At 42.0% G+C, this 72,089-nt stretch overlaps 1 protein-coding gene across 1 annotated transcript; it reads left to right on the top strand.

Annotated features, from left to right (window-relative positions):
- Positions 1-18,517: 18,517 nt before the first annotated feature.
- Positions 18,518-55,222, top strand: LOC308052607 (adhesion G-protein coupled receptor V1-like; the record flags this gene model as incomplete). Its single annotated transcript, XM_080364668.1, is given in 27 exon segments — positions 18,518-18,522; positions 18,838-19,024; positions 20,110-20,218; positions 21,414-21,537; positions 22,675-22,813; positions 22,933-23,118; positions 23,436-23,668; positions 24,161-24,309; positions 24,412-24,610; positions 25,107-25,236; positions 25,240-25,326; positions 26,481-26,720; positions 27,384-27,533; positions 28,374-28,850; positions 29,624-29,767; positions 31,016-31,187; positions 31,572-31,707; positions 33,315-34,162; positions 35,122-35,239; positions 36,132-36,303; positions 38,669-38,911; positions 41,061-41,468; positions 43,196-43,380; positions 44,553-44,802; positions 44,974-45,113; positions 52,532-52,692; positions 54,835-55,222. Coding segments are annotated over 27 exon segments (5,565 nt in total). The 3' UTR covers positions 55,008-55,222.
- Between the last annotated feature and the right edge of the window lie 16,867 nt (positions 55,223-72,089).

Raw genomic sequence — 72,089 nt, forward strand, 5'->3', positions numbered from 1 at the left:
TATTCTAAACCTAACTCCTAAACCTTAACCCCAACCCTAGCTTGCAAGCCTCATTCTAAACCTCATACCTACTTTAACAATAACCCCTACACCTTAACACTAACCCAAATCCTATCCCTACAACTAAAATTAATTCTTTTCCCTAAGGCTAAGTCTAACCCTACCTCTAATTAGAACTCAAAAACTAACCACTAACCCTAATCGCAAACCCTAATCCTAACCATAACGCTAACCCCTAAACCTACCTGTAATCTAAACCTAACCTGAAACCTTACCTAATGCTAACTCTAACTCTACACCCAAACCCCTAACCCGTATCTAAGCCTCACCATACACTTTATCTCAACCTAACACTAATCCTAATCCCTAACTGGTAACTCTAATCCTGACCCTGTGCTTTACCCAAAGCCCTATCCCTACATCTGACGAAACACTAGCCCCCTCTGACGCTAATACAAACCTACTCCTAACCTGTAGCACTAATTCTCAACCTAACATATTCTCTAACCCTAGCCCCTAACCCTAACACTGAAACCTAACTCTAAACACTAATCCTAACTCTAAACCTAACTAATACACGCTAGCCAAGAAACAATCACCAACAAATGATAACCCTCAGCAAAACTCTGACCCTGGTCCTAACCCCAGCTCTGCCCCAAATTCCAACCCTTACTCTAACACTCTTAACCCTAACCACTATTCCAAGCACTACCAGACCCCTGTTCCTAACCTCAAACCCAAAATCTAACCATTTCCTTTATCCCCAAACCCTATCACTAACTACAATGCCAATTCCTCATCCCTAACCCTACCCTAATCCTAACCACTAACACTAACTCTAAACCTAAACCATAAACCTACCTCTAACCAAAACCCAAACTTAACTCTGTCCCTACCCCTAACCCTAACTACTTACCATAATACTCTTCACTAACCCCTAACACTCATCTAACCCTAACCCTAGCACCTAACAGCAAACTGTAACTCTAATCCTAATCCTAACCCATAAACCTAACTTTAACCCTATCACTACCTCAAACCCTAAACACTAAAGCTAAACCCAAGCCCTCATTCTAACCCTTACCCACAGTCTGTAACCATAATGCTAAACCTCATTCTAACCCTGAGCAGCACTCTTCTGTCTCCTCCATCTCCTCCTTTTCTTCCTCTTGAGGGGGCAGATGGGCTCTGTGTCCAGACAGGTCCTGGGGCCTGACACTTGTACCACGGGCCTGATCTTTCGGTGCTGACAGCTGGGTGCCTCCCTGCCACCGCTGGGACCCTTGCCTGCCACCTCCTTCCCCCCAGGGGACACTGAGCCCTCCTGAGAGATTCTTCTTCTTCTTCTTCCCTGGGGGCTGGAGACTTGATCCTTGTCCTTCACAGCCAGAGCACAGGGGCTGCTGTCTGCTCTACGGGGCTGCTTACACTGCCTTTTTTTGGAGGAACCAGCGGTGACCTGGCTGGGCTCCTTCTCGCTGCTGCAGGGAGGAAGGTGGTGCGAAGGGTGGGCAGTGGAACAGGTGGTCACGGGGAGGCTGGGAGCCAAAGGGCTGAGCTGAGGATGAAGCTGAAGGTCGGCTTTTCAGGATTTGGCCAATGGAGAGCAGACAAGGACAGCCTGCAGGACAGGAAAAGAGGCTGACATGATCTGAAGGCCAGGTCAGGAGCAGGAGCGCCCCTCTTCCTCCACACTCCACAGTGCACAAGCACAGCACCCAACTGCTCCCATCTTAGCCAATCTAAGAGAACAGGACAGGTGGCTGCGGAAATCACTCCTGCGGGCCACCTGCCATGTCAGACAGTTGCCTCCTGGACTACTGGCCTTGCTGCCGTGCAGGAGCCTGGGACCGACTGGCACCACTTACCTCGACTTGCCAAAAGGCCAAGGAGTTGGGGTGGGTGGTGTCCATGGGGTAGGTGTGGTTGGCAAATTGTGAATGAGGTGGTGTGCAATGGTCACTTCTGCTCGCCTTCCACAGGATGCTGCGCTGCAGTTATTGACATGAAAAAAAAAAAAAACAACAAACTTGGTGATCTAAAGAAAAGAGGTTTCCATGAGCCAAGAGAAGAAAATAAGAACGTGAGCCCAGGGAAAAAGGCAGGGTCAAGACACAGGAGGGGAGAAGAAAGTGGGGGTGGCCAACAAATCAGAAGTGTTTTCTGTTAGGAGCAGAAATGAAAAAAGGAAGGAAGGGAATTTAAACAACAGAAACCCCAGCGCACTGTCCTGAGCCCTGGTTGCACAGCGGCGCCCAGAGGGCCGGTCCCAGCCCCTGTGTGGGGAGGAGGAGGCTCTGCAGCCTCCAGCTGGGGAGTCACCTGCTCACATAGCCCCAGGGGACAAGACACTCAGAGAAGATTGGTGAGGCCACCCCGCTCCAGGGACTGGCACAGCCGCCCCTCTGTCCTGAGCAAGAAGACAGGAGGCGTTTCTCCAGCCTTAATCAGGGATGGGAACAACAGCAGGGACCTGGCCCTGTACCCCAAACCAGAGCAACTGCTGCAGCCCTGGGGCTGAGGGGCTCTCCCTGTCTGCCTCCAGCTTAGCAAGACATCCAGCATCCGATCTACACTCTCCCCAACACAATCTCCAGCTCTGAAGACACAAGGCACCTATTGAAGACTCCAGGCAGAAGCTCAGACTCACTTTTTGGCAGAAAGTACCAGCTTCATGGCTGGTGGTGGAGACATGGTGATGTTCAGCCCCAGAGCAGCACTGGCCAACAGGGAGGATTTCAATGTTGCCGGTTTGGAGTCTCTGGGGGCAGGTAGCTCGGTGCTGGAGCCAGTAGGGAGGTCTATGCTACAGTCCATTTCCTGAGAGGTGCAGAAGCTGCTGGTTCCACCCTGGGCCTTCTGGGACGCTTTGGGCAGATCCCCGCTGTGCCGTGCATTGGGCTGGCAGCACCGCTGCTGCAGGAGTCCCTCTCCAGGGTCTCAGCATTCTCTCCACTGCCCCTGGGCTCCTGGCTGGGGATGGGCTCCAGCAGCAGCTTGGCTGAGGTAGGTGGCTGCTTGCTCTCCCAGGAGCTCTGCCAGGACAGCTCTGCTTTGGCCCCACTTGTGCTGCTGCTGTTGCAGGAGCTCTGAACTGTTCTGGGCACAGGAGGCAGCTGCAGGAGGGCGAGCAGCTTTTTGGGCCTCCAGGCTGAATCACTGTGCCAAGGACACAGGGTGATACTGCAATCCCATCCCCTCCAAGCTCACACAGCAACCCTTAACTGAGCAGGATCCTTCCTGCAAGTCAGCCTCCCTCACCCCTGTCCATTGGGTGCAGTGCCTGCCTCCCTGCCAAGCTGCAGCCCACCTGCCCTCGCAGAGCAGGCAGAGGGGCAGCAGCTCCTGCAGCTCTGGCCCAGAACAGCCTTCAGGACTCACCTGGCCTGTCGCTGGTGAAGACCTGGGGCTGCTGGTCTCAGCTTTTTTCACCTGATCAGAGACACTGGCCCCAAGAGATAAAACAGAGCATGAGCACAGGGCCACAGGCTGCACCAAACCCCTGAGCCTGCCCCCAGCCAGGCACTGGCCAGCATGCCATGAGGGACGGCTGTACTGTCCCCAGTCCCATGGAGCCTCAATGGAGGAGTCGTGGCTCATGCTCAGGCAACAGGCTCTGCTCTGCCAGACAGAGGCAGCACAACAACAGAAGCTGCTTCCCTCTTGCCTGCACCCTGCCTGACACTGGCAGTTAAGCAGCCTCCAGAGCAGTAACGGTGCAGCTGCAGGAACATCCCCTGTGAGAGCAGAGCTCCCCCACCCACACCCTGCCCCACTACCTGATCTCCAGCACCAGGTCCAGGAAAGGGTCAGAGCTCTCCCAGATGCTCTTGCACGCTGAGAACTTCACTGCAAAAGCAAGAGCAGGAAGCACACCCTGGCACAACACCTGCACCCAACACCAGCCCAGCACAGCACAGGCAGCTGCCGTGTTCCCCCTCTCCAGCTTTGGGCTCTGGGATGTCGGCACCAGGATTCACAGCGTGCAATTCCACTGTGTGCTGGGACAGCAAATGCTGCTACATAACTGCCAACATGGTTTCCTCAGCTGGCGGCAAAGAGCTGGGGGCCCCCAGCCAACAGCTTTTTTCATCACTACAACACACGCCACAACCCACAGGAACCACAAGACTGACCAGCTGCACCTCTGGATAAGTTACACACACTCAGCAGTTTTCCCAAAAGATTTGTACTGCAAGGCTCTCAGGGAAACCGCTGCCCTGAGAGTCACAGGCCCAGGACCTGGCAGCCAGCGCTCACCACGGAACCATAGGGATCCGCCAAAGATCTGGTGAACCAGCATGGTGGCCTGGGTCTGGTGATCCAACCTGGAGACAGCAGCACCAGAGCTCACACTGCCCCTCCGCAATGGCCACCCCTGTCACCCACCGCTGCGTCCTCAGGATCCAAACCCATCCCAGTGGCAGCTCCTCTCTCCCTTCCCGTCAGGAGCATCTTGCCAACATTTATCCAGCACTTGCAGTGGTCACTAACCAGGCCTGGAGCTGTCAGGAGAAAGGACTCCCTGGAGCTCACCCAGCTCTAAGCTCAGCCCAACCTGCCGCTGGCTCGGCAGCCAGCACTGCGAGCAGTGCAGAGATGGAGCGGTTGGCAAAGAGCTTTGCAAGGCAGAGCCCTCTGGGGCACAGCGCTGAGGTGGACCCACTTCCCCTCTGCGTGACCGAGTGTCAGCCAAGAAAGTAGCAAGCTAAATTTCACAGGAACAGAAAATTAACATGGAAACGCTCATTTGTTCCAAGGTCGTACCTGTGGGATCGCCCCGAGGCTCACGGACAGACTCAAGTCAAGAAGTCAAGTAGCCGCTGCCTACAGGGACGGCTGGAAACAAGCAGAAAGGAAAAGCATTTCCATTTCACGTTCTGATCTACCTTGTCCTCAGCGACCTGCAGTGCCTGGATGGGGGTCAGGCAACAACATGGGACCCAGACGCATGCTGAAAGTTCCAAAGCTGCAGAGGGGCTGCAGACCCCTTGGCTGGGACCTGGCAGCTTCCAAACCACTGTGTCCAGGCCACATGCAACACCCCTCAAGGACCAGATGGACAAACATGGGGCCTCTCAGGGCCTTCTGACCAGGACACCTCTCACACACACAAAAGAAAACCCACACTAAGGTGGGAGCATGGAGCACCAGGGCAAAAAATGATCATCCATGTTTCTTCTAGCAAAGAGCCTGCTGGCTACTGCAAGGCGCAACTATTGCAGGAAAATGTTAACAAATAATAAACCAAATATTAACAAATGCAAAAGGCCAGTGACCAACGAAGACTGAACACTTACCCCTGGGATTGCCCCCAGGCTCAGGAACAGGATTACACCAAGAGGCTTGATCACCATGGACTGCAGGAACCAAACAGGGAGTCAACCACGGGTGAGGAGCTTCCATGGCATGTTGTGATCTCCTTCTTCCTCAGTCACCTGCAGTGATGGGAGGGGGTGAGGTAATGACACAGGACACATACAAAGGTGTATGTTCCCACAGCTAGAAATGGAACATGGGTGACCTTTTTGCTGAGACCTAGCAGGTTTGCAGGCAAATGAATATTCATTACTTGTCTGTGTAACACCACCAAGGCACAAAAAGCTTTTGGAAAGCCTCTGAGATGATCCTGGGTACAATCACACATGAATAACATATTAAAATGCGCGTGTTTATTCCCTCAAGCAGACAGACAGTGACAACTGACCTCTGGGACAGCCCAAGGCTCATAACCAGGATCCAGCTGAGAAGCTCGATCAGCTCTGCCAATGCCATGGCCCGGAGTCATCACAGATCAGAGAGGTTTCCAGGCTCACAGAGCAATACTCCTGCATTTCGGGTGAAAGAGGACATAAAGAAGAGAGAAAAAACAAAACAAAACACAGCACAACATATTTAGGACAACAATGCCCATATATTGCAGAGAAATAGCCCTATTTAGGGAGAAAACTGGAAAAATGACTAAATATTCCAAATATTTTGGGGCTAAATTGGCCAATACAGGCAAAAGATTCTGAGTGTTTGGGCAAAAAGTGGCCAAAAGAGGCAAAAACGTTCACATTTGGGAGCAAAACTGTTGGTAAAGGTGAAAATATCCCATATTTGGGAACACAGCGCCTCCATTAGAGGAAAAAATGGGCAAAAGTACCTGAGTATATCAGGTAAAAAGAGCCAGAAAAAACAAAGCACCACTAGATTTTGATTAAAACTGGCCAAAAAGGGGTATAACATCCTCAGATTTGGGGTGAAATTGGACCAAAAAGTCAAGGTATGCCCAGATTTGGGTAAAAAATGGCCAAAAGTGGCCCAAACACCCCCAGATTTGGGCAGAAACTGGACTGCAAAGCCAAAGAACTCCCAGATCTAGGCAGAAACAACCCCAAAGGGCACAAATATGCCCAGATTGAGCTCAAAACTGGCCCAAAGGGCCAAAGCAATCCCAGCTTTGATTTGAAACGGGCCCAAAGGCTCAAAGCGTGCCCTGGGATGGGGCCGTGTGGCACGAGGCTGGGGGGCAGGGAGGGCCCCACAGGGACTCAGTGCTGGTTTCTGCCCCTGTGCCACCACTCCCAGCCCCCACTTGCCCACAACTTGCCCCTGAAGCAGCCGCAGCCCCTCTCCCCTCCCTGCGGGGCGTCTGCCCCCTGCCCACACCCTGGTGCTGCCTGGCTCGCCCTGGCCGGCCCAGCCCGGCTGCTCTCCCGGCCCCAGCCCCAGCCCTGGCCCCACTGCTGCCCTGCTGAGCTGCTCGGGGCTGGGTGCTGCCCCTGCCCGCCCACCTGCTCCCTGCGCTCGGCTGGAGCAGCCTGGGCCTCCCAGGCTGGCAGGGACACCAGCAGGTGGAGGAGGGTGAGGACCATGGCCCCCACGCTCGCACCATGATGCTGCTGCTGCTGCTGCCGAGACACAGCACAGCACGTCACCGTGGGGCTGTGACCTCATAGTCACATTGGAATCACCACATCTGCACACGACTGCATGGCCTTGTTCTACACGAGCATGGGAGGAACAGGAGTGGAGAAGGGTGCACCTATTTGGGAGGCAGCGCTGCCTATGGGAGTGCACAGGCTCTCACTTCTTGCTTCCCAGAAATCAATCAATCAATCAATCAATCAATACCAAAAGCTCCATATTAAGAGTAAATTAAAAAAAAAAAAAAAAGCCATCTTCAAGGGTCTTTCCTTGTAACTGTTTCTGTCAGGCAGCTCTCTAGGAAGAAACTAGCTTTACCTGCTAGTTTTACCACAGCTTCAATGCCTTTAAAGCCACCACTTCTTACCTCTGCTGCTCCCACACAGCCTCACAGCCCAGCAAAATCATAGTGCAGGCAGAAACCTTCACCATACAAAGAGGGAGAGTCAGGAATACGTTACTCTCAAAAAACAGACACTGTCAACCACGCTTGCTCTTGCTTACCAAATTCAGACAGTGTAAGAAAACAACAAGGAAGCGAGATTCTTATTTAATGGACCCCATTATATCGACCATTCAACATCAAGTCCAAACAGAGTCTGAACCTCCAAATAAGAGATATCATCTTAAAATTTCTAGGAAAATGAAGGGCTTTGAAGTGGCAACACCATAAAATGTTCATAAAAGCACCACCATGCAATTCTGCACCCCTGATCACAGACCACCTGCCCTGGTACCTAAGGCAGTGATGTTCTCAGCTGATTCGCAGCCACTGACATCTGGAAAACAGCACAAAGTCTCATGTTTTTTAGTGCCAAACATGTAGTTTGGAATTGAAACAGGCAAGAAAACCATCTACAGTCAGTGTGGTTTCATTCGAGGCCATCAGGAATAGTTGAGTTCACATTCACCAGGAACCACAGCAGGTCCCACCCGTCCCTGCAGACCCCAACACCGCTCCTGCGCAGGGTCCCGAGGAGGAGGAAGCACAGAACAAGAAACCTCCCTTCCAAAGAAGGCCCACAGCCGCTCTTCCAACAAGCTGCATAAGCAGCAGCTGAGAACAACCTCTGCTGTAGGTGCACCCGGCTCTGCCGTCTGCTCAAGGAGACCAGCTCCTAAATGATCCCCAGCCCTACAGACACAGATCTGCCCCAGGGCAGGGATGAGGAAACACCAGAGTGCACGGACACCTGGTCATTTAGTTGAAGCTGCTGGGGAGAAGGACAGAGGACTAGAGAGAGACAAATGAGACGAGAGAGAAGACAGAGGAGCTGAGATAGAAAGAAACACACAGGGAAAAGGATGGAGAGATGGAGGGATCAAGGCAAAAAGGGACAAGGAGCTGTGATGAGACAGGGAGGAAGAAACAGCAGGGCTGATGAGCAGGACAGAGGGATGGGGAGGGGGGAGGAGGAGAAGCAGGAAGGGGGTAGAGAAAGGCACAGAGGGGGATGTACAGATGGAGAGACAAACAGAAAGGCAGGGAACAGAACAAAGGGACTGAGAAACAAAGCAACGTTCAGATCAAAATGAAGAGACTGGAGAGGGAAAACATGCAGCAATGAGCTGGAGGAAGAGGAAAAGAGGGCTGAGGAGCAGGAAAGAGGATGAGAAGACAAAGAAAAGGCAGAGCCAGCTGGACAGGGGAGATACAGCGAGAAGGGATGGGGCCGGGAACAGGCAAGGAAGACAGAAAGACAAACAGGACAGAAGGACATCAAGAAGGAAAAGGGCAGTAGTCTGGACAGAGATGGAGAAAGAAGCAGCAAGGAAAGGGCAGACAGACAGAAAGACAGAGAGGGAGCAGGAGAGAGAAAGAACAATAAGGGTTGGGGCAGGATAGAGATTGGGAAAAAATCCTGGGGTGGGCAGCAAGAGGGAGAGGGAGTAAAAAAGAAGAGGGGCAGGAATAGGCACAGGGAGCAGGACAGAGGGATACAGTGAGAAATGATGGGGCACGGAGCGGGACAGAGCAACAGACAAGAATGACGACAAAGAGAAACCAGGGATGGTGAGAACACAGAGGGGTGGAGACGGAGAGGGAGATACGAGAAACCCTGCACAGAGATTCAGAAGGGTGGGGGAATAGGTGAGGAAGCAGCAGAGGAACAGAGGGAGAAGAGATGAAGAAGAAGGACACAGCAGGGAAGAGGAGGGAGCGGGGAGGGACTGGGACACAAAACAGGGTGAAATGTCCCCAAGGACCCAGGACTCACCGCACTTCCTGCTCTCTGCACTGCCAGGCAAGCTGTGGAGTTCAGGCACTTCTGTCTGTGAGAAATGCAGTTGTGATTCGTGCTGAGATGTTTGATGTTTACAGATACAACCAAATGAGGCTCGGGCTCTGAACCTGCAAAAAGGAAAAGGTGGGTAAGTTCTATGTAAAAAGTTCTGAAACTTGTTTATGAGGTTATATTGATAGAGGGAGCTCACATTTTCAGGGTTAAACAACCACATAATAAGGGCCTACTAACGAACTAACACTTGAAGCCACATCATGAGTATCTAGTTTAGAGCTGTATGTAACCAGTTGTGTTAAGAAAAACCAGAACCTCATCGAATGCCGAGATCAGAAGTTCTACAGCACCAGCTGTAACCTTGAGGAGACAAGACAGCCAAGAGTTACAGCAAAAGGGGGGCCAGTCTGGTTTCGGTCGACTTGGCAGCTTGGGAGACCCATAGAGACCATAGACCCCATAGTGACCTATAGAGACCATAGAGACCACAGAGACCAGAGAGCTCATAGTGACCCATAGAGACCCATAGAGACCACAGAGACCATACAGTCCCATAGAGACCACAGAGACCATAGAGACCCATAAAGACCACAGAGACCATAGAGTCCCATAGAGACCAATAGAGACCCATAGAGACCACAGAGACCCATAGAGACCCATAGAGACTACAGAAACCATAGAGTCCCATAGAGACCCATAAAGACCACAGAGACCATAGTCCCATAGAGACCATAGAGACCCCTCCTCAAAGCCACCAAGTGACACTGTGCAGGCGCAACAGGGGCGGGTCAAGGAGGAGACTATGGAAATGGTTCTCTGAGACTCATTTGAATGAGAAGCAGGAAAGGTTATGGATATGTACAGGCGTTCCTGGGGTCATTATGAATATGTAACACCTTACTGTATTTAAGCACACCTCTTGTTGTTTAAAGGTGTGCGTCTTGGGCGGAGCGAATCCCCCGCACACCCAGCGCTGTTTTGCTTATGCTCTAATGAACACGTGTTTAAGGAATACAATTAAGGAATTGGATTAAACGTTTTTTATCCATAGAAAAAGCCTAAGTTATTTATTTCATTCCTTTACAACAAGTGATTGAATCTGCTATAGAAAAGTTCAACCCCCTCCTGTACAGTAAAGGATAAAAGAAAGTATGGATTTTTGTTGCAACTAATCCATAATGCAAGTACCAATTAAAAATACATTAGCAGTGGGTTCCTTCAAATATTCGCTGTGAAGGCAGTTCCTGGCACGATTATATCAGCGTTCTTACTATTTTACAGGAGAAACACAGGGCACGGCTGATTTTGCCCACGTGCAGCACAATGATCACACGAGTGCGGTGAACCGGGTGAAAGGCCCTAGAGAAGGAAAATCAGGCTCTGTGTGCAGAGCCAAAACAGAAACCCTTTTCAAACTGGTTAATTTTAAAAAGCTACAATGGGTATAAAGCAGAAAAAAGAGCAGTGAATGTGCATAATGACACAATTAGATGGTTTTTCAGTTCCATGATGTGCTCTTTTTAGTAAAAAGTGTCTGCTGGAGTGGATATCCTGGACACGAATAGGCAGGTTCCTGGTGCTGTGCCCATGGTGATTCATCCACTGTGGCCGTGGGTGTCAGGCCTTGATACAACAGACACAAAACCTTGGGAGGGAGGTGATCACAGTAAAACACTTAAAGATAATGAGCTAGCACACTTGATTTAGTCTTTATTTAAAAATACACATGGCTGCTGTCTTTTTCCAGTTTAGCTAGGATGGGCTCCAATATCTCTATTCATTCTAACTACAACACGTGACAAAAATTAAGAGGGGAAAGCTTTGTTTTTACAACAGTAAGAACAGTCTAAATCATAATCTGGGAAACAGATGAAGGGGTGTAGCAGATGAGGCACAGACTCTCTTTAAGATGCAGAGAGACATTTAATACAAACATCGCATACCTCTGTCCCTGATGTACCAATCCCGTATCAATCCCTCTGTCCCTGATGTACCAACCCCATATCAATCCCTCTGTCCTTCATGTACCAACCCCGTATCAATCCCTCTGTCCCCGATGTACCAACTCCGTATCAATCCCTCTGTCCTTCATGTACCAATCCCGTATCAATCCCTCTGTCCCTGATGGTTCATGTCCCACACAGTCTTTGCTGATTGTTGTTCCACCAGTGCTTGTTCTCACACTGTGACTCTTGTAGTTTCTCACGGGCCTGATGTCACAACCCTGCCACATGTCCCCTTCTTTGTTTAACAATTGCAGCCATAGCAGCGTGTAACTGCACAGCCATTGCACCATTAAAGCTTTTTTCAACCATTAGTTGTGCACAAGAGAAGACACATGGTACACAATAAATAAGTACAGACTCCACATACAAACATTCTAAGCAGCGGGTTAAAGGGCCGTGTTTTGCAATTTTTGTGGCACCCATAACTGTTACAGAATCGCTACTTAATATTCCCTGCATAGTGTTTAACACAGAATAATGAGCTCCCAGTCAACTAAGAATTCTCATTCTCTGTTCTCCAAGTCAGGATCTATATTAATATATTACTGAGCTGTTGGTTTAAGACGGTGTAAAAACTCCGTGGGAGACTCCTCACGATCCTGTTTAATCTCAGAAGGTTTTGGTGTATTTACAGCTTTAGGCCCAGCGTGTCTAATCCCGTATAAAATGCACAGTCCATACCAATGCAGCCTGTCCCCCGCTATAAAGATATCAGGATCCCACCCTGGACTGACCGAGGGACAATTTTGATCTCATGTTCTCTGTGTATTCTACACCAATAGCTGTTCTTCAACAAACCTTTTACTGGTTTCCATTTCTTTCCCTGATTATCCTTTTTCAAAACAAATGGATCTGAAGGGGATAAAGACAATGCATATGTAACATTACGTATTGTGTAATATGCCTTATGTAATAGGCAACATATGATTTAAAATGTCTATCTTACTATATATTACATGTAGCACATTACTATACTACAGATCTCAAAGTATACCCACCTAGACCTGTGAAGCATATTAATATTATTTACAGTGGCCGCCATTAATTACAATATTCAATCAGATTCTCCCTGGTTGGCGCCCTGTTGAACAGCAAACGATCCTTTTCCAATGTCAGAAAACACAGCCTGGGGGGGATTTCTCCTGTATCCTCCTACCGATTGTCCACTACCTACTTCACAATCACAATAACAGACAATTGGTGAACCCTAAGTACTGGACTATAAAATCCCCCAAGACACAAGTTACAACAACAACAAACCACTAAAGACACAAACAATTATACAATTGCTAAGACACAAACAGCAAAATCACTCAAGGTACCTTTATCAAATTACTGTTCCCTTATTTTTCTCTTTAATTTATTGTTTTCTCGGTTTTCTCTTTAATTTTTTATTTCTTTCTTTTTTTAAGTTTCCCAGTTTACCAAAATGCGCAGACGCGAATGCGCAGACCCAGCGCGCTGGTGTCGCCCACGTCTCGCGCAGGCAGCGTGCCAACCCAACCAGACAATGAAAGTGCCTTATCTCATTGATGGGGTTTTACCCACATCCTGAGCTGGTCCGAGGAGCTGTGGTCCCTTCCAGGAATTCCCCGGTGCCGGCACAAGGTCCCAGAGATCCTGGGATCCACGGGAGGTCAGGCAGATTATCCATCCTCGTCGCCAGAAATGATACCGAAAAGTCGTCAAACAGACTCTTTAACACTGTTTTGAAAGTGTTAAAAAGCAGGCACTTTTATCACAGCGCGCTGGGGGATCGCTCCTCTAATCGAGCGTGCGTTCCGCTTTCCTCTGGTTTTACAGATCGTGGAATTCCTCAAACAGCAAAACATGCCAACCAATGTTACAGACGTCTCGTGCTCTTTCACCAGCGCGTGCAGCAGCAACAAGAAATCTGGAATGAGCGTCTACAGAAACACGTACTTATTTACCCAATTCAGAACAATGCGTTACATCCGCTGGCCGTACTTCATTGGCAGTGACCCCTCCTGGATTAACACCCTCTGTGGATGGCACGGGCGCCAACTGTTGCCAATCAGGGCAACGGGTTAGAGATGTCACAGCTCAGTACAAATGCCCACGGTCCTCACCTGCTCTTTGGTACTTGCGGAGGGTCACGTCGCTGTGCCCCAGGGCACTGGCCTGCATGGCCCTGCCCGGCAGCGGGAGCTGCTGGAGCTGCCGGCTGGTTCTGCAGCTTTAGGGTCACCCGCAGCAGCCCGCTCTCCTCAGCTCTGCACACCCAGCCAGTTGCGCCGCCCAGGCAAAGTCAGCTTCACCCTCTACCCTACACCTCACCTGCAAACAGCCAACTCTTCAGCTGACAACCGTCCAAAACCCACCGACAAATCCTCCAAATCTCAGTCTTTCGCTTTCAACTGCTGCCTCTAGTGCATCTCACAGACAAGCCTCCAAAATCCCCTCATCCTGCAATAATGCTCCAGCACTCATCGCCTGCGGGAACAACCGTCACAATACCATGCAAACACCAGCCAGTTCTGGCACGGAAATATCGCTTTCTCCTCAAGATTTCACCTACACCAATTGCTGACAAACACACCTGTCCTCACCAAAGCCAAACGCTGCAACAACCAGCGACAACTCAAATGTGCATGTGCGGCGAAAAACTGCAGGTGTGAGCTAACGCAGAGCTGGGCTTGACAGCTGCACAGTGTGCACCCTGTGGCTTAACGTGGCCAGTCACTGCCATTCTGCCTTCTCCCTGGGACAAGCGCATGAGCACAGGCTGCTTCAAGGCACGATGCGAACGGTTTGGATCTCCGGGTCTCTGAGGGCAAGAGCGATAAATGTGATCTGTGTGTGGCGCAGGAACTTCCCGTCCACTTGCTCCTCCATTCAGTCAGGTGCTGCAAGAGAGGGACAGAGAAAGAAACAGTTGGACCGGATTAACAACCTCGTCATCCCTGTCCCCAAACCTGCAGGCGTCCTAGGAGGCCTGATCTAAGTTTGGCTCTTCTCCCGCTCTTTGCTGGAATACTTCACTGCACAAATTTCTGTCATGAACACTCTCTTAACCAGTCTGATGTGTTCATAGCTGCCAGCCCAGCGTCCATTCCTCAAGGTACCTCAGCATTTCCCTTTGAAACCAGACCTGAGTGCCATCCCGTCCTGAGCTCCCTCAGCATTGCCCCCTGCAGCCTCCCCGACGCCATCTCCTCCCCGAGGTCCCTCAGCCTTTCCCGCCAAAGCCTCCCCGATGTCACCCCCTCCCTGAGGTCTCTCAGCCTTTCCCGCCAAAGCCTCCCCGATGTCACCCCCTCCCTGAGATCCCTCAGCCTTTCCCGCCAAAGACTCCCCGATGTCACCCTCTCCCTGAGGTCTCTCAGCTTTTCCCGCCAAAGCCTCCCCGATGTCACCCCCTCCCTGAGATCCCTCAGCCTTTCCCGCCAAAGACTCCCCGATGTCACCCCCTCCCTGAGGTCCCTCAGCCTTTCCCGCCCAAGCTCCTGCCGCGCCGTCCCGCCCTCAGGCTCCTCCGCCGCTCCCCCCGTTCCCGGCCCCTCCCTGCGGCAGCGCCGCCTCCGCCCCTCGCGCCCCCTGGCATCGCCCCGGCGCCGCCCCCTCCCGCTCGCCTTCCTCCCTCTGCCCTGTGGCACCACGGGCTCCCCCCTCCGCCCCACGGCCCCGCCCGAGCCCCGCGCAGCGCTCAGCCCGGGGCTCCCTTCCCTCACAGCCGCCCGCGTGTTTCCCCCTCGCCCCTTGCTCGGCCCGGCCCGGGGTCGCGCTGTTGCGGCTGCCTGCCCCTCGCCTTCCTCCTGCCCAAACCAGCCCGTCCCTCCCCCTCCAGCCTCCCCCTTCAGCCGGGACCGGGGCGGCCCTGTCCGGTCTCCCCGGTGTCTGTCCGCCCGCCCCTAACTCACCGCCGGCCCCACTGCTCCTCGCGCGCTCCTCCCGCCGCCGCACCGGCGGCACGCACTCCTCCGCCCCCGCACTTACGCAGCGTGGCCCCTCCCATCTGGCGCAGGAGTCAATCCCGTCCGCGCCCGCCACCGGGCCCCGCCCCCCCTCCCGGCCCGGAGCCGCCGGCGGCCGCAGAGCGGCGCTGTCCGCCCGCAGCGCGGCCCCGGCCCCGGTGGGGCAGCGGCAGCGGGGCCGGGAGCGCTCGGGCTGCACCTGCCCGGGACGGCCCAGGACCGAGGGCTCCGCCGCTGCAGCCCGTTTCGTGCCGCTTGCACCCCCGGCTTACACGGCTGCAGCCTTCCTGCTGCTTTAGCTCACGCAGCTTTCTTCCTTCTACCTGCACAGCAGTTCACACTCACAAACGTTCCGTGCTCGTTGTCATAAGAATATCTGCAGAAGAATCTACAAACATTACAAAGATAGACCACGGACCACAGCTTCCTGAGCTTTTGGGTTAAATTTCCTGTAGATCTCCATGTTTCAGTAAAACAGACACCACCAGTAGAGCTGCTACCTCTGCCGTCTTTGGTCAGAAAGAAGTGACAATACCAGAGAACACATGGGCAGCCGGTGCTTTGACCAGTGAAGGTGGGATCTACAAAAGTCTGATTAAACCAAACAGCCTGAGGGCTTTATCAAGCTGCAGATCTGCCAGGCATGCTGAAATGCCTGAAATTTACTCCTGCAATATTCCACAATGGAACAGCCCTTCATCTCAAATCTCATCTCAAAGTTCCAAACCAGTACATTAAAAGCTGTCACTAGGTATTAGAAGACCACTGCAAGATCGTATTGCTTTTTGAGTTCAATAAGAATTTTTCAATAAATCAAAACCCAAGCAGTTTCTGCAGTCTGTTGCTCATCCTCCTGTTCATTCCTTAGCACTGCAGCAATCGGTTTTTATACAACGTATCAAGAGAGGCGTATGAAAAACCCCAAACAAAACTTCTTGTGTCTAGTAGAGTATCTAGGATGCTGTATCTAGGATGCTGTATCTGGGATGCTGTATCGGGCATGCCGAATCTGGGATGCAGTATCTGGGATGCACCCGACCAGGTGCCTTTGTGTGAACATGAAACAGCCGTCTATACAGAGCTCCCGTGCATCTGTCCGCGTGAGAAATGCAGGACTGGGCAACGTCATGCAACACGCGGAACCTTGCCAACAAACGGCGCAGCTGTGCACTCACTCCAGCTTAAGCACGAACGGAGCCTGCATCAAGACACACGCATGTGGACAGACAATCGTTTGTAGACACACGTGCTTTCACGCACACGGTCATCCAAATAGAGGGACGTATCTGCACGTACCCTCCAAAAGAATATTCTCGTGCAGCCACGTATGCGTGATGCAGTACGCCAACTATCAACGCACACCTGTTTACCCTCAAGCATGTCAGCATGCTTCGCGTACGTCTTTCTGTGCGTACATGGGAGTGGGCGCGCTTGCGGATGTGTGCATGTGTGTGGCCAGGTGTTTGCTTAAGCATCAGTGTGTGAAAAGGTAGGTGCTTTTCTCTAGCTGCGTTCGCGCGCACGAGGTGGTGGGTGCACCTACCTGGGAGCTTGTGGAAAGGTTTCTGCTTGGTTTTTGGGTGGGGAATCGTATGTGTACACGTGGACAAACAGAAGGCGTAGCAACCAGGTTCCAGCGCCGAAAACGCAAGTTTTCCGATGCGCTCTCTTTCTCTCCCTATACCGAGTCGTGTAGAGAAACCGCTAAGACTGTGATCGGCAAGTAAGCTACCACGAAGCGTGCCGTACGGAGAAAATACCAGCCAACAGATCCTCGGTCCACACATTGGTTCTGATACGTGCTTGAACGCAAATACGTTCGTTCTGCTGTGGCATAAAAGACGGCCGTCAGAATATGTTATTGAGCGCACCGGTGCAATTGCTTGGTTCTACAATCAGTCCTGGTGTGCGGGGCTTTCAGAACTGACTCTGTGGAGTCGTCTGCGGAAATGCCGCTGTTGGAACATGCACACTCGATTGTTAACCAAAATATAGGCAGACGTGTTTTACCACGTCGTTCAGCATGCAGAGAGCTACATCTGTTCCGAAGAGACAACGTAAGCGCGTGTGCACGCACGGAAGAAAAATCCAACCAGGTGCCTTTGTGTGAACGTGAAACAGCCGCCTATACACTCGCAGACACGGGAACGTGCTTCAATGCATTCACACAGCCACCAGCTTTTGAGCACAGGCTCTGCTGGTTTTCGCACTTTTCAGGCACAATCCCGAAAGCCGCGCACTATGCAGTTCATTCGCTAAATGTTGTCTAGGGAAGCATTTCTCCGGTCGATCTACCGCTCAGCTTTCTTCTCGTGTTACTGAGAAATGTCAGCGCAGGGAATCCATCTCTGTCGAGCACACGTCAATCCGTCTTCGTTTTTCCTTTGTTGACTCTGCCTAGATGATTTCCCTGGTCTCTCTTCACCGGAACAGTCATGGCTGTGCTGTGTTACACACAGGCACAGCCAACGCACACCAAGTGTCAAGAGACACATTCCGCTGAGCTCAACACTAGCACAGATGCACATGTGCGACGAAATCAGCATACAAGCTTGTGGAGAGAAAGACATGGACTCACACGTGTGGGGAGCGATGGATAGCTACAGCAGGCGCTAGGAACACAGACTGACTTCCAGGCACACTGTCCCCACACCAAAAGGGACCGCTCTGCAGGTATCCTAGACGTTGATTATCGAACCAGCCACACTGACCTGCGCCAGACTCCCAGACACTTACAGGCAAGACACAATCTCTCCGACAAGCACACAAGTGTTCGCTCTCAGCTGTAGATCAGGGACAAGCTTGCGCAGGGACGCCCTGTTGCTCTTTCACGTTAAGGCATGATCTGTTTCGCTTCTCTTGTAGATCGGCTGCTGAGCGCCTTTCCTCCGGCCACTGTGAAGCATTTGCCATGGGTGAGAAGTAGCTCGGAGCAGCATTCAGTTCTGCCTACAACTGTCTTTGCTCCTTTACTAGCAGAGCTCCCGTGCATCTGTCCGCGTGAGAAATGCAGGACTGGGCAACGTCGTGCAACACGCAGAACCTTGCCAACAAACGGCGCAGCTGTGCACTCACTCCAGCTTAAGCACGAATGGAGCCTGCATCAAGGCACACGCACGTGGACAGACAGTCCTTTGTAGACACACGTGCTTTCATGCACACGGTCGTCCAAGTACAGGGACGTATCTGCACGTACCCTCCAAAAGAATATTCTCGTGCAGCCACGTATGCGTGATGCAGTACGCCAACCATCAACGCACACCTGTTTACCCTCAAGCATGTCAGCACGTTTCACATATGTCTTTCTGTGCATACATGGGAGTGGGCGCGCTTGCGGATGTGTGCATGTGTGTGGCCAGGCGTTTGCTTAAGCATCATGGTGTGAAAAGGCAGGTGCTTTTCTCTAGCTGCGTTTGTGCGCGCGATGTGGTGGGTGCACCTACCTGGGAGCTTGTGGAAAGGTTTCTGCTTGGTTTTCAGGGCGGAATTGTGTGTGTTCACGTGGACACGTCCCGCCCTGTGGCGAACCTTGGGTACTGCAGCGCACGGCCAGTGGGAAGAGACGCTGTTTGACCCACAAGGTTCGCAGTCAGGTCTCTGCGTGTCAGTGTTGTCCCCTCGATGGGGGTCAGGTCCCCATTTGTGTGAAAACAACATCCCTCCCTCGATGGCTCCTTAGAAGGGTTAATCCCAATCCTCGTTTTTTTTGGCAGCGGTGGATCTGTGACCTTGCGGGAAGCCCAGGCTGCTGCACAGAGCTCGTCGGGAGCGGGAGCTGCGGAGGAAGGGCCTCGACGAGCCACAGCTGCGGCAGATGGACGAGGCGCGCTGCCCGGGGGCCGCGTCAGGCGGAGCCGAAGTGACCCGCGGCGGCAACGAGCGGGAGCCACTCGGAGCTGGAGCGACCGTTGGCCGGGCTGTCCGCGGGGAGGTGAGCGCGGGGAGCCCGGCCTCTCTCTCCCTCGGGGATCAAACCTGCGCCCGTTCGTGCCCTTCCCGGGGGCAGCGGCGAGGCGGGGTCCCCCAGCTCTCCCGGGGCAGCCCCGTTGCGAGGGGGCACGGGCGAGGCGGCAGCGCCTCCTTGGTACTGGGGGACAGAGGGGAGAGAGACCTGCCGGCCGGAGCTACGGGGTGCGCGGCCCCTCGGGCAGGGTGCTCCCGGTCTCTTGGCCGCAGGCTGGGGCTGGCAGACGGGTTCAGGCACTTTGGCCTGCTTTTTTGCCAGCGTCGCCTTCTCGGTGCCATGAAGAAAATCCTGCGCGGTTGATTCCGCTCGCTGCTCAGGAGATTCCGCGTCTGGGGCTGTGGACTGAGGAAGAACGTTTGCGAGTTGGAGGACGCTACAAGATATTCCCCGCGGAAGCCGGAGAAGAGGCAAATTGGCTGCCAGTGGAGCTGTGTTCCGTGCAGTCTTCAGTTTAGGACGTTCAGTTTGTCCTTCCAGAAAAGGAGCAGTCATTGGTAGGCCTGGGAGAGGCTTTTAAGTGCGTGATCAGCATTGAAGCCAGATTGTACTCGACGTTGCTGCTGTCGGTCTTGGCTTTCAGTGGTTTCCCCACGGCTGCCTGGTTTTTGGGAGCTCGGAGGGGGCATTTTTTCTTCCCCAAGGAGAGGCTGTGCTTAAAAAAGAATTTGTTTCCTCAGAGAAGTGCAAGTCCGTGTGTGTAAGCCAGCCAAAATCCCCAGCCTAGTCAAGTTCCGAGTGTGCGTCTGTCAGACGGCCGCTTGACGTTGCCAAGTTCCCAGCTGTGCAGTTGTACTGGCGAAGGGCAATGCAGGACGGAAGGGTTTTTTCTGCTGCGGGGACCCACCCGCCCCCCTTTTCAGCGGAAAGCAGAGGAGCGCGGTTTATTGTTCCCTTTGCAATGTGGCTGCTGGCACGGGAGGGCTGGAGGGGCGGAGCGCTGGTTGGCTGCCTAGGCACGTCAGTCGCCACTCTGTCCGCCTATCAGGTTGCCAGAGGGGCGGGCATTGAGGTCTCCGTACTGCGCATGCCTGAATCGCGAGCGCTGCTAGGCGGAGAAAATGATGATTGGCGTGCCACCAGCAGCCAATGATGTTGCCGAAGAGGCGGGCGTTGTGGTCTCCCTACTGCGCATGCCTCAATGGCGAGCGCTGCTAGGCGGCGAGAGAGATGATTGACGTGTCCTAGGCAGCCAACCGGGACTCGGCAAGGGGCGGGTGCTGCGGTCTCCCTACTGTGCATGCCCAAAGCACGAGCGCCTCGCGGGAACGGAGCGGCGAAAGAGGCGGCAGGTGAGTGCGGCCGCGGCGGGGGTGACCGTGCCGGTGGAATGGGGGGGGGGCGGGATTTGGCGGCGCGGCGCGGAGGCGTTCGTTTTTGGTTCCCCCCGCCGAGCTGGCGAAGCTGGTGGGAGGTGTGTGACCCTGCGGGCAGGTGCGCTGAAGGCTGGCGGTCTGGAGCTGTGTCTCCCTCCGGCGCAGCGCCCGTGCCCGGTCTGGCGGTCCCTCTGGGAGCGGCACAGCCCCCGTTAGTCAGGGGGACGTTGAAAAGCAGAGCTGGTGGCATGGCGAGTGGGGCGCCGCTTCGGCGGGAGCTCGGGGCGAGACGCGGCGAGTTCTGTGTCCTGTGGGCGCGGCTTTCGCGCCGCGGCTGTCTGTATGCTAGATGCCCTAAGTCCTAAGAAGATGTATCTTTTAGGATTCATTCTACAAGTCAGAGAGAGGAGCCGAATATGTGCTGAATTTTATAGTTAGAACGGATATTCTGTGAAGAAGTGAAGTGGTCTGAAAAAAATACACATTTCTTAAAAGCTAGTGCAGAATTGTGTATCTTCACATGAATCAACTCAAACGTCCCCCCCGTAAATAAAACCCAACTCCCCCCAGAAACAACATAGAAGAAACGAGCTAGCAGAGCTCCTGTGACAAAAGGAGGTCAGTATTTTTCCCTCAGTTTTTTCCTTATCTAAAGAAATCAAAGAGAATTTTAGATCGTATTTTTTCCGTCTAAATCAAGTGTTGGCATAGACTTTTGTGTTCAGATAATCAACATTGTCTGTAAAGAATTGTTTAACAAAAACAAGCAGAAACCAAAACCAGGTTCAGACCTGTAAGAAGCATAGAATAATTTCGTTTGTAAGAGACCATCTAGGGGGGTCATCTTGTTGAATTGCCTTCACAATGAGATCAGGTCACTGAATGCCTTGTCTACTGAAATTCTGAATATCTCCAAGGTTGGGGATTCCATGGGCTCCCCGGGAAGCTGGTGCTTAACCATTTGTGTCACAAAACATGCTAAAACAATACCTCACTAGTTAGCTTTGTTTTACCATGAGAAGCTTTTGTTCTCTTCATAGGTGTTGCAACCATCATTATTGTGGGTGATGAAGGAGCTTCTGGGGTGGTTGGGATAGCACATTCATCCCAGCATGTTCTGATTGGAGAACCTTCAGGAAATTATAATGGGACTGCTCTTATTAGGTGAGTACATCACTCATTTATCCAAAACAGCTCTGTTTCAAAAGCTATGAGGCTCCACATTTGGCAAGAATTAATTGAATGCTGCATTTCATTATCACTTCTAAAATCATAAGTATTTTTAAAATTAGATGCTTGTTTTTTAAGAAGGGCAGAACATACTACGTAGGTGTCTTTTCAGTATTGCTGAGGAGCTTTAGATATGTCTTCCAATTATTTACAACATAGATTCATTAAAGGAAAGAGGATTCTAATCAAAGGAAGAGGGGAAGGCAGTCAATTATATTTGAAGATTCTTTGTGCTTTTCAGGATTCAGTTCAGGATTGGTGCTTGAACTGAAATTCGGTACATTGTTACGATGATCAGCATAACCAAAACAGCACCGGGTCTTGGTTGAAACAAGATGCAATTCTTTCACTGCATTCAGTCAGCTGAAAACAAGATGAAGAAATCACAATGTTACCATACCTTCTAACAGAATTGGAGAAAAAGGATTACAACACTTTCCCTTAGTGAAACAGCAAATATAAGCAAGAAAACAGATTCTCATGCTGCCCTGAGAATCCCAACAGACAAAGGGATGCTTTGTGCAGCACCAGTTTAGAACATGTACTAGATCATGGTATAGACAATTTCTTGCCATGCTTCAGTTCACCGAGAATGTCATGAGTAGGATTAGCTTCTAGGTTTTTAGACAAGCAGCACACAGAACATTTCTCAAGTGATCTCATAGTACTATTCTCGTATCTTTCTGCCTTCAAAACCAAATTACCTCTGGGTGCTACCCGTAAGTCCCATTTCCCTTCTGTTTTGCATGTCTGTTTCCTGAAAAGCAGAAAGACAGCTCAGTTTTCAGCTGCCAACTTTGGGCTGTATGCACAAAGAAACTATAAAGTGCTCTGGGTAAAAATACAGCTCAAGATGCCTCCCAACACGGGGAAGTAAATCAGAACTACAGACACGTTATTGCTCTGAAGAGGTTATGGTCAAGATCTTAATAGTGACTTAATAGATTAAAATTCAAGCTTCACAGTACTGGTAAAATTTCTTCCGTGCACAACAATATCTATGCTTTATATCTCTGGATTTGGTATCAAATATTAAAGGTAGAAGATTAAATCTGTGTTTGCATTCTGCTGCCTGACACGTGGCCCAGGGATTTTTGGTGAAATCATAATATATTGGAATATAACACCCCCTCATCACACAGAATTTATTGAGACGTCGGGGACCTTGACAGTGCGAGACAGGCAGTGTGCAGCAGTGGTTCTGATACAGGTACAAGAGATTTTACACCAGTAGCTCTTTCAGGTTCTTCCTTTTATCTAGCCAGCATCTTGATTAGAAATTAGTTATACCTATCTACCTGGAAATGGTTAATTGGTTCTTCTCCCTAGGCTGTCGATGATAACCGTCCTGAGGAGAAGCATTACTATACATTTGAATTAACTGGGATCAGTGATGGAGGACTCATAAATGAATCTAGCAGCACAGCAAATATTACCATGGCCGCCAGTGATTTTCCATACGGAGAGTTTACATTTTCACGAGAAATATTGCTGACAACAGAAGAAGAAAAATGGGTATATGGTTAAAATTACTTCTTACGTAAAATATCGATAGATATCAATATTGTCGGTAGATTTATACTTAACTTTAGGGAAAAAAAAAAAAAAAGGCAGAGATTTATTCTACATTTATCATAACACAGTCCATCTGAGGCTTTTGGTGTTTTTAATACTCTGAGAAAGATGCCTGTCTGTTAAATTGTGTGTATTCTGCACTTAGTAGAGCAAATTGTTACCTGGCAGAACCGTTGAGAAGGTGCCTATAGAACAGTCTCAGAATGGTAACAGAAAAGCAAAGCCATTTTTTAAAGTAAATGTCCTCTCTCCCTCAGGTTAACATCACTGTTTTGCGTTCAAGGGGATCCTATGGCAAAGTGCGTCTTTGCTTCCAGAGAATAAATGGGACTGCAGAGGAGGGAGTTGATTTCACCCCCACAGTAAGGGAACTGTTATTTGAACCACATGAGGAGAGTAGAATGATTTTGGTTGAAATTCATGATGACGACTTTCCTGAAGGTCCTGAAGACTTTTCAGTGATGATTACCAAAGTGGAACTCCAAGGAAGGTCAAGATAAAATTAATTATAAGATAAAATTAATTAAAAGCAGGAGATCAAACTGTATTTGGAATCTGATCTACCTGCATAAAGGCACCGCTGGATTTCAGGTGTTTTACTGTAAAATTTCATATGGCAGCTATAATAGTAATAATAATACAAATTGGATGTATGGCAATCCAAATTCTTTCAACATTAATTTTAAGATTTTGCTGGTTCAGATTTATTAAAGTTGAAAGTCCATCCATTACATAGAAGTTGTCAAATCACATGAAACTCAAAGAAGAAGATAAAATGTGAAAGAAAAAGCGAAAGACCCACATTTCTGTGAAAAAACTGCCAGTTTTGCAGATATAGTTTGAAAAAGTGTGACCAAAAATCTTCAGTGGTAACTGTCAGAAAATAAAAGTATTTGTGGTAATTGAAAATTTTCATACATACATTACAATACTTTTGCAAGATTTTTTTTTAATGTAATATTCCTTTTTATGTTCTTGCAAGTGGATTTGATTTCACCGTAAAGGAAAATGATTTACAGATAGATCAACCCCCAGTAATAGGAAATATCACCACGGTACGAGTCACTATAGCAAAAAGTGATAATGCAGAAGGCATCATAGAATTTGATCCACAGTATATTCTTCTACAGGGTAAGTTTACCAGAGGTTTTCACTATGGTTTAGAGGATAAGCCTGTGGCTCTCTCACAAATTTTGAAATAAAATAACTTTTTTTTCCCAATTTTTCTTGAAGTGCAAGAGGATGCTGGATTAATTATGATTCCTGTTGTGAGAAAGCGTGGAACGTATGGCGATGTAACAGCCGATTTCCTTTCTCGAAGTATTTCTGCACTTCCGAACGTTGATTACATCATCCATAATGATTCTGTCATTTTTTATCATGGCCAGAACCAGACTTTTATCTATATCTCTATCACAGATGATGAAGAAAGGTAATTATTTTTTTCAGATATTTATTCACTAATCTACTTCTGAGAAAAAGTTTTTTAGCACGTGCAGTATGCCTATCAGCAGAGTTTGAACTGAAAAGCAAATTTCTGCAGCCCTGAAATATTTAAAGGGAGGGAAAAGAAGCTATTATTGGAGTTTAATAGTGCCTGTTAAATTTTATGCAAACAACTACATTATTTTTACCTAGATTATCAGAAATTTTGGGTGTTAATAGTACTGCTGTGAATAATAAAATATTTTGCTGATTTTTTTTTTTTTTTAATTTAGCACTTGTGGAAAATAAAACAATATTTTTATTTCAGATATCACCATTCTCTGCAAATGGGGGGTATCTTCTGCTGTATGCTTACAGAGATGACTTCTGTATATCTTTAAACAGATCCAGCTGGACGCATGGTTGAATGATAAATCATAATTTTAATTTTTTGTTCTTGTGTGTCTCAGAAGGTCTTTTTTTCTGTTTTTTTTTCCATGCAGCGAATTTGCAGAGCAATTTGAAATCCAGCTGACGGGAGCCACTGGTGGAGCAGCCCTTGGGCTCCATCTACTGAGCCAGGTCACCATTGCCAAAAGCGACTCCCCCCAGGGCATCATCCGATTTCTCAGCTAAAGTCGAATTACTCTTCCCAACCCCGATACACCGACAACAGTGTCGCTGGTGCTGGAAAGGACAGGAAAATTGTTTGGGGAGACACAGGTGGGCCCTGGTTCTCAAAAACTGAATGTTTTCCAGTGACAAGGCCAAAAATCTTCGTTTTTTGCCGTCAGGGGCTTCCTTGTGACTGATTTCTAATGGGATAGTTGCAGCTTTTCATTAAGTGTGAATTCTGTATAGTTGCAGAAGAACAGAAAATATTGTTACTTTTTTGATCTTCTCTTTGTCCTCCTGCTTTTCTCCTTTTATTATGGTCTGGTGTACTTTATTTTGAACTATCTCCCAATCCCATTGAAAATATAGTTAATTTCATGCACCACCGCTAATTTAATTGAACTCAGTTGAATTACTTCCTGAAGCTGGTCAATTTATTTTTATTTTCAGTAAATTGTTTACTATGAGGCCTCTAGACTTTTTTTTAGTCTCTACGTATCACTGCCAAAGTGAAAGTATAAATATGAACCAAGCAGGCTTCCACAATCTGGGCAAATGATTGGAAAATTGGCATTAAAGGCCATGAGCTACTGCTCTCCTCATGTGAAAATTGCCGTGGTCTTCTTTGACTTTTCCTAGAAGTCATTGAAGAAAACTGAAAAACAATTAAGTACCAAAATAATAATTTTAAGATGCTGAATAGGACCCCTTCAAAAACAATCTAATTTGTGGGAAATTTTGAAAATATTCTAGCTTTTAATCAGCCTGAGGAAGTGTGAATCGTGATTTGAGGCATTATAAACTTCTATTGCAGAAAATATTTGTCGTTTTCAGTCTTGATATCACACTTGCCAGGGAATGTTTCTGATCAGGATACTTATTTGGTGAGCTTTTCAAAACAACTTGTGAAAGGAAGAGAAAAGTAAACTGGCCTGTGCATTTCCTGTTACGTGCTACAGAAACCTCAGTTTATTTTCTTTTCTGTAACTAATATCTAGAATTTAATAAAATGGCATTGTGGCTAACTAGCACTTCAGAATTTCTATTTTGAATGTTTATTTTTCTCCAAAGGATTCTATATTTTCCCACATATAATCAATTATTAATATGTTGTGTTCTGTAAAAAGGGCACATATTTAAATGTAGCTTGTTAGCAGATGCAAGAATTTTTATGTCACTTGTGTTACTCTGTCACTTCCCCCGACCTGGGAGGCAGTTATAATATGTCACTACTGTAAATCTGAAACTGGTATCTTCCACAGATTAATTGGGACATCTTGGGACCCAATTCAGAAGAGGTTTTATCTCCTCTGAATAGTGACATTGGTGACCCTGTGAACGGATCATTCTATTTTGGAGAAGGGGAAGGAGGGCTGAGAACTATTAATCTACAAATCCATCCTCGTGAAGAAGTTGAAGTTCAGGAGAACTTCATTATTAGGCTGAGCCTTATGAAAGGTGAAGCAGAACTAGATCCTAAGGCAAACAGCATTACACTAATAGTAAGTCATTATTGCTTTTCTTTCTCTTGAGATCTCTGTTATTGGTATTCATCCTGCAAAGCTTTAAAGGGTAATCATAATGATTGAATAGCTTGTCATTTGCCTCTTTTTTTTTTGCCTCCCCTACTACATGGGTTTGATGGTGTGGTCAATGGGGCAGAGTCCAGTTGAGGCCTGTATCTAGTGCAGTCCCTCAAGAGTCAGTACTGGGGCCTGTATTATTCAATATATCCATCAATGACTTGGATGAGGGAAAAGAGTGACTGTCAGCAAGTTTGCTGATGACACCAAGCTGAGAGGAGTGGCTGACACTGGTAGCTGTGCTGCCATTGAGAGACCTGGACAGGCTGGAGAGTTGGGCAGGGAGAAATTTAATGAAATAGAACAAGGGCAAGTGTAGAGTCTTGTGTCTGGGCAGGAACAACCCCAGGTTCCAGTATAAGTTGGGAAATGACCTATTAGAGAGCAGACTCTCTCAGACTCTCTTCTAAATACTGATGTACTCCTGAGTCTTCTTAAGAGGAGAAAACTCAATAGGAAGAACTAATTGATACATTCCCTATAGCATCTAGCAATGAAAATCTCAATGTTTCAAACAAGAATACTATTCACTTTACATTTCTGATTGTTTAATTTTTTTTTTATTCAATTACTTCCTTAAAGATACAGAAGTTTGGTGATCCCAACGGAATGGTACAGTTTGCTCCTGAATCGTTAACTGAGAAAAACTTCACAGAACCCTCTGCAGTGGAATGGCCACAAAGTATTACACTGTTTGTCAGACGAATCCAGGGCACCATGGGAAACATAACGATATTCTCACTCTCTTCCTAATCAACATTATAATCTGAAATAATCCTCTGTATCAATGCATGGAGGAAGATCTTATTCTATGCCTTTCAATTGCGTATTTCTCAAATTTTGAAATGTCACCTTTTAGACTGAGTTTAGCAAGGGCTCAGCTCTAGTAGTTGTGGTTTGTAGAGTCAGATTCAGTCTCCTCTGGTCAGTGAAAAAAACAGAAAACCAGCACTGGAGTGCTTGTCTTGCTTTCTCTCTCCCTCTGCTCCTGTGCTTTTGATGGGAGGAGAGACCAGACTTTCATAGTGAGCTTTCTTTGAGATCCTCACAATTTACTCTTTTTCAGCCATATGTAAAGGTAAGAATCAGACATTTTAGAATCATCACCTACATTGTCTTTACCTAAAGTTGTTTACAAGTCAGCATTTTCACAAGTACTCGTTTATTAAAAAAAAAATAAAATAAAATAAAAACATCTAATGTGTTTAATGAGAACTCTTCACACCTTTCTGTTGTGAGGAATTCTGGAAACTGGAAAAACAGCAAGGATATCTTGGTGTAAAAATAGAAATAATTTCAAGCAATTGTTCAGAGATTCTGTATAGTTTTATGTAGGTGTCCAGAAGATATACAAAGGTAATCTTTGCATTCACAGTACTGCTGGAAGAACAACACACCACTTTGTAAGATAGTCTATGTGCTTCTTTCTATGCATACTTAAACAAATTTGTATTTTACCCATTTAAACCCAACCTATTCCGTATGCAATCTATACTGAACCATGAATGTGAAAGTTTCCGACTCTGTGGGTGATATTGCCTTCATTTTGTGCATTTTCTAAATAAATTTCAGGTTTACTGGGAAATACGTAGTGAATCTGACATCACGGGTGACTTTCTTAGGACAGAGGGATCTGTTGTCATTGCTGACCAGGAGAGCACAGCTGAGATAATCATCTACCTGTTACCTGACGATGTTCCAGGACTGGTTGAGAACTATGTGGTGCAGCTGATTTCAGTAGAAGGTGGAGCAGATTTAGACCAAGAGAAAAGGATTTCGGAAATCAAGGTGTTTGCAAATGATGACCCCTATGGAGTGTTCGCCCTGTACTCTGACCAGCAGTCAGTACTCGTAGAGAGGAACCTGGATCGTCGGTATGTTCAGATCAATGTAACTCGGCATGCTGGGGCATTTGGAGAAGCAATTGTGGAGTACCATATCACATCTCATTGTGAAGAAGCACTAATTGAGCCTGAGAATGAGGTGGGATACCTCACAATAAAAGACGGTGCCAGCTTTGGAGTGAAAAGAGTGCCAATAAGCAACCAGGTCTGTATTATCCTTTTAAGTCACGTGGTATCTATTGTTTCCATTTGTGTTCATCACAATACAAATGTGCTGGAATAAGATACTAAACTCTCAATACTGTCTACTGTCAAGAAGCAGAAAAGAGAGTTTTGGTATAATGAATTTCCTATTTATGGACTAGAAGTGGGTTCAAATATCACATTTTCAGGTAATAACTGCAAAATAACTCTATGCACGTGTTCAAATATCCAGTGTTGCCTTCCATCATTGCTTTGTGTTACTATCAGTTCAATATTTTGTTATTTTATGTATTCAAATATTCTTTCAATTTCTCTTTTGCATTGTAAATAGTGATGTGTAGGTGCTGACTCACGAAGCAGCAGATAAATTTACCTGCATTTCCCAGTGTTCCCTGGTTGTTTACTATTATTATTATTACAGTCTTCCATCCACGCTTACATCCTTTTACATTTGTCTTGCATCTTATTAACCCTAAGAGTTAAAATCAAGCTGAGACCCACTATGTTAGTTACAATTCATTAAAATGGCAATACTTGCTCTATAAACTCATCTTTCAATTAACTGCTGGTAAATTACAATCACAATATTGCTGTTTTAACTGTGTTTCTTTATAGAAAGATAATCAACAAAACGCTTGACTTGAAAACACTGCTTTTTCATGCAAACAACAAAATCTGCTGATTTTTCTGCCACTTAACTCTTTGAACTGGTGGTTATTGTGTTTTCAGTGGAATTACATTTCCACCATTTTAATTGCATTCTTCCTCTCAAAGGCATTTATTTCATTGGGCTTGAATTTTACCCTGGAACTGACTAACGTAAGCCTGGTTGGGACAAGTGCCAAGGATGTGCCTAAAATATTAGGAAAAGCGAAGTCAGCCATTCTGCTTGTTCCTGAGGAATCTGCCAATTCACAGGTCGGTAGACTGACTGCAGTGTAATTTTCTACCGCAGAAGGAAGGTATGCTTCATTACAAAAGGCAGCCGCTATAAGAATTCAGTTTGCTCCTTAAAGTTTTCGTCATTGCAACCAATTCAATGACCGACAAGACTATTCCAGTTATTACTTGTACTGTATATTGTCTTTTCTCTGATACAAATTCATATAGAGATGTGTAAATGCAGTTTGAAGAGGTCTCTTCATCTATAAAATGTAAATAGCATAAATCTTATGATTTACTTATACTTTTGTTTACATGAAGTGGAAGTTCTGAGACTTAGAGGAAAATAGCTAGTTCTGGACGATGTTATTCCTTTAAGTACAGCAGCCCCAAAGTAGATAAGAGTATGCATGCAGTATCATGTGCAAAAAGAAGTGGAGGTCATGCTGCGTTTTAGTGCAGTTGACAGTACCTTTGACTAATCACTGAGTGGGGAATTTTCCATTTGTCTGCTTTGTATGAGACAGAAAAAATATAATATACCTGTTCCAATATGGCATATGTGCTACAGTTCCCTTTTTATGTGGCAAGCAAAGACAACAGCATGCTGAGTTTTTGTCTCTTAAATTTTATTGAAGTCTTTATGTAATGATTTTAATTCTCTTGACACACTGTTTTGTCTTTCAATTTGGAATTGAACTTAATTCAAATGGTCTTTCTGTAAACATTGTTCACTACCATACATCCACTTATCATTTTAGAATGTGTGAATTATCTTTTCATTCCCATTTTTTTGGTCAAAGAAAGAAAAGCACATCATACTATCAAGAATGTTTTTGTGAACAATGTAATGTGACAACAACTTACTTTCACTGGATAGACAAATAATACTTTATTTTAGACCTGTGTGTATCTGTATGGTACCACAGCCATTGCATGTGAGCATTAAGGGCAGGTTGGTTTGTTTTCCTTTTGAATGACAGACACAAAATGCTATAGTTAGTGTTTTCAGTACCAAAATGTCATTCATACTGGTTCCTTTTTTTCCCTGATATCTAATTCTCAGAAGTCTAAGATTTAGAAATGTTGAAGAGTTGTGAAGAAAGCATTTTTATATATATATATATATATACACAAACATATATAGACATGTACATACATATATTTATATGCATGTGTAACTACTGTTAAGATGCCTACCTTACAAAATATAGTACTCTTTCATATATTTTATTGTCCACTTTTATTCCATTTTCTATAACAAAATCCACTATGTTTCCACAGGTTGGCTTTGAATCTGTGATTTTACGACTTACAGACATTATAGCAGGGACAGGCCAGGCTGTCATCACCAGAAAAGGAGTTTATGGCTCTGTCATCGTGAGCTGGATCTCAGGATACCCAGCAGACCTGATCACTGACTTTGCTCAGTCAGGCAATATTACTCCTCTGTTTGGTGAGTAACAGTCTGAGGAAACAGCTACGAAAGTTGCATAAGTGATGATACCACCTTTTAGTTATATATACCTCTGTATGCTCTCTCTATTAATAAAGCGTCATTAGATTGAAATGGTATGGTCTAATTTTTAGCTATAAGGGATGTGTTCATTTTATAAGCAAAACAACCCTTCAACTTCATAGATACATGTCTGGGAGGCAGGCACGATGCTGTGACCATGAAGGACAGCTTCATATAGGAAAGACCCTTATCCAGTTTTCTTCTTCCTAAATGGAGTGGAATTGTGATTAAAGTCTGTACTTTAGCGCATTCCCAAATAAAAAGAGGATTCCTATTGGATTATTTTGACTTTTGCTCTCTCTCACTCTCTCTTTCCTTCAGGTACTGTTGCATTTTCCTCTGGTGAGCAAAGTAAAGTGATTTCATTTCAGGCCACTCCAAGCCTAAATAAATGGGAGTCATTTGCCATCACTTTAACAGCAGCGCACAGCAATGTGTCTGGTGGGGCTCGCCTGAGGTAAGGATGCTACTTGTATTTTTGAGTCGCACCAATGCCATAAGAATTATGACCTGTGTACAGATACAAAACTTATACCAATCCCTGTTGTTATTATTACAGGCAGCTAGTAACTTGTAGTCCATTCTTTGATAAATTTGTATAGCTTGTCTCAGGTGAGAACAAAGTGATCTAGATCTGACCTGTTCAGAACTGAGGCTTTTATCCAACTCCAGTCTATTTCATAGGTGCCTAGAATAACGGAGACAGTCAAGAAAATGAAGATCAACAGTTTTAGCCGGGAAGCTGAAGACTGAAAGCAACTCTTAACAGTTTTCATTGGTGTCCCTAAAAATCCATATTTAGAAGGTCTTACATAACAAATTATTTATAATAAGAAAAATAAAACAAGAAATGTTCTGAAAATACCTAATTTATATAAACCTCCTTTTTATTTTTTAAAAAACCAAAACCATTACATTTAATGTAGTTTTCCATCTCAGATAAGTTATCTATTCTTCAAGCTATTTTATTTTCATTCATCCTTAGCCATTGATAGCTAGAAGTGGTATAAAAAGAATGGACATGGAGTAACACCACGTATGGAGAAAGGTTTTGGCTTCGCCATGTTACAATTACAGTGGCAAATCTGAAGGAAGTCAGGAGTGAAATGGATGGATAAATCCTGAGATTGAGCCCTTCTCCTGGGCTTGTCTGTCCTGTGGACTGGTGTCCTCAGAGCCCCTATTTACCCTGTGAATCAAATACATTAAGTATGTGAGAATGACCTTTCCTAGAAAACTAAAGATGACATCCCATGGAGGGTAAAGGTGACTTTGAAGAGCTTTTGGCTCTCTTAGTGGTGGAAATGGTCTAGTTTTTTGACCAAAATCACTGTAATTTTAGTGCCATTTGATAGCCTCTAGCACTGAATAATAGGTCAGTTCTGCAGACAGGTATGACACAAGATTTAACAAAGAGTTTTGCCTCTATGCTTATTTTCTAATAAGAAAGGGATCTATTTAATATGAATGAAGTAGAGCTTAAGTTTATATTGATCACAGGGCTCAGATCTGGAAAAAAAATTCCTGTGAGGGGGCAGTTAGTATTTCAAAGCCCCACTGTAAGTTTTAAAATAACTTCCTCTCATTCTCTAGCTTCCTGGCTCTAACTGTAGATCTGTTAGGATCTGTCTGTCCCTCAGTTTTCCTTTGAAATGGGAAGTTTGTTCTATAGATACAACTGGTATTACTCGGGGTGGCTGTATTGTAATGTATCTTCTTTCATTGTGTCCACAACAGAAAAACATCATACTTTCCTTTGCTTCTCCATTTTCTCAGGAAGATTTTATTTTATTTAAACTTTACTCTGTATCCTGTGCTGATTTGGGTGCATTGCATCTGAGGAGGGCTGTTCGATCCTATTATTACAAAATCATTTTTCAGGCAATCATGTTACATCTTGCTTTGGTATGGTTGCTATTTCTTCCCTCTGCTATTAGACATTTGTTTAATCCGCTTTCTTACAGCCATCATTGATTGTTCACTGGAAATTATTCTGCTTTAATATTTTACTTTTCTTCACGCTTCGTATTTCCTCTGTCAACTTTGGTGTCTTTTCTGTTTCAGATCGGGTTTTAAAACAGCTGAAATTGAGCCAATGGGGATCTTCCAGTTTGCTCTTAACTCAAGGTCTGTTTCAGTTGAAGAAGATGTTTGGGCAGTCACACTACATGTCCAAAGATTGTTTGGTTTTCAAAGTAATCTCACTAAATTGACATATCAGACCATTCCAGGAAGTGCCAAACCACTAGAGGACTTTGTACCCATCTACAATGGAGAGCTTATGTTTTTACATTTTCAGACAAATGCTGTGATAGAAATATCAATAATTGATGACTCTGTCTCTGAAATTGAGGAATATTTTTTTGTAAATTTGACTTGTGTGGAAATTTTGGATGTTCAACCTGTGAACCTTGCCTGGAGTCCACGTCTGAATCCAGCTTTCAGTGTTGCAACAGTTAATATCCTCGCTAATGATATTCTTCATGGAATACTAAGTTTGGGGCCAGAGTTTATTTATGTTGAAGAAGATGCCAACAACAGTACCCCCAACACAGCGATACTTCATATCAGAAGGACCAAGGGTTTTACTGGTGATGTTGAAGTAACCATTAAAACCTTTGGGGGAGTGAGTGCACAAAGTGGAGCAGATTCATATCCTTTTGGAAACGTTTATGGAAGATCCAACTTCACTTGGGCAATGGAAGGGGAAGATTTTGAGGAACAGTCAGTCTCTTTGACTTTACTGGATGGACAAAGAGAAAGCAGGGTGTCCATAAAGATTTTTGACGATGATGAGCCTGAAGGACAGGAATTGTTTTATGTTTTCCTCTCAAATCCTGAATATGGAGCTCAGATTGTAGAAGGAAAGGATGAATATGGATTTGCTGCTTTTGCAACAGTAATTATTGCAGGTAATATTATTTCCCTGGGAAAATTAATAACAGTAAATGACTATGTTTTCATAGCAATTTTCATGTAAAGATTGGCAATCTATTTGACGATAAGCAGGGTATTCTATTGTGAAATCTTGAGTTTTCCAGAGCAGAGGAAGCATCTAATGTACAAAGCTACTACGCGTCCCTTAGCAACGCAGCTCAAAATACATTTAGAGATTATGCTTCTCTCTGTTCTTGCCCTGTTTTACTCTTTAAGGGAAAAGACTAATCTTGAGTAGTTTTTATGTAGATCCAGTAGCATTGCAGGCATTTTAGATTTTTACTTTTGCCATTTTGTCACTTTTCCATACAATGGGGTTTGTGCAAAGTATCAGTCTCTATATTGACATTCAGCATGCACTGGTAAGTAAAGCCATTGCTACCTGTAAAGGAGAAATCCTTTAGTAACAAGATTTAATGGGGCACTGTGAAGACATTAGCTTCCCCTCATTAAATGTGGATTTTTTTTCCATACACTGCTGTTTTGCCAAAGATGTTTACATTCCCATGAGAACAGTGAAGTATTGTGCAGCTCCATACTTGCACACACTGAATTAAAGATGCCGAAGAAAAGCTGATGTGACAATTTGGAAAAATTAATGGGTTCAACAAGAGTATGAGTGGGACAAATAAGAAAGCTGTCCTTGGAAGCCCATCTTCATCCCGTACCCTACTATATCTGCTTTCAAAAATACTTATTCTACTGGTTAAAATAAAATTTAGAAATGCCAACATTTAAAGTTCTGGATAACTATGTAGTGTAAATTAAACCCAGAAATATTATAATAAATTTTCTCAAGGTGTCCCCAGATGATCCTTTGTAGCATTGTTTTGATACCTATTTTAAATTTTTTTTAGTGGTTATTCACATGAAGGTTATAATTTAGTCTCAGCTTAACTTTCTTGCTTACTTTCATGGACTGTTTCCTCTATAGGAAGTGATCTCCAGAATGGCATTTTGGGATTTGTTCCAGAAGTACAAAGCGCTCTCGTACTTGATGAAGACTCGGAGGACAGAGAGGTGCTGCTGATTGTCACAAGGCAACCAAACAGGTGCAGGCAACAGCCGATTCGAATGTGCTTCCCACATGTTGTAACATGCTGTGTTGTTAACCACAGGAGCTGCTGTTAGTGGAAGAGTTTATCAAAGAGTTTTAAAATAAATCTGCCTTTCAGCTGCTTTAGTAACTTCTCAGAAGTTGATGAACTGGCTTTAAGTTGTGAATGTGATTAGGTCTGTCACTCTACTGTGATAAAGCAGAGACAGGAAAAACAAGTATTTTCCAACTTACACTATAAGGCTACAAGTGTGAAAGATTTGCTTGAGTTAAAATATTTGCCCTGCTCGAGGTGTAATTCAAATTCTCAACTCCCCGTGTAGTACAATGTAGGTATGAATACTAAAATGAGCAATTAAGAAGGCACCTGAGTGTCAGCACTATGATAATGTTTTCAGTCACACAGACATACTATATTTTTTCTAATTAGCACATATATATATATATCTATATGTTGCACATTGATGTGTACTTTTAATCAAATATGCTCAAGTACTTCACATTCCTTAAACTTAGAGGAAAGACAAATCCTACCTGGTTTTCCAGGCGAACGGTTACTGTAGTATTAAGGAAGGTACACGAGCAACTCCCTTCCAAGAACCAGTGTCTCTTATGCAGCTAATGTCATGTTTTCTGAAATAAAAAATGAGAATAATCTAGCTCCATGTAATTGCTTTATTTTCTTCCTGTGTGATGTTTTTGTGATCTAAACACATGTCAGGTGAAGGAATTTAAATTAAAAAAGAGAAGTTTTCATCCTACAGCAGTTTGTTCCCTGGTGATAAGCTTTGAATCATAACAGAAAACGTGTGTTACCTCCGTGGTTTATGTTTCCTAAAACAATAGTGATCTCCTTCAGTACATATATACTCTCGATTTGCTTATCGGGCTTTTGAAGAGGTGAAGATCTTTTGGCGTGTGACCTTTAATAAAACAGCTGTTGTCCTTCTGAAGGATGGCGTGAACTTGGAGAATGAACTTGTATCCGTGGTGGGATCCACTACCTGCATGGCAGGTCAAACGTTGTGCAACATCTCCATTGAACTAAAGCCTGAGAATGTAAGTAATTATTACTCATTTGTGTATAGCCCTGTGGTGTTGAATTGCAGCTTATCAAGACTGAAAAAACCCTCTGATCTGGAGGAAGTGATGTATGGGACACAGTCTGGAGATGGTAACTTGACATCTGCTCAGCTCCTCTGCAAATACATGTTTATTTACAGGCTTGTGCTGCATTCATGGTGACTGCTAAAAACTTGGGAAGATGAGTATTTAATTTGAAGAGTAAAATGCAGATCTTTTATAGAACCATAAGAAAAAAGAATGGAGTTATCTCAGTGAGATGTGTATTCATTTGCTGCATTCTTATCCTCCGCACAGTAAATTCTTAATCAGCTAAAGGACTTCTTAGGGTGTTTTATAGAAAGCATATCCTGCAACTAATAACACCTCATTCTACAAAAAAAAACCAAAACAAAACGCTTTTATTGCAACAATTTTTACTGGAAACAAAAGGAAAAAATAATTTTGTTTGAACACCTGGTGCTTAGAACAGTCCCTTAAGAAAGGGAAGATTAATGTTTGTCATTCTTACAGAGTGAAGAGTTTGAAATTTTCCGATAAACTATCTGAATCGTCAGGCTAGTGGCAAAGCTGAGGTCTGGGGAATGGAAAAAAGACAATATGAGAAGGTTTCTACAGTTTGTCTGACTACACTTTAGAAAACAACGCAAGATGTAGGATGTGGGAAACAATTATTTCCCACTAGGGAACTGTGTGCATTCCTTTAGCTCAGAGGGCTATTTTCCTTCTGCATCTTCGGATGTAATGTTTAAATTACAGAGCCAAGGAATAAAATATACGCATGAGTGGATCACAGGTGGCCTCGCTGAGCAAACTGGGATTTTGAACCTGTTTATTCCAGAGGAGTGTTATCATTAGTTAATGACAGCGGACTGGCAGCGTTAGAAACATGCATTTATACCACATGAAGCACAAGCGTGTGCCACTCAAACAGGTGCTAATGGAAGGTTAGTTCCCTGTGGCGCTACAGTGAATTTGTGCCTGTCATCCATTAGTCAAGATCATTCCATGTAAATAATTACTGGATGACTACTCGATTAAAAATATATGCTGTTTAGCACCCCCCCCCCAAATATTCTTTAATTCTTCTTCCAGTTCTTCTTCCATAAAATAGCTTATAAATTAGCAACAAATACATTATGAAATGATGAAGTAATAAATGCATTCAATAAATATTTTACATTTTTATGGCGTGCGGTATGACATCTAGCTTTTAGAAAGTTTTTGCTTGGTCAGTTGCACTGACTTCATTTGCTAAGAGCTGGATCCTGCTTTCCTAGAATTACAGTAGAATTTCCAAAAATCCAGACCCGGAACAAAAATCTATACTTGAAATCATCTTCAATTACCAACTTTTTTTTATAATGCTATTGTCTTGTAAAGAACTATGGAGGTTTTTTTTCTGGTTTGCTGCTTCGTCAGTGCATCTGATAGGTTCAGATGCCATATTTCCAATTATTTATGGAATCTCAGGAATCGGATATCTATTTCTAAACATGTTATATCTGTAGTGTAGATAGAAAATCAAAGGTAGGGCAACACGTCATAGTGTAATTTAATATTGCTATCTTATTTTCAATAAACAGGCATTCAGTTTGTAGAAATTCCTAGACTATTTCTTTGACATGTGAACGCTGAAATTCAATAGCCTGTATTTCCAGACCAACACAAGATTTCTGTATATTCTAAGCCTCACAAAGGCCTACCAGGTAGTATCTGCAGGCTTTGGGATTTTGGATAAATTCAGTTAAACATCCAAACCTAGTTAGTTTTGCTTGTAAAAATATGTGCAAACATGTTAGTGCACAAACACTAAGGCTATATGTAAAATGCTATTCAAAACTGTGGTTAGCAGAGTTCAATATAAAAATACAGTCAATATTAACTGAAGATTCAAAACTGCATACTCGCTCTTCTATGGAGTTTATTACACAGGTAAGAAGGTGGGTGCATGCCTTTTCATAAGGCAAAAATTAAGTGAAAGAGCAAATTCCTTACAAAATGTACAGCTGTGTAACTCCATAATCTGGAAAATTGAGCTCTTAAAGCATTTACCATCTTGTCTTATGGCAAATTTACGGTAACAATACGTGTAGTATACAAATAGCTGTTTTATTGCGGTAGAGTCCCATGCAAAAATTCACGATGTCATTATTGCATGTGGCATTGCTGCAACATTATTATTTTTAGGATATATTAATACTTCCTTGCACTTACTGCACATTTCAAGAGGCATGCTTATAGTGTTAGTATCCATTGTGCATACAAAATAATGCAAACTTTTTAAAAACAAATAATTAGTGGGTCTTATAATGACATGAAAATTATCCCTCCTTTACAGGTACCTGAATTTGAGATGTATTTTTTTGTTGAGCTTTATGCTGTAAGCACAGGAGCTGCATTGAACAGCAGTGCCAGATTTGCTTTTATAACCGTCCTTGAAAGCGACGCTCCTCGTGGTTTAGTGTATTTTGCTGTGGGATCTCGTTTTGCTGTGGCTCACAAGAAGACAACTTTAATCAGCCTGCAAGTGCATAGAGATTCTAGTACATCGGTCACCACAGTGGTCAGCTCCAGCATGCAGGTAAAGCGTCTATTGCTGTTTTTATAATTTAACTTATTTTTTTGCTAGTAAATCGTTCATTCTGTAAAGTGAATCTGGCTGTAATTAGCATTTTTTTCAGGAAGCAGTCAAGCATTTGCTGGGCCCATACATTATAATTTTGTTTGTTTTCCACTAGTAAAAAGGCCTTGTTCACTCTTGTATTATCAAGAGTGATTTGTTTCATAGTACCTTTCAGTTACCTCAAAGACAACGGGCAGGCAGGCATTAAATACATTTCTTTCTTTGTCCTAAAGTTCTTGAAATACTCAAATTTTTGAGGCTTTTTTCTCTCAAATTAAGTTTTTATTATGTGTATGCCTGTCAAGCTTCAGATGCCAACACACTTGCTGTTTTAGGTGAAAAATGTATTAATACACAGAGCACACTGAGGAAAAGAGAAGGAGCGCTTTCATCAGATTTTATTGCATTTTCTTGAAGTTCTAAACTAAAATTATCTGATTAAAAAATCTCACGTGCTTAAGCCTATTTTACCATCCCCTTTCATTTTTTTGGTTATGTTTACAGCTGTAACATCAGACACTTCTAACTTGGGACCCTTTTATCTCTAAATGACTACCTCATTATTAACTGACAGATTATGAAGATTCTCCTTTAGCAGAAGTAACACAACTGCAAAAACATGATTCCTTCCTTGATTTCAACGTCAAGGAACAGGCTGCAAGAGGGGTGTAATTCCATCAACCTTTACAATAAAACGCTTTGCATTCTATTGCTGTATTGGATGCATATTTATTTCAACTGCATGGGATTACGTGATATTTCCATCCATTTCTTATAGCTGACCAGTGCAATTTTTGTTGAATTGCGTGATAACAAATTTTCACATTCTTTCCAGCCAAAAGTTCATTATAATTTAGATGTTAAATGGAGAAGAAATTGCTACTGTCCAGTGTCTATTTAGGCTGAAATATAGGGAGCATTTCTTTACCTGTTTATAATTTTTATATAGCAACCCTTCTTCGGATATTTTTAGGTAATGAGTGTGCGTGACCACACACCAAATTATTGGTGCTCTTGGTACCTGTAAAATAAGAAGCCGTGGCAGACAGGAAACAGATGTTTATCTCATTTCTACAAAGGTTTCTTAAACAATGCTCTTGCCACTGGTGCTTTTATTACCACTTATTGCTCCATTTCCTAGTTCTCGATTGGAAGGGGTAAACAAAAGGCAACTTCTTACTGAAATTTGCACAGATGATGTGATTTTGTTCTAGAGCAATTTTGAAAGAGATACACACTGCATTGATTTACTAAGTTCTCTGAACTCAAAAAAAAATTCTGATTTATTCCATAAGTAAACTCTACTAATTAAAGCAAAATGTTTTCAAAAGCGGTCTAGTATTTCACAAATAAACATCTTTGCTTAATAGTCAGTATACAATCAGTTCTTACTAAATTAAGAAATACTATTGAATTTGAATAATAGCCCGGAATGTTAGTTTCCACTTAAGGAAAGTTTGTTATATTACGAGATATAATACCAGGGTTATGGCAACTGACAAAACCAGTAAGGATATGAAGAATCTGCAGACCTCGTGGAAGGTGAAAAGAGTGCTACTTCACAGAAGAAATGAGGCCCTATAGCATTCCTAGGTATCTTTACTGGGACTAAAAATATCATGAACTGATATTAATTTGGGCACAGGTTTCCAGAGTGGTTTATTTTTTTCCTTTTGTTTAGTTTTTATGTATCTGTAATGCCTGCCTGTACCCTGAACCGAGGGAATTTCATGCTACAGACCTAAACTTATATTGTGCCCTCTGGAATTCACCTTACAGATGTGCTAACGTTTCTGTAACATCTGTTCACCCAGAAAAAGCTTTGTGATTTTTGTTTTGCAAAAGAACGAGAGGGATCCTGTACACTATCGACAATATATAGAATTCTTTCCCTGGGCAGTCAGTGATTACAGGTGACAGATTGCTACTTCAGGGAGATATTTCATTTAAGGTAATTGTTATATAATTCTTAACTGCATTTTGAAAGAGGGTTTCTTTTTTTACACACTTAAATTTTACCTATTTACAACAGGAGTTCTACAGCAGCTGTTTTTGAACGATTGTATCTATCATAATGTTACCCCAAACTCTTCTGATTTGTTTTAAGGAGCTACGGAAACCTGAACCTATTGGCCGGACCTTCATATCTCCAACTGTGGCAGGACAAGATTTTGCCAGATCTGAGGGTTTATTGACTTTTGAACCTGGACAGAGAAATATGTTCCTGGATGTGACCCTGACTCCAAAGACAGGATCTTTAAACCCATTTCCAAAGCGTTTCCAGGTTGTACTTTCTAATCCCACAGGCGGTGCCAGGGCAGATGACGTGTATGGCATTGCTAAGGTCACCATTGTGTCAGATTTGGACTCCTTGCCAGTTTGGACGCTCATTGATCAACTCCATCAGCCTCTTGATGACACCATCTTACACAGAGTCCTCCAGAATCTGAATGTCAAAGTGGCTACAGAAACCACAGAAGAGCAGCTTACTGCTGTGATGCATATAATAGATAAGGTAAACCTTTCCTGCTCTTTCTTGAATGACCAATGACTTTAATAAGAGTAAAATAACACACAGGTCTGTGATAAGATCAAGGACAGCATCCACAGCAGGGACCCAGGGATCCAGGGACACAGACAAAGGTAAAAATAGAAGCTGTGAAGTCCCAGTCATGGAAGACGTTTGCCTGCTACAAGTTAGGATGGTGGCCGGCAGTCAACAATCAAATAGGTTGAAAAGAACAACTGGTATTGATTTTGTGTATGTACCTATAGCACGATGTTTTGTGCTGTGCCACATTTTCCTTTTGGTGCCACGCTTTCACAGAGCTTGTTACGATTTCTTGATTCTCAGGGCATATCTTTGTTGGTTTTAGCCCTGGCACAAGGCAGTGAGGCTCAGGGTTCACAGAATCACAGATTCACAGAATGTCAGGGGTTGGAGGGCCCTGGAAAGCTCATCCAGTGCAATCCCCCCATGGAGCAGGAACACCCAGATGAGGTTACACAGGAAGGTGTCCAGGCGGGTTGGAATGTCTGCAGAGAAGGAGACTCCACAAGCTCCCTGGACAGCCTGGGCCAGGCTCTGCCACCCTCACTGGGAACAAGTTTCTTCTCAAATTTAAGCAGAACCTCCAAAACTCCTGTGTTCCAGTTTGTACCCATTACCCCTTATCCTACCATTGGTTGTCACCGAGAAGAGCCTGGCTCCATCCTCCTGATGCTCCCCCTTTCCATATTGATCCCCATGAATGAGTCACCCCTCAGTGTCCTCTTGTCCAGCTCCAGAGCCCCAGCTCCCTCAGCCTTTCCTCACACGTGAGATGCTCCACTCCCTTCAGCATCTTGGTGGCTGCGCTGGACTCTCTCCAGCAGTTCCCTGTCCTGCTGGAACTGAGGGACCACAACTGGACAAAAGATTCCAGGTGTGATCTCCCCAGGGCAGAGCAGAGGGGCAGGAGAACCTCTCTGACCTACTGACCACCCCCTTCTAACCCACCCCAGGTACCATTGGCCTTCCTGGCCACAAGGGCCCAGTGCTGGCTCATGGTCACCCTGCTGTCCCCAGGACCCCCAGGTCCCTTTCCCCTACACTGCTCTCTGATAGGTTGTTCTTATCTTCACATTTGAATACAGTCAACACACCAGCAAGTCCTACCAGGACCAGCTGGAGTCTTCTGCTGTTGTCTTAACCAGGCCTGCATATTCTTTTCCTTTTTTTTTCCCACTGCATTACCTCTGGCAATTGGGCTGGCAAGTACCTGAGCACTTCAGCATTGCCCTGAGTTCTGTGAAAACCCTGGGACTAGTTTTGTGGCTTCCTGGCTCTTCTGGACTTGTGGAGCAATGCAAAATGCATCTGGAAAGTGTTTAAATGTGGAGCTGGAAAATGTTTAAATACCTAGACACAAAACAGTATAAAAATATTAATGAAGAATAATTCATTTGTGACTGTTGCCATTTTGACACAGAAATCGTATCAAGAATCCTCAGGGCGCAACGATCTTTGACTTGTGAAGGAATGAAAAGTCCCACATGGTTTCTTTAATAAATCCATATTAGTAAGGATATCTTTGTGTAGTTTTGACATAGACTGCACCTGATGCCTTGGCCGCAGTGATCAAGAAATGAAAAATACGCTGAACTTTCAGAATGAACACTGGGATAAATGTTCGTTTTATGAGGAAATGTTACAAGCAGACTTGTGTGCATAAAATGTTCGATTTCTTCTCCTCCCTTTAGGTGACAGATGTTGGTGAGAAACAGTTACTCACTGATAAAAGTAGAAGCCTTTTCTATGAGATACTCTGCACCCTGGCTAGCCCAAAACGCGAGGACACACGAGGATATAGCCTGCTTGCTGCGGTGACCGGGAGATTTGCCTTTTCCCTGTTGACAGGGGTAATGTGTGGGTCACCGGGAGAAAGGTAAGTAACCTTGAATTCAAAATACGTTTTGAAAATACCAGAAAGCTAATACAGTAAAAATGTAAATTATATTTTTTAGAAAATGGATCTTGTTACCTGTATGAAAACGTGTTGCACTCTGTCGGAATCTTACAAAGCTCTAAGAGCTGGTGTCACAAATGCGGGGTAGCTCTGAGAGTAGAAGTCAGGAGATCTGGGATGTATTAAGTCACCATTAGCTTAAATATTGCTTAGAAAAGGATTAATTAGTCTTGCTAAGAAAATAACGTAATTATATGATGGAGAGCTATGCTTTAAGATTTAGGTGACAGTAAGTAACCCAAAATTTCTACTGGCATTCTCTAATTTCTGTGTACATGGTTTTGCTCACTTGAACATTATTTAGAATTGGTTGAAAGCAACTCATAGTTTTTACACGTAGTTTCAAATTCCTAGTTTTTTCTGCAAGTGCATCATAACCTATGGCCAGGCTAATGGGCAGGGAAAATAGATGACTGCAGAAACAAATGACAGTTTTATGACACAAACACTTTTCAACAGTGGGTTTCTCCCACTGTGAACCTATTAAAAAACTGGTAGTTGAATCTAGAATTAAAAAATACCTTTTTTCTTTTTTTCCCGTCAGGTGAAAATCAGCATGCTTTAGATTTCTTTCTCAGTGTCTTTTGGAGATGTAACTTTCTGTGACATTGCATAAGTTATAGGGGTTAAGATGCCCATCTCAGCCAAAAGACAGTAAATGGCATAAATAACAGTGCTATCTGGAACAGTGTCCAGAACTTGAAAGTTCAAATTCATTATTGCAAGTTTTTTGTGTCATCTCTTGGGAATAAGAGCTAGATCATCCATTTTAATGCTTCTCCTTGTTATTGACTCTTCTCTACATCAAGTTATAAAGATGAATATTATGATAACCTGTTTTACCATGGGATGGTTTTTCTTACAGATCATAGTGAGCAAAATCCAGAGGAGAAATGGAGAAGCCAAAATACATAATAATTCCACCCCTCCTTTTTTCACAGAAACAGAAGCTGTCTTTTTATTAAATGTAATAAAGCCTAAAATGATGAAGGAATAAAATATTAATTACGCATACATTTTAGAGTAATTATGTGAAGCATAGTGAAAGTTCAGTTCCACTTACCAGCCCTGTTGCTTTTCCTCTTCAACAGAGGTAAAAATATCCTTGACAGCTGCCCGTACATTGCAATAATGGCTCACAACTGGTTTCCTCAGCAAATCAACGGACACAGATTTGATGGAAAAGATGGAGATTTTATTCAAGTACCTGAACATTTGTTAAAGGTCTCTGTTGTGTTATCCCCTCTTCAAGAAGAGAACTGTGAATCTGTACAGTTCACAGAATACAGCAGTCAGCAGTGGTTCCTTACTGGAGACAAAGAGCTTGCCTTGAAGAACAAGGTTTGAAGATAATGCAATTTATTTTTTCAATAAATTAATTTATATATTACTCGAACTATCTTAAATGTCTTTAAAATGATGTGAGCGTTTTAGTGTGTTTGTGATTAAAACGAGCACTGACTGTTGAATTTTAATATTAAGTTTGTGTTTATGTTGTGTGTATTGTTTCAGGTTTTTTCCATGAGTTTGAAGGGTCGGAGTTCATACCCTTTGAAAGATAACAATGAAGTTGTTTATCGGATTTATGCTACAGGAAGTCGGATTGTTCCGCAAAAGTCTCTATGTCTCCTCTGGAGTCAAGCTGCTGAAAGGTTGTTTTATTAATCTGTTTAGTTTTCCAGTTTCTACCATGTGTATTTGTATAAAATCCCATTAAGTCCGATCAGATCGTCTGCAAGTACGAAATTGATCTATTTCTTATCCATCTTTTTCCCTTAACTTTTCTGGCCTTTGTACCAGCACGTAAAACATTCTGTATAATAAAATGTGTAGTTATTCTAACTTAGAGATTTCTCAGACTTCTACTATTGATTTTTTTCATTACAGTACTGTTTAGTTTATGTAATGATGTGTTGGGCAATGCTGAGAGGCCATAAATTCCAGAATGGCATCACTTCATTAATATTAGCGTCTTTTGTACTCTTTACAGTTGTTATCAGGCAACATTTCAAGTCCATTCTTACAAAGAATTAAACCTGCGTCTCTGGTATTGCTTCAAGTCACTGAAACAGAATATTCTTTATTTGCTAATATCCAGAATTTTGGCATAACTTTTGATGATGATCTCTGTAGGGCTCTTACTTTTTGACAGAAAAGCCATCTCCTGGTAGTTTTTAATATTGCTGCTGCTAGCTTGACTTGATGTATCCTGGTTTTCAGAAGTGGTGAACTGCTGATCATTTTCCATTCTTATTGCTACTCACACCATTGCATGTGGATGGGTTTTGATAGATTAAGACCTGCTGCTGAATTAGTCAGGCTCAAAGGTATCTCAAGGCCACTTCGAGAACAGAGTCTGCTGTGAGAAAGAGGGGCATTCCTCAATCACCGGGGTCCTGGCGTGGTGTGAATCATCGGACGTATCATCAGTGAGACTCCAGAGCACGGACAGCCCACGATCCTCATTTAACGAATCCATGCTTGGAGCGTGGACGCGTGATTAGAATATAGTTACGTATATAAGGAGACTTGTTTCTGTAATAAATGGCTTAGCGTGATTCACATTGAATCGACTTGTTTTGCTTGGTCCTTTATCTCGCTCTACAGCTGGTGACCCCGACGTGATACTCTGATCGGCGTACCAATGAAGTTGGGGAAAAGCCTAGAGCGGCCCAGCCGGAGGCGGATCAGCTGGACTGAGAACCGGGCGGAGGCGTACGGACGTTCCGCGTTGTTGAAGAAGTCACCGTAAAAGGGTGAGCGGCTGGGAGTGGGAGGAGGGAAGAGTGAAGTTATGGGGCAAAATAAATCCTTTGAGGAAGAAGCCGTAGTTAAACTCCTCCTGCCTATTCTCTCTATGAGAGGACTTAAATAAGAAGAAAGTAACATATGTGGACTATTAATTCGGTATAGAATTAAAGGCTACCCAGGAGAAAATGAGAAGGCTTTTAAACGTTAACTTTGGGATGATAAAAGGCAGAAATTATGGAATAGGGTCAGCAATGGAGATGATAAAGAAACTAAATCACTAGCGACTAAATGGAAGCTTAAAATTTCCACCTTAAAAGACTTTAAGACTGAGCGGGCTACTATTGCCAGAATTTTTCCAGCGTTGCAGCCTGATAACAAACCTAAAAATGACTGTGAAGTTTACCCGGATCGTGTCTTTTGACCCCCTCCCCACTCCATCCCCTGTTGTGCCGGCGGCACTGATTCATCAGTCCGGGGCGGGGGGAGGAAAATTACCGAGTGGATGGCCTCCCATACCATCACACGACCCTAAGGAGACCAAGCAGTCCAAGGAACTGGAGTCAGATAATTTGTCAAAAGAACTGTGTGAAATGTAACAGCTATAGATCATTTAGGACAGAACAATGGGGATTCGTCGAGGGGGGGCAGGTGTCCCACAACTCCTGGAAGAGACACTAATCGACACACCGCAACTACAGACACGATAAGTTTCTGAAATCCTGAGACAGTCAACAGATCTTGCACATCAAGCTATGAGAGAGGTGCCAAATCATTTGCAACTATTAATCACGGTCCCAATGAGAATTACATGCAATTTATTGACCATCTTCAAGACGCCATCAGTAAGCAGGCCGAAAACTTAGAAGCTAAGGAAGCACTAGTGTTGAGATTAGCAGTAGAGAATGCTAATATTTGCTATCAATGTGTTATTTGCAAGTTTTCCAGTACATATTATGTGCTCCTGTGTATTGCCTCTCTGAAAATCAAGCAGCTTGTCCGGAATGTGAGTTAATTGTTTTACTACTTGTTTTTAAGTGCGCTGTAAAACCTTCTCCCACTTTTCCCATTCTCACTGCAAGCAGCCCTGTGCCTTCCTCCCCTCCTCCCCCCCCCCCCCGCTTCTCAAGGTTTTTACTTGCAAGATGGGGTCAGGAATAATTGTTTTCAGTTGTGTTCCTAAAAAATCAGTATTGGGAGGTGTTTTAAAACTTAGGAAAGCACTCGGAATTATAAGGAAGGAAGATCTTGTAAAATATTGTAATTAATGGTGGCTGCGGTATAAGTTAAATGATTGGGAAAAGTGTCCGGAAAATAGAATCTTGTTGCGATTAATGTTGGTTTTAGGGCGAGAAGAGCAGAACAAAATAAATCCCTACAAGAGATCATTAAATCATTTCAGACAGTTTTACAGGCGGGGTGCTTTGAACTTCAACAAACTGAGAGAGAGTTAACTGATAACACACAGGTCACAGAAAACTTGTTAAAGTCTGCAAGATGCTTTCCTTATTAACCTGTTTTCTTTGTGGGCATCTATTTAAGTATGTTGCAATTTTGGTAGGTCTGTGTTATATGGTACGATAAGTTCACAGTCTGTTAAATCATGAGAATCCGTTGACTCAAAATGTGCATTTTGTGATAATTCAGAAGATCATGAGTAATTTAGTTCTTTACTGCATGAATGTGATCGTAAAATTTTGCATGTAGTAGCTGTTATTTTTTTTTTTCTCTAGCATGCTAGCTTTATTCCAGCATTCAGACTTGCGCAACTCTGTGACAGGCTGTGTCTCCTCTCGGTGTGCTGGATTTGGTTTTTCCGTATGCACATCATGTAAAGAATCCTGGTTTTGGAATGGCAGCTGTAGCGCACCAGATGAGACACTAAAACAAAACCAAAACAAAACAAAACAAAAGAAGGCCTTGCTCAGTCCGGCTTGGTGGGTGCGGATGGGTTTCAGCGCGCAACTGACCTTTTTTGTCAGGGAGACCCAGAGGTACCTCCACCTGGCTGAGCAGTGAGCGGCCTAAAGGTGCAATACAAAAAATTGAGATATTGTCTTATATTGGTGTAACTGTGATCCATCTGCATATTTGAACTTGGTATATGGTTTTCATATCTGAGCTCAGTATTTTAGTTTGTATATTCATATTTGGTACCAAAAGAATCTTGTTTGGGGAGATAATTACAAAAAAATGGGAACCGGTTCCACTGCTAAAATTCCACCTTGCTCCCCCTTAGGATGCATCCTTACACTTTAGAGTAATTGCTTATATTGTTAGAAAAGCATTTAAATTGTTAAAATGCTATGATAGATGTGAATTTAGAAGAGGTTGTATTTAAAAGTTGCTAGAATAGTAACTGATTTAGATTTACGAAAATAGAATAATGGATTTATGTTTATTATACTGGTTTATACTGTTTTTTGACATCTCTAAATTGTAACAGGTAAATGGAGCTAAGGAATGTAACTATTGCTGAGCTACTTGAAATTGCATATAAAGTGTATTATGGCTGGAATGAAATGGGAAAACAAAAGACCAAAACATCCCAGGCCTATGTGCAGCTCATTGTAACTGAGGAGTTTACCAGAGCCTCCCACCTCGTACCAGCTGCGTGACCTTGACTATATCCGAACTGCAGGAAGAAGAGAACGAAAAAAAAAAAAAAAAAATGGAGAAACCTGTTTTCCCGCTGCTAAGCGGAAAAAGGGGGGCTTTACTCCCCCCACTCTGTCCTTTTTTTTTTCCCTGAAGTATTGTCATCCATTTTTGTTGTGGCACTGTGTTGTTTTTCAGCTTTGAATCAGGGGTTGTTGGTGTTTATTTTTGCTTCTGTCTTGTTTCCTAGGTTTTGGCACATCTGGGGAAAAGAGCTCATAATTTTACCTCCTTGCTGAAGTCAGTCTTTTCACACTGGTCAGCTTTGGGGGGTCATAGTGTTCAGTGCTTCTCTGGGTCAGACTGGTGCTGATTTGGGTGTGGAGTAGAGCCAGATTGGTTTGATGTGGAGTTCAACCTGATGTATTTTCATGCTGGGCTGTACGTCTTGCCATCTCAGATGGGGGCGAGAGGGAAGTTTTATTCCCCCCCACACCCCTCCCCCAAGCAATGTTACTGCTAGAGAGCTGTGATACTGCATGAAGGAGTCTGAGGGTGAAATTTAAAGGCATCACCAGTGGATGCATAGTTCTAATGAAACTGGAAAATTAAACCAAAAATTTTTTTAATAGACTTATTCTGTGGTAATTAGTTGTAAGTGACTTCTTAGTAAATTCACCATGCTAGTTGTTGAGCTCATGGGAGAGAACGAAAGAAAGGCCATTTTTTGAGACCAATGGAATGCCAAATTTGAAACAAAGTTTTAATACATGAATTCTTATATTTGCCAGAAAGTCCTATACCTCTCTTAAGTTGAGATTTGCTAAGTAAATTGTAAGCTCAAATAACATTTTCTGAGAATTCTGTTTAGTTGCATGGCCTACAAGAAGCTGCTGGGATGCTGCAGATCTGCTTGCTGCAAGTGAGAAATCTCCAAGGAAATTTCAAATGCTGTATTTCCACTAGTGTTGACAGCCAATGTTTCGATAAAGCAAATACTACGCTGATAGATCTGAAACAGGACTTCGATCTGGTAAGGGAAAACAATATCCAATAAATATGACAGCCAAAAAGGAGTTGGAAACTTCGAGGAATGAATTTATGACAACCTTACAGGCTGGCTGCATTCAATTGGACTTGCAGATTTGTCTATAGCTACAACATAGAAACAACCTGTGGCTATTGTGGGACAGTATGATGAGATTGCTAGCAAACTGATATACTGACTGTTATATACCAATTGTCACTCTGATCAAGAAAATGCAGTGAATGAATTTAAGTCTTAATAGACCATGATCCTTTTGTCATATATGTACCATTTGTGGGATTTAAGTCTGATTTTTTTTATTTGTAATCTATGTCTTTATAAATTGCACCAGCTGGTTTTCTTAACACCACAGCTTTTGGCATGCCTAAATGTAAATTGCTGCAGAACCTGCTAGTCTTTAACATCAGGTCATAGGCCATACTTGTATTTGGTCTGATCCTACATACTTGCAAAGTTTTTGTTGATGGTTCTGGGAAGTCTCATAAAGCTGTAGTGGTTTGGTGTGGAGATAACAATTGGCGTCATTCTGTAAAAATTATTGAAGGTTCAACCCAATTAGCAGAACTTGTCACGGCTTTAAATTACTTAGAGCTTTTTAAGGAGGAACCTCTAAATTTGATTTGTGATTCGGAGTACGTAGTCAAGATCCAACGCACATATCTGGTTCTGAAATTTTTTGTTTGTTTGTTTGTTTTTTTAAAAAAAGGGGGGAAGTAGGGGAAACACCACAAAACCAATTGTCAAAAGCATTGTATGTGATGAAATACTTTGCAAGTATGACCCAAAACCATGCTAAATCAGAAAGAACCTACATTAGTTATGGTCAAATCACTAGTCAATTAAAAAGGCCACATCAATCGATAACCTGGGGAAAAGGTTATGTTTGTGTCATTACAGGCCAAGGATTGAAGTGGATTCAACAAAGATTAAACGGATGCAGATGGACAGGAGGGAGATAAGTTGTGAGGACTGTTTCAGATGTAAACCATGGATCCTAATTCAGTGTTACAGATGCTCGCAGACCTGGTGGTCTAGAAGCCTATTAGCAAGCAGGTGGTGTGCCTTCTGTGGAGAATGGCACTTTGAACAATCAGCAGGAGATCCAAAAGGGTGATATTAAGATTAGATAGTCAATGCATAGATAAGGTAAAATTATGAGATATCTCTATCATAGTAATCTAAGTTCAGCAACTGATAAAGTTTTAGAAGGGATATTAAGGTTAAGCTATTGATCTTTTAAATAGGTTAAGATAACTTTTAAGATATTAATTCAATTATTAATATATGCTGATGATATTAAGTATGTTACCCTATAAACTGCGCAGTTATAAATCTTTTAGGAATTTAAGAGAATATATTGTATTAACTTGTCTGGTTATTTTGAAACTATTAAAATAGTGTGTTAATAAGGTTGTGATAGTAGAATTAAGGTTTTAAGAATAGGCAGGTAGTTGTTTGATCTTATTAAGTAAGGTTTAACTGCATTATATATAATTGTAATTATGTTGTTAATCACGTGTTCTATGTTGCAGTATATTTCAAAAATGATGCACCGTGCAGTTTAAGGGGCCTGACTAATTCAGGAAAAGAAAGGGGGAAGTGTGAATGGATTTTGATAGATTAAGACCTGCTGCTGAATTAGTCAGGCTCAAAGGTATCTCAAGGCCACTTCGAGAACAGAGTCTGCTGTGAGAAAGAGGGGCGTTCCTCAATCACCGGGGTCCTGGCGTGGTGTGAATCATCGGACGTATCATCAGTGAGACTCCAGAGCACGGACAGCCCACGATCCTCATTTAACGAATCCATGCTTGGAGCGTGGACGCGTGATTAGAATATAGTTACGTATATAAGGAGACTTGTTTCTGTAATAAATGGCTTAGCGTGATTCACATTGAATCGACTTGTTTTGCTTGGTCCTTTATCTCGCTCTACAATTGCAAGCGATGTGCTAAAGTTTTCTGTGTATTCCCTTCAATGCCCTATTATTTGATTTGCCTATTTCTTTCCTGTTCACACAGTATAAATGAAATTAGAGAGAGTTACGTTCTATATCCTGCGGACAATTAGTTAGTTTAGATATGATTTCATTAGATGGTCTGGATTATATCAGTCTGTCACTGATATAAACTATTCAGGAAGGAGATGCAGCAGAATTTACCTGCATACTCTCCTTTTATCTAGACATTGTATCACAGAACAAGGTGGTTTCCACTAGAAATGGCTTAGGATGTCACCTGTAGTATCCTTTTCCAAAATTTTCAGCAATACTGAAGGAGAACATGTATTTTAGTTTCAAAACAGCAAACAGCAAGTGTTCTTCAGAATGGGCTAAAGCACTGTGCAAGTTTAAGCAACACACTATTTAAAAATTCAGATGGGACCGTGAATCTTGTGTAAGTTTTAAAACATGGCCACAAAAAAAATTTCTAGCAGAAAAACAAAGTTCATTACTATATATTTATATTTTTTAATAATATAATTTTTTAAAAGCTGTTTTAATTTCATGTACATATGCTATTCTAAAAACTGCACATGAAAGATGTGCAATAGATGAAGATAAACTGATGCAGTAGTTTAGAAAGCCCGGTGTTTTCAGAGATACAACAATTTTCAAGCCTGTTTACCGTGTGAATTAGACAAGTCGATTAACAGCTTTGTGAACATTTTGTTTTGCAGCTGGCTGTCCGACAGCGGGTTCTGCAAAGTGGTTGACGACACATCAGACTATGTGGAATGCTCTTGTTCTCATACGTCCATTTATCCAGTTTATGCCCAAACAGATAACTTGTCTTCATACAACGAGGCTTTTTTTGCTTCTGGATTCATCTGCATTTCAGGTCAGTTATGTAAAACAGTTTTCTCATTAATAACAACTGACGAGCAGTAAGACTGATTTTTAACCATTTTAGTAACTGATAACAATCTGTTTATATAGATGGGTATTGGAGGAATGTCATCTAACTTCATGATATTTTAGTTGCCATCTGATCCAATATTTGTACAGTGACAAATTTTGCCACTGAAAAGAAACAAAAGTCCAGCAAAGAAATGTGGTTTTTTTGTGAACCTTTACTTAACCATATAAGAGAGAAATACATCATTCATTTAAGGGAAGAAACTTAAAAATCCAAAATTCACCTGCGTGCGGGATTAAAGTAAATTTTCCTTCTGGCGTTGATAGTCACTGTGCAAGGAGGAACCTCAGAGCAGGGGGGTCACTGAGAAAACCAGCTAAATGACTTCTTAATTTGACCTTAGGGCACTTAAATGAGGTTCTGGGTCTGCTCCTTGTGAGGTTTGTAGCTTCTATACTAGATCATCAGTGTGTGAGTAACAAAAACAGTGCAAGCAGCTAAATCTCTTATTGATCCCCTCTCAGCAAACTGCCCTAAAATGCTGAAGGTAAGCTCCTTAACTGTTTTAGAAGCTCAGCCATAAAAAAAAAAGAAGACAAGGAGAAAGAAGAAAACCCTCTGGTTTCCACCTACTTCATAAAAACTGGTTGTTTTGTTTAACAATTATGAAATAATAAATTTTTAGCAGACAAAAAAAGAGCAGATTTTAAAATACAGTTAAGCTTCTAACTCATGTTGTGTAACTGAAAGTAAAAATAAAAAGACAAACTATAATAAACAATATACAATAAACAAATGTAATTACTGGTCTAAAGAAAAATTTAATTGATGAGACAAATATGCCACAGAATGCCAAATTTTATAGAAAATGAAGAAAAAAAATACAAAGTAAACCAGTGTGCTGTAGAAACTGAAGCTAAGAGAAACATTTTGCTGAACTAGAAGAAATAAAGCCCTGCATATCTTCAGTGTTGGTTTTTTACTGTAGTCATGTGTCATAAGAATGTATTTTAAAAATTAGAACAGTTTAGCCTGCTTAAGGATTTGCCTTGAATGTAACTGCAGTGCCTTTTGGCTTCTTTGGCTGGCTGAAGGTGTTTTCTTGCATGATTATAAATATTTAAATTTAGTGATTAAGAAATTCCTTTAGATTCAAGAGCTATGAGGATATTGTTTCTCTAACTTCTCCACCTAGGTGTGAAGAATAAAAATTAAAAAAAGTAGAATGAAATAGAACATTATTATTTCTGAAGTTAATTTACACAAATAATTTTATAAATATCGCTAGCTAATTTTTGAAAGGTTTAGAAATTGATCTTTTTGCAATGATTTGTTTAATTTGCATCTTACAAATGCTTGTAGTTGAACAACCAGTCTGTCTCAAGAGAGAATAAAAGATCTGCCTTAAGTATCCACATCCCTGCCCTTCCTGGGGTGTGCCAGTGCACAAACAACTTTACATGAGCTTTAGCTCATGTTTTCCATAGTGGCTCAGTGTTCCCAGGGCCCTTCTTGCAAGAACAGCTTACTGGTAGGTAAGGAGCCCTTCCCATTTCTGTTCATGTTCATATTCACAATTAGTGAAATGAAAAGCAGTGTTATTCTTTCTGAGTACTGTTACAATATATTTCTACATGGAAGCCAAATGGGAGACTGGCATTTAGAAAGTTATAGCTATGTCCTAAGGCAATGCTACCCAGCTGAAGGCAATTTTTTATTTATTCATTTCTAAAAGCATTTTTGGATGCAGTAGTTTGAACACTGGAGAGTTACCTTTGCTTTATGATAAACTGTTATGACAATAATCCATATCAAGGAGAATTTTTTATTTTTTTTAAAAAAAGCACTTTGAAAAAATAATTTGTTTACATCATGCAATTATTTTAGATCCCAATCCTATAAAACGTTAAATAGATGTTATTCCTTAGGTAATACATTCATGTGTGATCCCAGTGTGAACAAAAGTTTATTCTCTCTATAGGATTTAGGGTTTATCTTTGGTGATCTACATCTTCAAGAGATCCAGCATTGTTGTTCTTATCTAGCATAGCTTCATAGAGTAAGCTTTAAATTTCTTTTCTTCTTCTTCTTCTTTTTTTTTTTTTTTTAATTGTTTCTCTGTAGGTTACACTTTGGCTATTATCTCCCACCTGTTCTGCACCAGGTGTGCAATGTTTGCAGCTAAACTTCTCACTCACATGATGGTTGCTTGTTTGGGTACTCAGGTAAGAAAAAAGGCTGAAGTCTCTAAGTGTAAATTAATTACCTCTTTATTTTATTTTTCCTCACTTTCATAGCCTCGTCTGAACAGATCTGCTTTGCTTTTCCACAGTGCAAACATGTTTGGAAAATGTAAAATTTCAACACAATACTTATAGTTAATCCAATATTCATATCCTATGCAGAGAATTCAATTGTAATTATACAATTTCTGAAAATAATTAGAGAAAATTTACGGATGTATAGCCACATGAGAAGATAGGCCTGTATGTGCAACAATTAATGTTTTGATGGTGGGCTATATAATTGAGATGAAAGAGTTCCATCATTAACATAATTATTTATTAAATAGGTTAATGCCAGTGCACTTAAATTCTGTGGGAAAGGTTTATTTTGAGTAGCAGGTGCTGAAAGCCCTTTTGCGCTCTAGTGTTTGTTGGACAGTATAATTATGAAGACTTTATATGATAAAAGAGAATAAATTGTCTTCCGTGTTCTCTTATACCTTTTCAAATAGTAGTTAATGGAATGTCAGAAAACTGAAGGAGCACGTCAAAAGAGAATGTCTCTCTGTCCTATAAAATATAACTTCCTCAGCTTTCATACATCTGGTGAAATGGAAAGCTGTGAATAACCTCAAGTATCTTAAAAATTACTTTATGGAAAGATTTCTTAAAAGGGAGATTTTATGTATCTCTTTAATGCTATAAAGAGGATGTAAATACAAATTTAAATGTGAAGATACTAAGCGTATTAGCAGGCAGGTTATTAGAAGAGTGTCTGAAATCAGGGAAATACTCTGTAGATAATTGAAACAGCTCTGTGTTACCTGCAGTTTACCAACTGGAATATCTCTCAGACAATATTTGGTATACTGCCATAGTTACTGCATCATTTCATTCATTTTACCTCATGATATAGTTCTTTGTTGTACAGCGGATTGCATTGATAATATTCATCATGCGACTGGACTTAAAATAGAAGGAGCGGGAGAGGTTCCTCAGCTCCATCTAGAGATCACTGGATACCTGCAGGTTCCTTGCATTTTAGGGAGTAAAAGCTTTTTGACATCTCAGTTCCTGATTTTTTAAATGTGTTGGTTTTTTAGCTGTTCTGTTTAGTTACATGGAAAGATAGTTTATTCCAGGGAGCCTTAATGTGCGTGGTTACTGGTATACCAATGAGCAGGCTTCATTTGGGACACATAGCTTGTAGCTCAGGTAAGCACCTGCATATGTGAAAATTATACAAAACAGGATTACTGAGAGCATTACAGCACATTTTAACACTCTAAAGATAGAGTTTGCAAAAGCTTCTTCTACTTTTCCTTAGTAGTGAATGTTGAGTTGTTTGTGTTCTCAGAATTATTTAGTATTTTGTGTATAATGGAACTACACTTATCCATATTGCATTCTTTCTATCTCCAATACTTTTCCATTTCTTTGGTAATATATTGCATTTCCAGTACAGAGAAACTTGTTTCTTTTTACAGTGAATTTGTTTTTCACAGAAGTCTTTTGTTGTTTTTTTTTTTTCCTCTGTAAGGACTCCTTACTGGTCTTTTGGACTCCTTGAAACATCTTAATCTACATGTGGAATAAGACAGAATGGTTTAGTTAGGAAGGGACCTCTGGAGCTTCTCTTGTCCAACCCATCTGCTCAAGCAGGGTCACCTAGAGCCGGTTGCCCAGAACCATATCCAGGTGACTTTTGAATCATTCCAAAGATGGAAACTCCACAACTTCCCTTTGCAACCTCTTCCAGTCCTTTCTCCGGCCTTACTTCTCAGATTTGCTTTAGTTATTTCATAAATACCTTTATCATCCTTAGAGTTTCTTAGTAGTTCATTAACTACCCTTATTGGTACTTGCACGGGACTTTATAGCATCTTTGGACTACAGCTGCCACTCAGTCCAAGAACTGCTTGTTTATTTCTGAAGATACACTAAACACAATTTCCCTGATTTACGGGTAGAATTTTCATTCCAGGTTGTATAAAGCTGTTAAACTTCTGTTCCTTCATTCTCAGGCTAGTGATAGATCTGCTTTGCTATAAAATTAATGTCATGCTGTCACACACACACTTTCCAAAGAATATATGGTGAAAACAGCTACAGCTATGGGAAATTTTTCACTTGAACTGCATGTTCAATCAAAATTTATTTTTCATGAAAATAGTCTAAGTCAACTTATCTCGAGACTATGTATAAAAGAAAGTAAACAGATGTTTTTGAGGCTTGACCTAAATGGGAACTAAAATATAAATTTACTGCATTTCTTTCTGCTAAATGCAGCTCTAAACTTTATAAACATACCACTTTTACATACATATATATATATATATACACGTACAAGAGGATTGTCAGTTGTATGACCTAGAAGTTTTTATCTGCCGACAAATCCAGATTTCCATATAGTAACTCCATTGTCATCTTGCAGGTTTCTCTCAAGAAATACATAGAAATATATATATATATATAAAGGAAAACTGTATGAAAAGCATGTACTACATGGGTGGAGAAAAACAGTAATTGTTAATGCAGGAAAATATTACAGAAGTAACAGATTAAGAAAGAAAGGATTTTCTTCTAAGGTTTAAGAGTATAAAAATGCCATTATTGCCTTTTCTTCTTCATATATAAAGGTAATATTGAGAAGTCAGATATCTCTGGCTTCTGGAACACTGCTCAGTTCCAGCTGCTGAAGGACTTTGAAACTGAAAAAGTTAACTTCAGCTAATGCCCACAGGTTTTTCTATCTGCTTGTTATCTTTTTGTTCAAATACACTGCTTTTAAACTTCTATATGAAATACTCGTCTGTGCAGAATAATTCTTGAGACCAGTGTCATCTGGTGCGTATATAGTAATTTAGATTAATTACAGAGGGACTATTTAGAACAGTTCTAAGTCCTTTTGTTATTCATCCTCAATCCTCCCATCTCGTTTCCTTTTGCCAGGCAATTATTCTGCAAGTTTAGAACAAAACTTTCGAAAGAGGATTTTAGCAGGGCAACTGCTGAGCCAGTTAGCTGGCTTGGAAAGGAAATAAAGACAGTTTGACAGCAGCTGTTGAAGAAAAGAAAGTGGTTTTAAGGCAGAGTGAAAAGAGAAAGGATTTGTTTGACAAGAGTGAACTGAACTACTGTGCCGGCTGTTCTGAACAGCTGAAGGAAAATCTTTATGCAGTTACTTGTGTTGTGATGTGTTGGCATATGTTCTGCCTAGAGAGAACTAGCATGATTAGGAAGCCTGAGTTTAACAGAAAACTCTAAATAGAAGATACTTGGACAGCTGCCCTGTTTCCCCCAAAAATAAGACAGGGTCTTCTATTAATTTTTGCTCCAAAACTCATTACTTTTTTCCATGCGTAGCTGCCTGTACACTATTTAAATTGACTTTTTCAATGAACTGTAACTAGAGCTTATTTTTGGAGTAGGGCTTATATTTTGAGCATCCTAAAAATTCCTGAAAGATCATGCTGGGGCTTATTTTTGAGATCTTATTTTCAGGGAAACAACGTATATGCACCTACAATATTTGGAGTCTATACATATATGTTAACAATACAATTAAGTTTTGTAATTTTGCTAACCAATGACTTTCTATGAGAGGAGTTGTTTTAAGACAGTTTTAACTGAGAACTTACGATGCGTAAATCAGCACTTAATATTTCCCAGTTTAAATAAAAGGAAAATATTAACACTTTGCATTTTTGTCTAGTAATATTTAGGTAGTAGGAGACACCAGGATTGTACCTGTTAGATTTCAAACCACTCTAGAGAATGAAGGAGCTGATGTTTATGTGAGCAGTTATATTTTTACTAGAAAAGAAAAAGCAAACTAAGAAGCTTTCCAGGTTAGATTTTTATTAGTCTTGTAGTGCATGTTGGGTTTTTGTTTGTTGATTTCTTTGGTTGGTTTGGGGTTTGTTTCGTTTTGTTTTCCTGCAGTTGCTACCAGTGCACTAATGATTATTATCTGTAGATGGCAGTCAAACCTTTTCAGCACATTGCTCAGAAATTTGTCTGTTTTGTGGTTTCTCACGGGAATCTGTTACTCTGTCACTGACAGGGAATAGTGATTCACAATATTCGACCTTCATTTCATTCTCGGTGTGTCTAGAGCTTCTAGTGTTAATGCAGCATTCGTAAAGCATTCAAGAATAGATGTTTGGTGGAACTCATTGGAAAGACATAAAAGGCTAGATATTTCTAAACATATATTTTTCCTTTCCATTCTGATAATAACTCAAAGAATTGTAATGTCTCCAGCCAACACTACTTCTTGGATCATTAGTCATAGTATTTTGTTTGTTCATTTAACCAGCGTGTTATAAGTTCATGCAACAATACCTCAAATGCATGAAGAAAAAATTACTGAGATTTTTGGGTTTGGAGTAAATTTAGGTGAAGATTTGTGTATTTGAAAAATTAAAGTACAATGAGAACATACTTCACAGTGTCTCAGTACACTCATACTAATCAATAACTTTTTTATTCTCAAAACAGTTTTAAACCTAGATTACAGGCTTAGTAGGAACCATTTCTTATGGCTCCTGTGCTTTGCTTGGGGATTCCCAGGCAGAAATACATGAATAAGCACTGTGTACATGGCTTTTACGTGTATATTCAGCTTGGTGCCTCTTGTCCTCATTAAGTTTTAGTGTGGATGCGTTGGCTATTTCTGTAGCATGTGCCGAGTGTTGCAAATGATGTGAACATGTGCTGAGTTCTCCACTTAGAGTTTTCATGTGTGCACTGCTGAGCTGCTCTGTGTATGTGCACTCCCTGTTCCTCTGCAATATTTGAACGTTCCCAGTCTGTTTGCAGCAATAACCCTGTACAAATGGCCTGCTATTCTTCTGGCCAATAATGCAAAAATAAAGCCTAATGGTCAAACAGCAAAAAGGCCATATGGGGAACTGTCATCCTATTTTTGTCAAACTATAAGTTTATGTTTTCTAATTGAACCAGTCCTCGAGCTACAGTAGCACATAGCATCATTATCCATCACTCTATCATCTGTAATAATTACCAAGCTGGCAAGCCAAATTCATCCTACCATTGACTTTGACAGAAATGCATCATGAAGGATTATATCTACTGTGTTCAGCTGTGCGTTATCCAGCCTGAGGAGAAATACAAACATACATGTCATTTATAGTTTTTTTTTTAGAAGAAGAAGAAATGGTACAAACAATCCTAGTTTAAAAAATTCTTGAACATTTATTTGGAAATTATAGGCTGCAGCCTTGGTAAAACTGTTGTTTTGTTATTTGGATTTAGATCAGGAGGAAGATAGAAAACACAGTTCTGACAGAACTGAGATAAATTTTAAAGAGGTGATTAAATCTCCACAAGGTGATGAAGGAGCAGGGTATGAATGAATGATCATAGAGCCTGCAGTTTCTGCCATTGTATAAATGTAAATCTTCTGCATTAACTGTGAAATGTTACTTCTGCTGTATTGTTAATCATAACCCTTCTCTTCCAAACTTCCAGATATAATCAAAACCCAAAAGAAAATGTCATATGTACCTGGATATGGGGAGTTTATAAAGTGTATAGAATCATAGAATGGTTTGGGTTGAAGGGCCCTTCCCAGCTCCCCCAGTGCCACCTCTGCCATGAGCAGGGACATCTTCACCAGCTCAGGTTGCTCAGAGCCCCGTCCAGCCTGGTCTGGGGTGTCTCCAGGGATGGTTCATCCACCACCTCTCTGGGTACCTGGCACAGGCTCTCACCACCCTCAGGGACAACAATTCCTTCCTCATGTCCGGCCTGAATCTCTCTCCTTTAGTTTAAACCATCACCCCTTGTCCTGTCACAACAGGCCCTGCTCAAAAGTCTGTCCCCATCTTTCTCACGGGCCCCTTTTAAGTACAGAAAGGCCACCAGAGCTTCTCTTCTGCAGCTGAACACCCCAACTCAGCCTGTCCCCTAGCAGAGCTGTTCCAGCCTCGGATCATTCCTGTGGCTCCTCTGGCCCCTCTCCAACAGGACCCTGTCCTGGCAGTAGAGAGGAGCCTTCAACTCAATTCGGTCCTTCTTTATGGTAAACCTCTGCTTTTTAGTCACTGATAAGGAATACTAATTACAAAGCTATTTCTGAGAACCCTGTTGCAGAGCTTCACTAAACTCTGTGTCCATATGGAATGTGAAACCTCTTATGGAATACGAAACAAATATTTTTATGCATTACTTTACAGTTAGAACCCAGTTGCCCAGGGTGAGGGAATTTTCCTTATAAAACCTAATTGTCTTTGAGGGCAACTAGGCCTGCAATTTCCTTGCTCTGATTTTCTTGCTGTAACATGACATCAGTAAATAATGCTGCACATGGTACCGTCTGCCCTTTGTGAAGCTGAGAAAGCCATAAATTTTGGGAATGTCCAGAATAAGCCAGTGAGAATGAGACCTGGGGATCCAGAATTGGTGCCTACTCTGCAAATTCGGTGTCATGTTAATGTGTTTTTTCCTGTTACTCTTCAATGTGAAATTTTTCAGTAAGAAGAATGATGAGTAGTAGGTGGTCTTCTTCCTCACTTATTGTCAGTGTTCTTATCTTTGGGATAATAATATCTAAAAAAATATCATTTAGAGAAGGGGAGATTCTACAGGTGTTACTTACAGTGAAAGGTGAAAAAGATTTCCATTTCTCTTGGAGGAATATTGTTACTTATTCAAGAAAACTGGACATTCTTTGCATTTTGGAATACCTGATGATGTTGAAGTGATGAGAATGTTTCTCAAATGAGTGCTCAGCCATTAACTCCCTAGGTGGGATTTCATAATGGGTTGAATTCTCAAGGATGGTGTGCAATCTCTCTGTCCCTGCACAACTTCTGCTAAGACAATTGCGGAATATTCCATTCGTCTTGGGATAAGCGAAGTTTCCATAGAATGAGCAGACTTTCCTGGTAGGCCTTTACTGTCATATTTCCCGATAAAGGAAAACAATCCTTCTGCTAATCGTTTGTTATCACCAGAATAAAAAATTGTGTATTCCTGGAAGTCTGGCTTGCATTACTTCCATGGAGTCTGGGGTCACTCTGAAGGGTCAGCGTTAGGCTTCAGTTGATACCACATAATTTACTTCCATTCTCAAATATAAGGATGATAATTATGTTTTCCAGCAAATTTGTATTTAAAATTAATTTTTATTATATAGTAGAAGAGTAGCAATATTAGTTTAAATTACACATTTCTGTTAAAATTAGAGTTCTGTCCAGCACGGCTAGCTAAGACACTTGTTGGGGATGTCAGAAGGGAAAAATACATCACTAAGAATGTTTATGTGGATAAGTTGCTTTGACCAATTCCTTAAATGACATTTTTATGATTTCAGTAAATAAATGATAGTTGTTTTACAACAACGGTCACTCTGTTTCAGGGTATGCGATGTGTATTCCCTAGTTCTACTGATAACATGTTCTGGTATAATACAACATGTAGGCATTTCTTGGAGTCTCACCTGTGTTCTTTGTTACCTTTGCAAGAAGAATTAACACCTAAACCTTTCCTGCCAGCAACTGTATTAGTAGGCTTCCTACTAATTTAATTACTTATTAGCTGATTTCAGTCATTCTCACCAAGACACAGCAGAGTGTTCATGCAACTTCTTTTTCAGAAGCAGTTTCAACCTAGTAATTAGTAGAACTATTTGGGGATTAGTTTACATCATAAAAGACAATTTCATAGCAGAGTAATCCAAATTGAATGCTTTTGTAGCAAAGCAATGCAGTTTTACGATCAGGCTCCGAGGGCCCATCTCTATTAAATTATGTTACTACTTGTGAGTCTTCAATATCCAAGAAGAATCAGATAATCAAAGATGGAGCTAATCAGGGATTTGTAGTGGAAGAAATTATAATTTTTCTCGAGATGTCAGTAGATGAGAAGAGCGGTTTAGCCACTGGGACCTTGTTGCAGCATCTTTCCCTTTTTCCAGTAGAGGGAGTCATCTTGCCTATGGAGTTCCATCAGATGTCGAGCTGCTGTGGCTCTGAGAGACTTGAAATACACATGATCCCATGTGTAGATACCCAAAGCTCAGGCAAAAATAAAAAGCAATGCAGTCCCTATAAAAGTGGATTTTTAAGATCTCAGTCTAGGGAGTGTGGAGGTGTAGAAGCAGCTGATATATGATGGAGGGAGGGCAAGAAGTGGTGCTCTAGGAGTCATGGTGGGTGACGGGACATGTAAGAAATAGATCTGAAATACACAGATTGTTTACATTTTATGTTAAGTTTTTTCATCAGCCAACACAGAATTTTGGTGTCTCACTGGTAATTTATTGCAACGGCAGTACCCATGTATTTCTGCTTTCACTATTCATAGGGATAATGTTACTTTACCACCCTTATTCACTTCTCTGTGTTGAGTCACCACGTAGTGTCAATGCACAGGCTGTTAGTATCTTCTTATAGATTATCTTGTAGTGTTTGCCAGAACTCAGATATATGAGCAATACTATACCATATGTTAGAATGCTGCTACGTTATCTCACACCTCCTGTCTTCATTGCAAACAGTCAAATGTTCTGTTTATCACTTTAAAGTAAAAGATATGAGATTTCTATCAGCTAATGCCTTCCAGCTCTTTTTTCATTATACCCTATTTTCTTTTTTTCCCCAACATCACAAACAGTTGGGGATCACACACCGAGAGGAATAGGCAGAAACATTTCCAAGTTGCCTATTCATTGCTTTTCCCTCTGTCTTATGGAGAAGCAGGTTACACTGCTGCCTCTCTCTGCTTCATGCTTTTCATTGCCATTTTTCAGCTCTCATTCCCAGTTTCTGCCTCCTTTCTTCCTCTCCCTTTGTTCTGTCCACTCATGCATGCCCATCTGCTTTAGTAAGAAGGTAGATATCTATTACTCCTCCTAATTAGCCAATCTCCCATTGCTCGCTTCCCCACTACAGGTTTTTCCTCAGCCCTGTCTAGATGGAGAGATGAACCGCAGTAGCTGCTTTACCCATAAATTCTGGCCCTAGAAACAGCTGTGCAGTGTGAATCTGAACCTTCCAAACCATTATTAATTTATCTTGTCTTGTGGAGAAAGAAATCCATAGGCTTTTGTGAACAATAGCACCTCGATGTTTTTCCTTTACAGACAATTTAAATAATAACAACCATTGAATGTTCAGCTCCTGTTTTCACTCCACCACTGTCACTTTTTTTGCTCACTTACAAGTGCAAGAGTATGTGCAAGAATGTTTTGAAATTGTCTTTTTGTTTCCTTTTCTTTGCCAGTTTTCTCATGACCTACTTCTTCATATCTTCCAGGCAGCTAATGTTCCATAAGCAGTAGATTAACAAGTCCTTTTCAAGACCTAATTGGATTAATTATTGGTATACATGAAACCAGAGCCTGACCTTGCAAGATTCATATGGCAAGTGTAGTTTTAGGCATACCAGAGTCCTAATAGCATTTGAAATAAATGAATAAGATTTTACTAAATATCAGCTTACTAATTATTACAGTTAAGTGTAATTAAATACACTTCTATAATTTTTGATACTTTAATAAGCAGGCTATAGTAGAATTTTATACACTTATATATAGGATTTTGTTCACATCATGATTTTTTACTGTTGTTGTATAGAAAGTGTCTTTTGAAAATGGCATTGTGTGTATTTACAATAGTCAAACAAACAGGTCACAACACAAAGACAAGATAGAATGTCCATTTTGGTTATTCTCTACTGTTCCATGTAGGTCATGTCAGTATCTTGTGCTAAATAAAATATGATTTGCAGCAAAGTACTAATACAGATGCTGATCTGAATAGACTCTAAAAAATTACCATGAATCCATAAATGCTGGGAATGACAGTGAATGATGAGTGAAATAATTAATGAAGAGTTTGGGCTGTATATTAGCCAGAGGGGGAAATGAGGAGCATATGAAGTATATGGTCATGTGCTGAAAATAAATAGACTGTTTGTGTTCAGTCATTAAAAAAAGGCTTACAAAATCATGATCATTGATCATAGGCTATGCTATATTTCCATATTTCCCTTTCAGTGGGAACCTTCTCTTCTTATATTAAAGGATTTGGAAACTCAAGCAATCTAAAAGATTGCTTGATGTAACAAAATGGCAAAGTATATGCCTTGATCTTGTCACCTGCTTCAAAATGTTGCAGAAAACTGTTCAAAACCACTGAGGTGCTATTTTGATGGGAATCCAGTCAATGAAGAGACATCATATATGAAATGCTGCTCCGTTCTTTCTAAATTAATAGCTAGGCAGCTAGTGGACAATCAAAGAAAATGAAGGAAGCAGGAGAGATCTTTTTGGAATAAGAAAGATGAAATAATAGAAACCAGCTTCTTAAACACAAGACATGTACATCAGTAGAAATTGTGTGGCTGGAAAGTCTTCTGGGAATGACAGAATTTTATATGTTTCTAGGAGAGAAGAGAGAGGGAAATAAGCAAACACAAGATAATCAACAACTTTGTTTTTACTTCACAGCTGGAATGGGATAGGAATCTTCCCTTAGTCAATAATTGTGGGTCGGCTGGCAAGAAGTAACTTGGAAAGCACAGGAATTCAGGGCCTTAAGACTGTCTGTGAGTAAACAAAGAGAACTGCATCAAATGAACACCCAGTCATCTCACCATTTACCCATGAAATGCCTGCTCCACCCAAAAGACAGATTTTCTGATGAAAAGTGTTAGCCCGCCCAACCAGTATTTATCCTTGGTCCTTGCACAGATACTGTCCAGAGACTCACAGTATTTTATTGTGTCCTGCAACAGTTTTGGACAGACATTGCTCTCGTCCGTGGTCTGATACAGAACTGCATGATCTTGTACCACTCTACAGAAGCAGGTGGCAAAGGGGGGGCATACAAATGTTTTCACTATGTTATACAAGGCCAAGCAGATCCCCCTCACGTGTGCTTTTAGGGTGGTTGAGCTCTACAGTGTTCAGGTTCAAAATCAGGAAAATTCCACCTTGAGGGTAAGTTAGGAAATAATTTCTCTTTTCGAGACGAAACCAAACCAACCAACCAAACAAACAAAAAAGCCCCACAAACAAACAAAAACCCACCACAAACAGACAGAAAACTAAAGCAATAACTGAAGCCCTGGTTCATGATAGACGACTTTTTTTTTTTAATGTGTTGTCACAATGAGAACAAAGTTTGCAAGAGAGATCAAGAAGTCATATAACATAAGTGTGTCCGTTGAGGATACATCAGTCCTCTAAGTCTAACATACCCACCTGTTTTATCTTCCTGCCACCTCTTTCATAGATGTGCATGATTCAGCACAAAATGAGAGGCAGATAGGGAAACACATAGGTGAAAAGTGTATGTACAGAACTGTCTCTTCTTTCTAAATTCACACATGTAAGTGGCTCATAGTTGGTGCTATTTGTTATTTCTGAAGTATTTTTAAAATACTGTGAGTTGTGCTTGAGTGTAATGTGTGACCTAGATACAGTAGTGAACTTTAGCTGGAGACAATTACACGAACATTGTCAAAAAGGTCTGCACAGGAGATAAAAGACTGAGCTCTGTTAACAAAATCTATCCTCAGATTAAACCGTGCTCCTTAGTTAGTGCAGATCCTGCAGTCTCTCAATTTAGAGCAGAGTTTTGGGTACATTGGTGGCTAATGTGTGCCTAAACCCTCATCTTAATGATTGCTAAGTCATTAACCCATTGTGATGCACAGAGTCCTACCCTTGACCTGGGTCAGCTTAAAGTGATGTTCATATATTAACCTTTATAGTTTGTAAAAACAAGTACCTTACCTTCGACTTTATGCAGACAAATATATGGCATTAATTCTTTGCTCATTACTAACTTTTAGCTGAGGTCAAACATCTAGCAATGAATCACTTCAGGATAATTATTATTTTGTGTGTCTCAGCTTCCCAACTTTGAAGAGCAAAAAGTTCCAGGATGTATTTGATAGTAAATGCTATCTGTTGTTAAAATATGTTTTGTTGACATCAGGTTGTTTTCTTAAAGCATTGCATAAATGTGGTTTCACTGGAAAAGGAGTGGAATAGAAGCAAATAAGGAAGTTGGATGAGGTGATGTTCACTGTGTGATTGCTAAGTCTAAAGCATTAGCTTTTCAGCAGCCTTCCATGTATAAAATCCTACGAATTAGTGATGGAAAGGTCACGTTTATCTTCCTCTACCTTTGTGAAATTTTTACTCCATAATGTATTCTTGGTGTGTTTATTTAAGAGTTTTAAAATAATTTAGCTTGGAGGCTTCTATCACTTACATTTTAAGCTTGCTTTGTTCTATGCCTATATGCTGGGTACTACTAAAAGGGTAAAGTCAAAGGTGAACTTGATCTTAATTGTGCTAATAGATCTTCCCTGATATAGGAAGCAAATGTAAGGCTATGTTGATTTTCTGTTTAGACACTGAAGGCACTAATCCGCATGCACAGAGCTGTGGTAACTTTCACGGCATTTGCTAATGCTTTAGGTCTTTCAGGTTTAATTTTTTTAATCTTTATATTGAAACAGTTCACTTTTGGAGGTGGAAACACAACATATCAGTGCTGATCTAAGCAGTCTGCCGAAAGGCGCATGTCATTCTTTCCTCCAGCCTTCACAATTCTGAGTGTCCTTACTATGCTTCACCACCTTCAGAAACTGCCTTTGTCCAGAAATGCTGAGATCACAGGTGTTATTAGTGGGCCTGATAAATGTCAGATTCCAGTAGATTTATCAAAGGAAAAAAGAAGCAGTTTATTTTTCCAGCCTCTGAAATTACTTACAATGATATCTTCAAATCATTAAAATATTCTAGAGGGATCTGCTAACGTTTAGCTATGTATAACACAAGCTATCCCCTCTTCAAAATTCACTGCCTATTTCATTAATATAGTTCTAGAAAACTGGAAACATTTTTTTTTTTTTTTTTTTTTTTTATAAAGCAAAACCAAAGTAATGCAAGCCTTTATTTTTCAGTAGGTCATTGCCTGCTTAATTGTTTCATAGTTGTATAAAAGTTGCTCACTTGTAGCTTCATCACTTTATGAAGTTACGCAGTTTGTGATACTTACAATGCGCTAAACATTACAAACAGATATCTGAAGAGAAGAACTAATCTTTGGCTTTAGCTTTAGACATATTTTCTGCCTGAAGTTTCTCCTGAAAATTGCATTGTATTATCCTTTCAGAATATTTTAAGCTGCTGAGGGTTGTTGATTGAGATGATAGATAGATAGATAGATAGATAGATAGATAGATAGATAAATAAGGAAGAAAGGAAGAAAGAAAGAGAAAGAAAGAAAGAGAGAGAGAAAGAAAGGTACAGAAGATTAATCCAATTTAGGAGGTTATCACTTGCCATCAATGATGAAAATGTAAGTGTTGCAGCTCCACATGACTTATTTCATATTTATCCACAATTTAGTCTTAAACAGACCACAAGTACTTGTAGTGATGCTATCCTGACATGCACTGAATGATCTTGGATGCTAAATAATCCTAGATAGTTCTGTTATACAATCTGGTGTATCACACAACTGCAGTCAAACACTGAAGGAACACCAAACTGGAGAAAATAAATGCTTAGTAGAACTTTATTTGGCACCATGCTAATTTTTGAGCTACTATATAGGTGAATTGTTGAAGGAGTTGTATCTATAGTAGCTAGATTTCAACCAAGGTCCAACACCATGCTTTCAGAGCCTCAGATTAATTTACTACATTTATTTAATGTATTTTTAAAATAGGATTGTAGTTCTGTAGAATAAAATAAAAGGGTAGAGTCCCTGTAATTTAATTTTCAGCATTTCTAGTCTGAAACAGAGGGAACTGAAATGTATTATCAACTCAAGCTCAACGTTCTGCTTTCTAATATTGTTTTGTGCCCACTTGTCAAGACTTTCAATGAAGCATTGTAGGTTATTTTCATCAGATGCAAGAAACAAATTCATGAAGTTAAGAGCAGGCTCTTGTTTGATAATTACAAACTAATGTGCTTCAAGCAATCTAGTAAATTATGAGCTGTCATTTACTTACTAATAAAGTGGGTTTTCTTAAGATAGAATGATATACATGGACTGATTGTAGTACGTGCCCAAAAATAAATTATTTGCTAGGTCACATTGTTGAACATAATTTTAATATTGCCAGAGCTTTCTAAACAAGATTTGCAAAGCTTTGTGTAGTGGCTTCCTATGACAGAGGGTGCTGTTCAGAAAAGTCAAGTATCACTGATAAATCAGGAACACGCATTAGCCATATCAGACCCTAATTTCCCTTTCCTTTCCCTATGCATCCAAGACTTCCCCACACAGCGGGTGGAAATGTGGAGACAAATATTTTCCTAATAGTTTGCTTTTACCCTCAGTCCAACTGTGTGGTCAGCTCAATAGCATAATTGCCCTCTTGTTGTTTATCATGACCCAGTTTCTGTACTCTCAGATGGTATGGGATTACTAAAACTAATTCTATTTCTAAGTTCTATGTTTGATTTATTTTTGCTTATTTACTTTTACATTTCCTTTTGGAGTTATTGTGCTGCTGAAAACAATGTGAATTTTAGATCCTATAATAACAGGGCCATGGAGATGATCAGGGGCCTGGAGCACCTCTCCTGTGAGCACCGGCTGAAAGAGTTGGGGTTGTAGTACCTGAAGTGGACTTCTAAGAAAGCTGGTGAGGGACTTTATACAAGGGCATGTAGTTATAGGACAAGGGGTGATGGCTTTAAGCTGAAAGAGGGTAGTTTTAGCTTAGATATAAGGAAGAAATTCTTTCCCCTGAGGATGGTGAGAGCCTGTCCCAGGTTGGCCAGGGAGGTGGTAGATGAACCATCCCTGGAGACATCCCAGGCCAGGCTGGACGGGGCTCTGAGCAACCTGAGCTGGTGAAGATGTCCCTGCTTATGGCAGGGGTTGGAACTAGGTGGTCTTTAAGGTCCCTTCCAACCCAAACCATTCTAGGATTCTGTGATTCAATGAAAATATGCTTCACCTAGTGCAATTCTAGGATGTATTTAGTGATGTCGTATTCATTAAATTGAGTTCCAAGCTTAATCCTGCTGCTGAGCTCTGGTTTTCCAACTTTCAGTCAGACAGAGTTGAATACTTACCTAGAACTCACTCTATAATTACAGTAGTAGCCTAAGGGGTGGGCCCTGCCCTGTGATGTTTGCTCTTTCAAATATTTTAAAAATGATAACATGGAAAATATATTTAACAAGAGGAATGATAAACTTTCCATCCCACTGAACAGGTCACCAGTATGTAAAAAGCAGATGGATTTTGTCCAAAGCCTGTTTCATCCTACAGGTGCTGGTGAACTTAGACTGGGTCCATGTAATTGCTTTTTGTTCTGTGTCATATTAACATATTACCCACTCTTCCTGAAACCATCTGAACTATGGATATTGTAAAGCTTTCTATGTTTCACTAAAACACTTAACTATCGGTGTTGATAGCGTAGCCATGTCCTAGATCAGATTACAGAGCTTTACTAGTCTGTGTGGAATTTTTCATGTTCTTTTCTAGATGAGAATTTTCTTCCATTCTTTCCTGTGTACTCAAGGAAATTCTGGGAGAATATATTATTTGCAATTGTCCTTATTTTTACTTTAGCTGCTAAAGTACCCCTCCTAATTTAATAGATGTGGTGTTGAATGTATGGAGCAGGTGAAAAAGTAGGTGTGCTTTTTAAATATCCTTCTGCTTCCACTGGAGTTTTAGCAAGTCTGCATTCTATTAGAAATAAGAAGTTCTATAGATCTACTTTATAATTTGAAAAAAAAAAAAGATTTTTTTTTTTTCTGTTCATGGTTGACTGCCCTTTCCTCAGAGTACTGAGTTTCTAAGTACAAGGAAAGAGCCTGCTATTTATTTATTAAATTTTAGGGGTTTGGAGGTGGGTTTTGTTTTGCTTTGGCAGACTTTCTTGTGTTGGTATAGGTCGTCAAGGTAGCACTTAGGGATTCCCAAGCCGTTTTGAGAATGAGGTTTTTTCCCCTGTGCTGTAAGAGTTGCATCAATTTTGGCCTTGTCTTATTTTCTTATTCTTGTTTTCACAATTCTGTAAAGGTGATGAAAGTTATGACTCCCTATGGTCCTTGTCAGTGTGCCACTTCTGTTTCTGTGGTTTTACTGGTTTTTGTTCCAACAACAAAGCTGTCCATGAAAGTTCCTTCTATCATGTATTTCCTTGCCCCAGTGCTTGGTAGCATTTGAGGTGACTCAAGCAGAGCTATGAATGGAGAGCGAGTTTGACCCAGATATACCTGTTTGGAGGGCGTGTATCATGGTAGAAATTAACTGGTCATTAACAGACAAATCGTAGAACAGAATCACAGAATAATTACGATTGGAGAAGCTCTAGAGATCATGTAGTCCCACTCTTTGTTAAAAGCTGCCTGTGCAAGTGAGAGAATATACAGAGAACTGATCAAACTGATCAAAGAAATTTATACTTAAAAGTGGCTTTTTTCTTGCAATTCTAGTATTTATAGGTGGACTTGAAATTCAAAATGGGATTTGGAGATTTTTTTCTTGATGTAACTCAGGTTGTCCCAAATTGTAAATCCAGTGCTTCTCATTGGAATCGATCATAATTCATCAATAGTCTAAAATGCTCTAAATAGGCTAAATAATTCCAACGACATTTGTTTTTCAAAGTTTTACATTTAGTGATTACACTGAGATGCGTGAATTAAGGTACTTCTGATGGTTTAACTCTGCAGATCATATTGTTGCCTGCTGAATTTCAGAAAACACATTCATTTGCTTAATTTCAGTTGTTCCAATGCAGGTATTTTATTGTACGATATGTAACTCTGGGTGACGTGGAGAAAAGATACAGTCTTCATCACTGTGGTTTCAAAGGTATGTGTTTTTTAATATAGTTTTCTGAGCTGTTTCTAAGCAATTCAAGCAAAACACCCAAACTAGGCTTTCTTTCACACTCTAAAAAGATATCTGGAATAACTGTGTAGATGTATCTGAGATGGACACTGCAGACTGGTGTGCTTAGAGGCTCTTCTTGCAGGGTAGGCTTCAGCAAAAGCAAGACTACTATGTACCTCTCATAGAGTAATCTCCACCTTGGTTTCATTTTCTAATCTTTGGTTTAGAATATGGATCAAGATCAAGCAGTGTAGTGTAAGTGTAATTGCTGTCAATGGTGTCCTGCTTC

Source organism: Nesoenas mayeri, assembly GCF_963082525.1.
Source record: "Nesoenas mayeri genome assembly, contig: SCAFFOLD_41, whole genome shotgun sequence".
Classification (NCBI taxonomy): domain Eukaryota; kingdom Metazoa; phylum Chordata; class Aves; order Columbiformes; family Columbidae; genus Nesoenas; species Nesoenas mayeri.